This window comes from Dasypus novemcinctus, chromosome 21 (assembly GCF_030445035.2).
Source record: "Dasypus novemcinctus isolate mDasNov1 chromosome 21, mDasNov1.1.hap2, whole genome shotgun sequence".
NCBI lineage: Eukaryota > Metazoa > Chordata > Mammalia > Cingulata > Dasypodidae > Dasypus > Dasypus novemcinctus.
Genome location: NC_080693.1, coordinates 29419112 through 29480059, shown reverse-complemented (window position 1 = coordinate 29480059; position 60948 = coordinate 29419112). Strand labels below are relative to the sequence as shown.

The window sequence follows — 60948 nt, the reverse complement described above, 5'->3', positions numbered from 1 at the left end:
AGAACTTAATTTTTCTCATTATCTTCCTCAGGATTTTTCCCAGTGTTTTGCTGTATTCTAAAAAGTGATTCAGGAACTATCTTTTTTCTCCAAACCCTGAAAGAGTTTCAGTTGCATCAAAATTATTTATTTCTGCAACTTTTGGAAATTAACTATAAGCTATCTGAAACTGACACTTTCTGAATGGGTATTTCTGAAAAATTTCCCATTTCTTCTAGAGACATGAATATGATTTTGGGTTTCATCACATCTTGAGTTGATTTACATTTCTATGAAATCATCACTTTCATCCAGGTTTTCAAGTATATTTCTATCATTATGTATATTACTCTCTTATATTTCTTTCAAATTTCTCTTTCTTTGTTGTAGTTTCCTCCTTTCATTCCTAGTTCTATGTATTGTATTTTTTTCTTTCACTGCTTGTACTTTGGGTGTGACGTTCATGAAGCCATTTCTTATTACAAGGTCTTGTTGATGATTCCCTACATTATCTCCCAAGGTCTTCATGGTCTTGGCTCTTATATTTAGATCTTTGAACATTCTTGAGTTGATTTTTGTATAAGATGTGAGGTGGCGTTCCTCTCTCATTCTCTTGGTTATGGATCCAGTTCTCCAAGCACCATTTGTTGAAGAGTCCACTCTCTCCCAGTTTAGTGGGCTTGCTGGCCTTGTCGACTATCAGATGACTGTACATGTGAGGATCTATATCAGAACTCTTGGTTCAGTTCCATTGGTTGGTGTGTCTATTCTTATGCCAGTACCATACAGTTTTGACTGTAGCTTTGTGGTATGTTGTAAAGTCAGGTAGTGTAATTCCTCTGACTCCATTTTCTTTTTCAATATGTCTGGCTATTTGGGGAGTCTTGCCCTTTCAAGTAAATTCCATAGTTTTTGCAATTCAGTAAAAAATGCTGTGTTGATTTTTATTGGGATTGCATTAAATCTGTAGATTAGTTTGGGTAGGATAGACATCTTAATAATGGTTAGTCTTCCTATGCATGGACAGGGAATATTCCTCCATTTATTTAAATCTTCTTTGATTTCCTTTAACAGTGCTGTGTAACTTTCTGTGTATAAGTAATTTACATCTTTAATTAAATTTATTCCTAGGTATTTTATTTTTTTTTAGTTACTATTGTAAATATTATTTTTTCTTGATTTCCTCCTCAGATTGCTCATTTCTGGTATACAGAAATGCTACTGATTTTTGCACATTGATCTTATAACCTGCAACTTTACTGCACTCATTTATAAGTTCTAGAAGCTTTGTTGTAATTTCTCAGAACTTTCTATGCATAGGATCATGTCAACTACAAATAGTGAAATTTTTACTTCTTCCTTTCCAATTTGGATGCCTTTTATATCTTTTTCTCATCTCAGTGCTCAAGCAAATACTTCTGACACAATATTAAATAGGAGCAGTGATAGTGGGCATCCTTGTCTTATTCCTGATCTTAGAGGGAAAACTTTTAGGATTTTACCATTGTATATGATGTTAGTTGTGAGTTTTTCATATATACCTTTAATCATGTTCAGAAGGTTTCCTTCTATTCCCATCTTTTGCAGTGTTTATCAGGGAAGGGTACAGTATTTTAATGAATGCTTGTTCTGCATCTATAGAGATGATAATGTGATTTTTTTTCTTTTGATCTAATTAAATGGTGTATTATATTGATTGATTTTCTTATGTTGAACTATCCTTGCATACCAGGGATGAAACCCACTTGGTCATGGTGTGTACTTCATTTGAGGTGTTGTTGAATGTGATTAGCAGATATTTTATTGAGTATTTTAGCATCTAGATTCATTAGAGAGATTGGTCCGCAGTTTTCCTTTCTTGTGGCATCTTTGTTTGGCTTTGGTACTAGAGTAATGTTGGCAACATAGAATGAGTTACAATGTTCCTTCTACTTCTACTTTTTGGAAGAGTTTAAGCAGGACTGGGTTAGTTCTTTCTGGAATGTTCGGTAGAATTCACCTGTGAAGCTGTCTGGTGCTGGGCTCTTCTTAGTTGGGAGGCTTTTGATAACTGATTCTCTCTCTTGTGATTGGTCTGTTGAGTTCATCAATTTCTTCTTTCATCAATGTAGGCTGCTTGTGTGTTTCTGGAATTTGTCCATTTCCTCTAAATTATCCTTCTTGTTGGCATACAATTCTTCAGAGTATTCTCTTTATTTCTCTTTATTTCTGTGGGATCAGTGGTGATATCCCCATCCTCATTTCTTATTTTGTGCATTTGTCTTTTCTCTTTTTTTTTCTTTGATAGTAAAGATTTGTCAATTTTATTGATCTTCTCGAAGAGCCAGCTTTTGGTTTTGTTTATTTTTTCTAATGCTTTATTTTCTATTTCATTTAGTTCTGCTCTAATCTTTGTTATTTCCTTCATTCTACTTCCTTTGGGGTTCATTTGTTGCTCTTTTTCTAATTCCTTCAGGTGTGCGGTTAAGTCTTTAATTTTAGCTCTTTCTTCTTTTTTTTTAAGATTTATTTATTTCTCTCCCTTTCTCCCCACTCCCCCTATCCATTGTCTTCTCTCTGTGTCCTTTTGCTGTGTGTGTTCTTCTGGGTCTGCTTGTATTCTTGTCAATGACACTGGGAATCTGTGTCTCTTTTTGTTGTCAGCTCTCCATGTGTGTGGCACCACTCCTAGGCTGGCTGCGTTTTTTCATGTGGGGCAGTTCTTTTACGGGGTGCTCCTTGTTTGGGGGGCTCCCATACATGCGGGACACCCCTGCATGGCAGGGCACTCCTTGCATGCTCACCACATTTACCACATGGGTCAGAAAGCCCTGGGTTTAACCCTGGACCTCCCATAAGGTAGGTGGATGCTCTATCAGTTAAGCCAAATCAACTTCCCTCTTTCTTCTTTTTAGATATGTGCATTTATGGCTATGAATTTCTCTCTCAGCAGTTTTTGCTGCATCCCCTAGGTTTTTATATGTTTGTTGTCATTTTCATTCATTTCAAGGTAGTTACTGATTTCTTTTTAGATTTCGTTCTTGACCCACTATTTGCCTAAGACTGTGTTGTTTAACTTCCATATCTTTGTGCCTTATCTGGTTCTCTGGCCCTTACTGATTTCCAGCTTCATTCCATTGTGGTCAGAGAAAATTACTTTGCATAATTTAAATCTTTCTGAATTCATTGAGAATTTTCCTGTGGCCTAGCATGTGGTCTATCTTGGAGAATGATCCATGCACACTTGAAAAGAATGTATATCCCAATGTAATTGAGTGTAGTGTTCTGTATATGTCCATTAGGTCCAGATCCTCTGATGTATTATTCGAAGTCTTTGTTTCTTTATTGATTCTCTGGGGAGATGTTCTGTTTAATGGTGATAATGGTGCATTAAAGTCCCCCACTCTAATCTTAGAGGCATCTATTTCTCTATTTAGTTTTTCCAATGTTTGCCTCATGTATTTTGACATTCCGTGGTTAGGTGCATAAATGTTTATGATTGTTCTTTCTTTTTGAAAGATTACCCCTTTTACTAATATAAAGTGTCCATCTGTGGCTCCTGCAATAGTTTTGCATTTAAAGTCTTTTTTGTCCAATATTGGTATAACTATTCCCACCGCTTTTTGGTTATTACTTGGTTTGCTTGTAAAATTGTTTTCCAGCTATTCAGTTTCAGCCTCCTTGAATCCTTGGGTCTAAGGTGGGTTTCTTGTAGACAGCATATAAATGGGTCATATTTCCTTATCCATTCTGCCTATCTGTGTCTCTTGACTGATGAGTTTAATCCGTCAACATTCAGTGCTATAAATCTCGAGGAATTACTTATATTAGCCATATTTTCTTTGGGTTTTTTGTATGTCATATGTTGTTTTTATTTCTCTTTTTCTCTATTTAGTTTTTCTTACACTCTCCTCCAACTCTCTCTCTCTTGTTTTTTCCTTTCAATCTGCAAAACTCCCTTTAGTATTTCTTGAAGGGCAGATTTGTTATTGGCATACCTCTTAATTTCCATTTATCTGTGAATATTTTGAACTCTCTGTCATTTTTGAATGCCACCTTTGCTGGATAGAGAATTCTTGGCTGGAGGTTTTTTCTTTTAGTACCTTGACTATGTCATACCACTGCCTTCTTGCCTCCATGGTTTCAGATGAGAAATCAGCACTTAATCTTATTGAGTTTCCCTTGAATGTGATGGTTCTGTTTTCTCTTGCTGCCTCAGTATTTTCTCTTTGTCTTGAGCATAGATCAGTTTGATAGGTATATGCCTTGGAGTAGGCCTGTTGGAATTTATACTGTTTGCGGTGTGCTGCACATCCTAGATATGTACGTCTATTTCCCTTAATATAGTTGGGAAGTTTTCAGCCATTATTTCCTCCAACACCCCTTCTGTCCCCTTTACCTTCTCTTCTCCTTCTGAGATGCATATAATGTTTATGTTTGTGTGTCTTGTGTTGTCGTTCAAATCCCTAAGTTCCTGCTGGATTTTTTCTACCTTTTTATATATCTGTTCTACTATCTATTAGATCTTAGATATACTGTCTTCCACTTTGCTAATTCTTTCCTCTGCCTGTTCAGATCTGCTTTTATGTGCTTCCAGTGTTTTTTTTTTGTTTCTCGCATAGTGCCATTCCTCACCATCATATCCATTATCTTTTTATGTATGTTTACCATTTCTTCAGTATGTTCTCCCAGTGTCTTCTTAATATCCTTAATCTCTTCCTTCACTTAATTAAGTTATTCCATAATATTAGTTGTTCAATGTTCTGCATCTGTTTCTGGTTTTCAGTTTGTTCATTGGACTGGGCCGTCTTCCTGTTTCTTTGTATGGTTTGGAATTTTTTTGTTGCTTTCTGGCATCTTTTTATCTTGATGGGTTTATTCAGTTGATTAGCTTCTCTCTCTAGCGTTTTATTAAGTTGCTGATTTCATATGTGTTTTAAGTTTTCTCTTTGATATTTTGTTCCTCTTATTCTATTTCCTTTCTATTGTCTATGTTCCCTTGAAGGAAAAAGATTAGGGCCAGAGCAAGTGAAAAAAGTAAGGCAGAAAAAAGGATAATACTAGTAATAATAGTGAAAGTAAGAAGAGAAACCATATAAGACCTAAGAAAATTAATATTTAACTCATGTAAGCAGTATAGAGTAATAGGAATAAAAAAGCAGAATACCTACAATGAAATAGGAAACTGAATAGAGAAAATATATAGAATGATTTAAAAGGCTAGAATGATAGGAGAGAGGGAAAGAGAAAAGGAAGAATACAAAGAAAAAAGGTAATAAAAGAAAGAAAACAGCATAGACAAAATGGAAATACAAAGCAGAAAACTTGAGGATTAAACACAGAGAGGTGGAATGTAAGAACAATAACAGAAAGCAGAAGATAGAAAGATGAAGGAAGAAAAATAACATTTGTAGACAAAATTGGTATATGCAGAAAAGGAGAAATCAATGAAGAGGAAAAAGCAAACAAGAAACAAGGTAGCAGCACCTAATTTTAAAAAGAGGGGGATGAAGGAAAGAGAAAAGAAAAACAAAACAAAAAATCAAACCAACACACACACAGACAAGCAATCAAACAAAAACTAAAGAAAAACAATTCTTAGGCCCCTGAGGAGCTTCTCAGGCTTCCAGTGTTCATCAATCAATTACCCTGCAGCCTTCCCTCTATGGGTTTTGAAGTGGTTTTAGCAAGTAATTTAAGTTAAATTATTTAAAAAGTAACAATTTTGGGGAAAAATGAGAGACCCAAGAGAAACTAATGCAAAGATTATGTCTGTTTTCCCTGTTCTAAATTATCAGCTGGATATTTGATATCCCGGTGGATCATTACTCTAAGAGGAGCCAAGAATCAACCTAGGGACCTTGTATATTCAAGGTGGACACTCCTCCACTGAGCTAAACTTTCTCCTTGGTCAGTTAACTCTTCAGAAAGCTCTCCAGTCACCTTCCCTTGTACAGGTTTGACTCTTTGCAGCTGGGTAGATTCCTGCTGATTAGGAGTCTGTCCTTGCCCCCTTTCTATTCTTATTGCTTTCTCTCCCAGGGCAGCAGGACACAATAGTCTGTGTGAGTTGATCCCCCTTCCCCTCTCCTGATCAGGTTGAATTACATCAAAATTCAAATGGGACCCTGGCAACTGAACTCACCTCAGAAAAATGACTCTCAACCCTCTTCCAAACCACCCCCTCCTCCCAGGGGACCCCAAATAGGCTCCTGGATGCTTATTAAGTGCTTCCTACTGCCAGCCTCCCTTAGGGGCAGTTGAAATCTTGATAGTTTTCAGCACAGGACTAGTCATTGCTTGACTCCTCCCTCTACAGGTTCAGTAAAAGTGACAGAAGAGGATTCTACTATATAACTACTGTGACTAGCAATGGAAGAAATTGTAGCATTGATGCACAGAAGGTGGTCACGGTGGTTGCTGAGGGCAGGAAGAGGGAAGAGGAGATGTGATGTGGAGGCATTTTCAGAACTTGGATTTGTTCTGGATGATATTGCAGGGACAGATGCAGGGCATTATATATCCTGCCATAACCCACTGAATGGACTGGGGGAGAGTGTATACTACAATATAAACTACAATCCATGTGGTGCAGCAGTGCTCCAAAATGTATTCACCAAATGCAATGAATGTGCCACAATGATGAAAGAGGTTGTTGATGTGGGAGGAGTGGGGTGGGGGAGTGGGGGGTATATGGGAACCTCTTTTATTTTTTACTGTAGCATTTTTTGTGATCTACGTATCTTCAAAAACTACAATTAAAAAGAAAGAAAAAAAAGATGCCACAGAATGTTTAGAAGTTTTAACTTGTATTATTTTTATTATGTTACATACATTTATTATAAATATATCAGAATTAAAAATAAACCAAAAATGATTACCTTTATTTCCACCATGAAAATACAGCTACTATTCACATTTGATATTATCTGTAGATTTTGATCTCTGCTAATGTACTTTCAAAAAATGAATTCAAATTGTTTTGAAACCTGCTTATTCATTTCATACTATCATCTTTTCATGTTTATAATTATTCAACTACAATATTATTTATTATTATTTTTAATAACAATACAATTCTTTTTTATCCCCCACCCCCTCGTTCTTTTCATGTTCTCTGTCTGTTGTGTGTTCTTCCGTGTCTGCTTACCTTTTTTCTTCTCATTTTTTCTCTTTTAGGAGACCCTGGGAACCGATCCCAGGACCTCCAGTATGAGAGTCACTCGACTGCTTGCACCACTTTATCTCCCTGGTCTGCTGCATCTCTCACTGTCTCTCCTCTGTGTTTCCCTTTGTTGCATCATTTTGCTGCGCCAGCTCTCTGCGTGGTCCAGTACTCTTGCATGGGCCAGCACTCTGCATGGGTCAGCAATCCATGCAGGCCAGCTTGCCTTCACCAGGAGACCCTGGGAATCGAATGCAGGGTCTTCCACATGGTAGATGGGAGCCCAATCACTTGAGGCATATCCGCTTCCCTACAGTATTATTTAATGCCTGCAAAGTATTCAATTTAATGAATGTATCACAATTTAATTAAGAAATGTCCTATTATTCAATATTGAGTTGTTTTCAGTTTTTCCCATCATATACAAGATGACAGCGATTGTCTCTATGTACATCTTTGCTTTTTTATATGATTATTTCCTAGGGCAAACGTCTAATATGGAATTACTGGGCCAAAAATTTTTATTTTCAGGGCCTTTCACACATTTTTCTCAAATTGTTCTCCACAAAGTTTATACCAATCTACTCTTTCACCAAGAGGAGCACAAGCACTTGTTTTTTGCTTTATTTGTGATGATGATGATTTGTCTTATGAAATGTGGGAAGGAGAGGAGTCTCCACCAACTTTTAAGGACAATAGGCAAAAGCAAAAGTAACATTGTGCTTCTTGAGCAACATTTTGTGAGTTAACATTGTCTTAAAAGATTAGATTTCTGCTGTCTAAAAAAAACCTGGCAGCAGATAGCCAATAAAAATAATGTCCAACTTCTGACTTTTTGACTTCAGGTGCGCAGTGCATATGAGAAATAAGCCTCCCTGTCTATTATCAGAACCAGAAAAGGCACAGGGAGACAGGGAACAGAGCAGAGGCTGGGCATCCCTGCCTGGTAGGATGGCAGGTCCCACAGGAGCCAAACCTGGTCCATGAGAGTCACTTCCTCTATATCCTCTCAGAAGGCAGGACATCCAGAGCAGTGAGTGTCCTGCCCTGGGCAGAGGAGGTGGACAGATGAAAGGGGCAGGTGCTGCCCCTTCTCTCTTCTCTGTCCTCTTCACTACAATAAATACATCTTTCCTTTAAAATCCTGAGTGTTACTCATGCTGAATTTGGACTTTTGAGCTCTGGTTTATTGTGATAAGCTGTTGCTACCATAGGACATGCTGGCATTCCCATAAAGTCTAGTTAAAAGGCCTGAAACCTAAGCTCTGGTCATATATCCTGGGGAGAAAACACCAAGATAGCTTGAGGTCACTTGAAAGCAAATGAGGGCAGTGGACCCCATGGCTACACATTTGCCCAGACTGCAGTGTCAGTGTAAATGTATGAGACACGGTCTGAAAGTGACATGAGGTTGACAGGGGGCAACAAGGAAGGTCTTTGCAATTCCTGTATGAGACCACAGTTTTACTTTACGAAGGCGTTTAATACCTGCCTCTGGTTTGAGGCCCAGGTCCTCAGCTTCAGGCACTCTTCTGCTAGTGCTTTAACCACCTTAAGGCTTTCTAGGACTGTTACTATTTCCCCATGTCCTCACCAACACCATCACTTCAATAAATTTTTGTTTATCTTATGCGTAAAAACTTGCATCCCATTGTGCTTTTAATTTGGATTACTCTGATGTAGTGAGGTTGAACTTTTCCCCTTGTATTTGTAAACAATCTGCATTTCCTTTGTTAGTTGTTGTGCATTTTTTTAATTGACCTTTTCTATTCAATTTCTTTGTTTCTTCCTGAGTGTTGGTCTTTCTGTGACTGAATATATATACCATTGTTTGCCCATTGTGACTGTAATATTTTTGTTGTCATCACTTGCATTTTAGACAATATATATATGTAAACTTTACAAGGTACAAAGAATGTAATAAATACCATACATTGATCATCCAGCATAACAAATAGAACTATTTGTGTATTTCTCCTGGTTCGGGAATAATCATGCCCCTAAATTGGGTATTTATCATTTCCTTCCTTTTCTTTAGAGTGTTATTGCACATGTATGCGTGGTAGATTGGCTCATGTCCCCCACGAAGCCATTTTCAATCCTTAACCCCTAGTCCTGTGGGTGTAAATCCATTTGTAAATGGGATCTTCAAAGATCCTGTTAAGATGACTGAAATAGGAAGGCCCTTCATCCTTTATGAATTTCCTCATAAGCAAAGGAAATTCAGACATGGAAACAGAAGCCAGAGGAGACAGATTGCCCGGTGGCCAAGGCAGAGATTGATTGCCAGCAAACCACCACCAGAATGCTACAGACTTTGGAACAAGCATGACATGCCAATACCTTGATTTCAGATTCTAACCTCCAAAACCATGAGACTTTAAATCCCTGTTTAAGCAAAATAGTTTGTAATATTTATCATTGCAGCCCTAGCAGACTAAGACTGTGTATCCTAAAATACATGCATTATATTTGTAGATTTTTACAAATTAATGCAAATGGTACAGATTTTTACAAATTAATGTAAATGGTGGTATAACATTTTTATCATTTTTATTGAGGTATACTTTACACACAACGAACTGAACCCCTTTAAAGCACTCACTTTGATGAGTTTTGGCAAACGTATATAATAGAGTAACCACCACTGCAATTAAAATGTGGTCTCTTTTCCCTCATTGCCACGAGCTTCCTAGAGCCCCTTTGTGGTCAATCCCTTCTTCCACCAGAGAACCTAGGCAATCACAGATCTGTCCTCCATCACAGTAGGGTAGTAGGCATTTTCTGGAAATTAAGGCAAATAGAATCACTTATGTCTGACTTCTTTCAATCAACCTAATGTTATTAAATTGGTCCATGTTGTTGTGACTATCAGAAGTTTGTTTCCTTTTTTCTGGTTAGCATTTCATTTATATCCATTCACCTACTGATGGACATTTGGGTTGTGTAGGGGCAGCACACATGGTATGCAATCCCCTTCCTTGCATGTGGGAAATTAGTGACTTGCTTCTAACAAAATACAGTAAAAGCAGTGGGACACCACTTCTGAGATTAGGTTACCAAGACTTGGTCATGCTTTTTCATCATGTGCTCCCTCTCTCTTCTTGTTTACTCTGAGGAAGGAAGCTGTCATATTGTGTGAACACTGAAGGATATGTACTTTCTGAGCCAGGAAGTTTGGGGGATAAAAGTAAGACTTTGGAGCAGTAATATTGAATATACTTCATCGAAAAATATGACAACCTGGTTGGAGCATAAATGATTACCCTTTCAAGGGCTTTGTTATATGAAGAAGGTGACATCAAATAAGAGAGAAAGACATGGCAGGGGATGGAGATGGAACATTCCCTTTATGAACCTGTGATATTTCATGTATGCATAGTGTCATTTTTATCAGTGGTCTCTTCTCTAGATTTTACCTGTTCCCTAAACATCCTAAAGGGCACTTGTGTGGCAGTGAAGAGAGGCAGCTGATTTTCTAGGAGTTGAAAGGTAGACAGGAGAATGAAATAATACTTGGCACTGTACACATGGTCAAAACAACACTCCACAATCTGATATAAAGGGCATCTCTCATCCACAACAGAAAGCAACTTGGCAGTGATATTCTTGGGCACCTAGGCTGTGATGAACCACATGGCCCTTCCCTCTCTGACATTGCTGACCAGGCCTTCCAAGGCTTCAACTGTCCCCACAAAATTATCACAGCCAAATACAAGGTAGCTACTGGGCCAGGGTGCTTGCCTGGCAGAATCAAACTTCATCCTCCATCATTTTTCTGTATCACACTTAACAGTACCCAATATACTATATATGATGCTTATTTATTTTATTTTGTCTCCCGTTGTTAGAACATGACAGGCATAAATGCAGAAACATTTGTCTTATTTTGTTCACGGCTCAAGAGTTGATGCCTTAGGAGTGTGCCTGGGTCATAGAAGTAATTCAATAAATATTTGTTGAAAGAATGAATGAATGAACAAACTAGGTAGGGTTATCCTTGTAAGGCAAATACTTAACCAAAATCTTCTGGCATCAGGAGATAGAAAAGATGGTTATGGACCAAACTTTCAGGTCTCTGCCCTCACGGGACATACGTCTTATTCCCATGAAAAGGCAGGAAATAAGAGATTCCATCATCTCTCACTGCAATGGTGATCTCCCCACAATTACCCGCCTTAGGGCACCCTGCACATCTGGGTTTCTGAGGCTGTAGATGAGTGGATTCAGCATGGGGTTGATAACACTGATAAAAACCCCAACCCCTTTATCTTTGTCTGAAGCCTCCTCTGATCCTAGGCGCATATAGTTAAAGATACCTATTCCATAGAATAGGCAAACCACGGTGAGATGGGAGCCACAGGTAGAGAAAGCTTTTTTCCTGCCCTCCACTGAGTGGATTCGTAGAACTGCAGATGCCACGTGGATGTAGGAAGTGATGATTAGAACCACAGGGGCACCCGTCATTATGAAACCCAGACCAAAGAGCAGCAGTTCATTGAGTTTTGTGCTGGAGCAGGAGAGCTGAAAGAGCTGTGGGAGGTCACAGTAGAAGTGATTGACCTCATTGGGACCACAGAAGTTGAGGGCATTTAGGGCAATAGTGTGTGTCAGTGCATTGGTGAGGGCACAAGCCCAGCACACAGCCACTAGTGTCCTCTGGACTGCCTGGCTCATGCGAGTGCTGTAGGTGAGGGGCCGGCAGATGGCCAGGAATCGGTCATAGGCCATGGCTGTTAGCAGGAAGCAGTCTGTTCCACCCAGAATATGGAAAAAGAAGAGCTGGGAGATGCAAGCCTCATAGGAAATTGCACGCTTGTGGGACAGGAGCCGACCTAACATTGAAGGAACAGTGACAGTGATACATCCAGCATCCAGCGCTGATAGATTCCCAAGAAAGAAGTACATGGGGGTGTGGAGTTTGGGCTCCACCAAGATGGCTGCCAAAATGCTGAGGTTGCCCCCAATTGTGACCATGTACGTCAAGAGGAAGAGAACAAAAAGCACAGATTGCATCCTTTCTGTTTCTGCGAATCCCAGAAGAATGAACTCAGTAACTGCTGTGCTGTTGGTCTTAACCTCTGGCTCCATGATTCCCTGTAAGAAAAATGTCCCAACAGGAGAAGCATGAGTCCACTCAATTCATTTGCTCAACATATATGTTTCAAGCTCTCTCTGTGCAAAGCCCTATGATAAATTCCCAGCTGTTCAGGTGAAGATTTCCCTACTCTCCAGGACACAACTCACCCATGGGTGTCCTCCATCACCTCAGTATCTTTACCCTGCTTTCAACAGAGATGCCCAATGCCTCTCCACCTTGTCCCTACCACCTTCTCCTAGCTGAAAGTGTCAAAATGCTCAGGAAAATATGTTGAGATAAAAGAAGACTTCTTTCTTGAATGTAGGAAGATTAAGATGGAATTTCTCCATTTTTCTCTGAGAAATCACCCCAAACCAATAAGCAGATTTCAAAAGAGAAATATCAATTGTATTTGCATAGAAAGTAGAATGCATTTGGAAACATAACCTAGGTTTCAAGGCTTTTAGAAATAGTGCAGATCAAGTGAGGGTATGGCAAGAATCAGAGAGAAGACACTCATTTGATAGTTATTGGAAATACCAGCCAAGTAAATTTCTCCAAGGTGAGGGACATATGCAGTAATAAATGAAAAATTGTATGTTCAATAAATTGCTTGTGTCTTATTAATGAAGTCCCTACTCTGGACTTTGAATAAAAGCTGAATTTAAAATTATTTATTATTTTATATTGTCTGCTATCCATCTCTAAAATAAAAGTTGGAAGCATGGTCTATGGTTTGCTGCCAGGTACAGTTGAAATTCTGCATTGGAAAGCCACTGGTCTTCACTTGCTCTTGACTCAGGCATGATAGATCAGTCAATGGCTCTAAGAAGAGATGCCGAAATGAAGCAGGCAAGTATTTAGAAAGCCAGATCAAATAAAGTATTTTAAATTTTATATTAAGATCCTGAACAAAAACATCTAAGTCTCTCTGTTGCCCATGGATAAACAGAACTAGAGCTTCATTCCCTGAATAAAACAGACTAGAATCAGAGGATAAGAAACAGTTGTTCAGTGGGGAACTCTAACAGAAGGGAAATAGTGCTGATGGCCTGAGCTAGGGCAGTGAAATGCAGGGGCAGAAGTATTGAGGTCCCAGCAATCACAGAGGCTCTAGTAATTCATATTATGACTGATATAAGTGTCTGCGAATATGATCACCATGTCAAAATATATCTTGTCTTAAAAATGGAAATTGAGTACATAGATTGGTGGTATTGCCTTCTCTGGTCTCAGTTTGAATACTAGAAGCAGAGAATGCAGGGCTGAATGAGAATTCATTCAGGCAAGCTCTTTTTTGGTCTTTAGGTGAGGGTGTAGAGGCAAGTTATTTGTATTACAAGTAGTTCTACAGCTGCCTTTCAGCATTGACTCTAGAGAACTAAAGGCTCAAAGTACTCATAATCATGAATCACAGGGCATGCTCCTTTCCCAAACAAAACTCACACACACAAAAAAAAAAACTGACCCAGAAACCTTTCATCTCATTTAGACTTCAAAAAGGAACCAATACAAAATACATTCAAAGATACTACAAGAAAACATATATGGGACTGGGCAGCAAGGAGGAAAAACAGGAAAAACATATGGTAGTTTCCAAATTTTCCAGAAGAAAACTGGTGCTGAATACTGTGGGAAAAATTAACATGAACTTAAACATATAATAAAGCAGTCACCTCTATATTACAAAAGCACATGGCAGAAATACAAGAACTAAGGGAGAAATTTCAAGACATCAGAAGAAGATGAAAAATGAGGACATAAGTCAGGCAAAAAGTGGAGGTATAATACACAATTAGAAAAAAGATAGTAACTGGTACCAACACAAAGGAGACAGACATATAATTAGAAATAAGGGATATAGAGACAAAGTTTGAGAGGGAATCAAGAATAATGTGTGTGTATATATTTAGGTTGTTACATATTATACTTTATCACATATTACATTAATATTTAAGACAAGGGCTTTTCTCATTTTACTTTTATAGATAATTCTGAAGGGAGAAAAGACAAAAGTTTAAAAGATGACAAACAAAAAAGTTATAGAAATTTAAGATATCTTACAAAGTTCTGGTGGTCTATATTCTCAGCTTCAATTCCTGACCCTCTCTTACACTATAGTTTCCACCTGGATAATTATTGGAATCACCTGAGAAGCCCGAAGAAGAAAGTACTGATGTTCAGACCTCATCACCAAGAATTGATTTAATTGGGTTTGAATGGCACCTAGGCATGGGTGTGCTATTAAAACTTCCCAGGTGATTCTAAGGTCCAGCTAGGACAGAAAACCCTGGCATCTTTGTTTCTTGGGAGGACTGCTGATGGCTTCTTGCTTCCCTCTTTATTACTTTTTTCCTTCCAGGACAAAAAGCAACCAGGCCTACCAGGTTATTCAGAGCTCTTCTAGAAAGACCCCTCCACCTAACATTAAAGTCAAGGCAGTAAATATAGCCTAAGCCACACTTTCACGTGGTTAGCATTCATTTCATTGACTCTATTCCTACAGAAAGATACATCCAATTTGAGGATACCTCAGTCACCAACCTCCCAAACAAGGTCTCCATGGTATGTGTTCATGCCTTTGAGCAGCTGCAGAGGGGATACCACATGGGTGAGAAATTGGATGTGGCAATCCCTGAGAACTTCTTAAAATTCTAAGATGATGTGATATTTGAGTGGGGGGAGCATCAGTGATGAAACTGGCAATTAATAAATGCTTTGCTGTTAGACAAATCAGTGGGTAGATAACAGCTCTCTAAATACATTATAGTAAAGAATGATTACACCCTGTTTTCTCCCCTGGGTCCATTTTAATACAAGCTATTAGAGTGTGTCCCTGCAATTTTCCATTTCTTGCTCATACTTGCTCTACCTGTGATGGTTTTCCTCCAGTTTCACATGCCCCAATATTTCAAGATTTGACTCAAATGTTGGCCTTCCTTAAAACTTCCCCATCTTGAAAAAACATAATCTCCTTCTCTCCCCTAAACTCCCACTACACATTATTGCATAGAACTTATTACTGTTTACCTTCAAGTCATTTCTTTATAGAGTATATCTCCCCTATTTCACTGTAATCAACTTAAAGAAAGAATACATGTTTGATTCATTTTCTTAATAACAGTCCTTACCATAATACTTTACTTTGCACATAGTAGGTACTCAATATTTTGTACTTAAATAAATGATTAAAATGTCCATAGGATTTCAGAGAAAGAGAGCATCAGTATGAATTGGAGTTATCATGGATGACTTTCAGGACATAGAATTTGAGTTAGACTTCTGTGGATTAGTATGATGTAGGGGCAAGTGCATGGTGCAAGTTTGCTGCAGGGGCTCCTGCTTCTCTGTTTTCGTGGGAAAGAGCAGGCAACTTTAACAATCCTTAGGCTGAGAGGTCTCATTCCATGTAAACTGCCTTAAAGAATCCGGCCTTTAGGAGGGTACACCTTACAGATAAGTAAGTCATAGTCAGGGATAGGAGAACAGGGAAACAGCTGCTGTCTCATCCTCAGGTGGCTAGAGGTGCAGCTTGATTAAAATCACTGGAATTCTGGGATAACTCTGATAATCCAGAGACATCCAGAGTGCCTGACAGTCACCGGGACACCCTTTACTGAGGAGGTCTTCCGACATTATCAATCCCAATGTTCATAAGAACCCCAGGTTCTCCTTACCAAGCAGAGGCTACTCCCTACTCTGGAACTCCAACCAGACCCTCATGTTCCAGAAGATGAAAAGACTCAGCAAAGCCTTCCGACTAGAGTGAAGGTTCAGGGATACCTGATGGATTGGGTTCTGGTAGGGAACTAGACTCAGTGAGCCTCTCATACTCACCCCTAGGAGTAAAGAAAGCAGTTTCATCCGGGGGGGTGGGGGGGCGGGGAGCATAGACTAAGGAGAAGGAGCCAGGACCTCTGGGCTATAGTCCCAGCTCTCCCACTATTTTTTTTTTCCCTTCAGGGGCATCAGTTATATTATGTTTAGAGTCAAGTTCGAGGTACTAGTAGTAAAAACCCCTTCTTGGTTTTATAAGAGCAGAAGAAAGAACCACAAGATGACTCACCCTGGAATGGGCATAGAAGCCAGTGAGATCTCTTCAGGAAAGATGAGGAGCTCGGCAAACCCAGTTAAGCACCCTAAAGCAAGTAAGGGCTATACTTCTAAAAAATGAGTGGGCAAATAAGTGTATATCTTCTCTATCATAGCCTATCTTCACCACATTGTTACTCCTGGGAACCTCAGAAATTAGCCTTCAAGGAAAGAGAGAAGACAGACAAGGAAAGTAAACAACTCAGGCCCTTCATAAATATTGGAATGATGTCTCACACGTCCTGATACTTTAGACTTTCTCAAAAAAGGCTTTGTCTCAATCCTTGGCTTTGTGGGCAAGTAGAGAGCATATGATGTAAGCTCCATTAATGGCTGGATCACTGAGGTCTAGAGGACTTCTCCATATCCCCAAAGTCACCAGGGAGAATAGAGGTGAATTTGGAACTAGAAATGAGTTTCCTAAGGGAGGAGGTTTCTTTCCAGATGTCAATCCCAAGCAGGGCCTTTAAACAGATATAAACCAATTCCCAGATTTGCCTTGGACCTGGAATTAGGGGGAGGTCCCAGAAGAAAGATAATAGGGCGAGCTTTCTTCAAACTCAGTTTACTAATGAGTTCTCAGGAGTGATGCTTTCTCCCTTAGGACCTGCCTCTTGAGGATCCCATAACAATTCTGGGAGTGGTAGTAGGGGTCTGTATTGTGCTAGGACTCCTGGGACACTGCCTATCAATATGATTTTCTAGGCCAGGCCTTTAGAAATCAAGAGTCCTTGTGAGGTTCACACATTAATGAACAGAGGATGTGGGAAGTTTGAGGAATGTGTTCCTCTGGCTCTTATACCCACATTAATCACTCACCCAGTGCCCCTTCCCCAAGAGAGAGGTGTCTCTCTTTCATCAGGGAAACCTTGTACAGCAGAAAAGGCACTGTAGACAGGCCCTCTCCTAAGGTTATTAGTGATTTGACTTTTGACAAGCTGCTAAACTCCTTTAGGCCTCAGTTTCCTCATCTGTGAAATGAGAATATCCTCTTGCACACAGCATTAAATGAAGATTAAATGAAGTAAGAGTCATTCTATGAAGTAGATGGAGGAAGACATATTGGAAGCTCTGGCTTATGAATGCTCATCTTTCCATCTTCCTTTCTTCAGTCAATTGTGAGAGGCACTCTATATGCTCTCACACAATCAAACTTCTGTTGTCCATGAAAGTGACTTTGGAAACGCACCTCTCAGTCAAGAATATGTCTTCCTTCTCTGTTTCACTCTTTTCATAACCTCAACCTTGCTCTCTGGGACCATCTTCCAAATAAATTATCTGCTTTGTGAGATCACTTCCCTATAAACCACACACACATCTTGTGCATGCTTTGGGAAAATCCAATTAAGACAGGTGGTACTGGGAGTGGTCCTAAAAAGCAGATTCTCCAGAAGGAGTTCTGGAACTGAGTCATTCACCATTTCTTGGAGTAAGTCAGTGATAACCCCTAGCATGTGATAGCATCATAACTTACTTATGGTAGATTGGGATGAGGTATAGGTGGAAGGTGAAACACTGGGCAATGTGTTAACTCCACCACACTAGTGTTATGAAAAACATGGTATATTAGTTTCCTAATTGCTAAAAAAAATACCATACAATAAGTTGGCTTAAGCAGTGGGAATTTATTGGCTCATGGTTTTGAGGCTAGTCTAAGTCCAGCATTGAGGCATCAGCAAGGTCATGCTTTCTTCCTGAAGACTGACATTCTGGGACTGACTGCCTGTGATCTTTAGTCTTTGGCTTTTCTATCACATGGCAATGCACTTGGTGCCATCATTTCTCCTCTCTTTCATTGACTTCCAGCTTCTGGCTGCTCCCTGTGGCTTCTCTTCCATATCCAATTTCCTTTGCTTACAAGGACTTCAGCCTTATTGGATGAAGGCACACCCTCATTTGGTTTAAGCACACCTTAACTAACAACATCTTCAAAGATCCTATTTATAAATGGGTTCATACTCACAGGACCAGGGGTTGGGATCTGAAAATGACTTTGGTGCCTTCTGTGCAAGACATGATTCAATCCCCAATGATAATTAAAGAATTTATGAAGTTTTAGGAATAAGGGGTGGCTTTTATTAACTATTTTGGAAGGCTTTAAAGAAGCAGAATGATAAGCTCAGGTCAGCCGAATATCACCTCAGGGTATGTTGTGAAAGCCAGATTTCTATGGCAACATTTAATTAGAAGGTAATCTGCAGCTATTGTGTTGACAATGTTGAAAATCAGGAGACTGAAAGTGCAGCATAGGCAGGTCTCCTAAGCTAAAGTCAGATTCCTGAGAGAAAGGAGCAAGACCCTAAGCTCTGAGATAGGGATATTTGAGTGAAAGAGATTGAGAATGTTGAACTCGCAGATTCCCCTGAACTTCCATGATGGACTAAAGCATCTCTTTCCCATTGCCTAATTTTTCCTTAAGTCCATGAAAAGCCCTCATATAAAGCAAATGCTTCTCAAGATGATTCTTGTCCTCCTCAAGAACATCTTCTGCCTCCCCTCCTGCCTCCAGAATAACTAAAATCAAGTCTCAGCATAGTTTGAAAAAGGAAATCTTATCTCTGACCCAAGAAAAAATAGCTTACTCACTGAAAAGAATTCACCTACTTTGCTGTGGTACGCTGAATAATAGCCCACTGATATACACAGTTCCTAATCCCTGGAATGTGTGAATGTTACATTATATGGAAAAGGGGACATTGCATTTATGATTAGGTTAAGGGCTTTGAGATGGGGATATGTTATACTGGATTGTCTAGATGGACCCAATATAATCATAAGTGCCTTATACAAGAGAGAAAGGGATATTTTACTACAGAAGAGAAGGCAAGTGACAATGGAAGAAGAGAGCAGAGTGATGTGGCCACCAGCCAAGGAATGCCAGCAGCCATCAGAACCTGGAAGAGACAATGGATTCTCCTCTGGATCTGCTGGAAGGAACCAGCCCTGCTGACACATTGAGGTTAGCCCTATAAGACTCATTCTGGAATTTTGGTCTCCAGAACCATAAAAGAATAAATTTCTATTGTTTTAAGCCATTAATTTTGTGGTGATTTTTTTACAGCAGCAATAGGGATTAACAATTCCTCCAGTTCTTAGAGGAGCACAGTTGGAGTGAGTTGTGAAGACCAAGGGAACGGGGGTGGGAAAAGGCCAAATAGGGTGAGTTAATTGACATGGGAGTACTTTTCTCAGACAGAGGATAATGCATCCTGGCAAAGACGCCTGGAGCCCATCCTAATAAACTGCTAAGATGTCTTCTCAAAGCTTGGTCAAGAAGAGTAAATGAAGTGGAGGTGCCATATTGAGGAAGGCATAAGAAGGATTAGGGAAGTAGGAAAATTATGTGAGATCAGAAGCATCACGTTCTGGTTATATTCCCTGGGAATATATATTCCTTTTACTAAGTGTGGGAAAATAGCTTGAATTTGAATGTGGGAACTTGGCTTGAAACTGAAATGTTTCCATAAGGCAGATAACAAGTGTGGGCTTAGGAACACCAGCCTTGACTAGACAGAACGCTGTCTGGTCAGCACGAAAATTATTTGCATGTGGAGACTTTTGAACTTTGTTATGGCCTGTTCCTAACATTGCCAGTGCTAAGCTTTAATAACAAGCAGCCTTGAAAATAAACATAGATGACTACAGCTTTGTAATTTCTAATAAATACGATGTGGAAACCAGGGTGGAGACTCTCAGTTCCAGAAGCTGTTGAGTCCCCTGGTCCCATCTTTAATTTCTCTCTTACGTCTTTCTTTCTGTCCTTTTATTTCTTCAGTTCTGCATTGCCCTCCCTTCGTGCAAACCTATTGCTGAGCTGGTCCCAGGGAGTAAAACATGCACTGGTGAGGAGGAACCAGAATCTTCAAGAATCTCAGTGGTAACTGCCCTGTAGTTTTCATTTGAATTTTTCTGATAATTAGTGATGAATATCTTTCATATACTGACTGGACATTTATATATCTTCTTTTGTAAAATGTCTTTTCAAATATTTTGCCCACATTTTACTGGATTGTTTGTATCTTCCTATTAAAGCTGAAAGAGGATCCAAGTTTCCATTTGGTGTCATTTCTCTTCAGCCAAAATGTCTTTGGACTTTCTTGTAGTGAAAATTCGTTGGTGACAAATGACAAAATTTCTTAGTTTTCTTTTATCTTAAAATGACTTTATTTTAACTTCAATCTTGAAGGATATTTTCACTGAATGTAGAATTCCATTTAGTGTTGTTCCACTCTCTTCTTTTTCTGGTTTCTCATGAGAACTCAACGTTAATCAAATAATTGCTTCCCAGAAATTGTGTGTTTGCAGTTTTCAACATTTTCTATTAATCTTTGGCTTTCAGCAGTTTATTATGATATAGGTTGGTATAGACTTCTTCACTTTCTGCATCTTATAACTGCACATTTCTTTGATCAAATTTGGAAAAAATTTGACCACTATTTCTTCAAATATTTTTTCTGCCCCTTTTTCTCTCTCCTCTCCTTCTGATAGTTTAATTCCACATAAATTGGACTTTTACATATCATCTCACAGTTTCTGGGACTCTGTTCACTTTTTCAATCTTATTTCTCTCTGTTCTTCATCTTAGATCATTTTTCTTGATCTTTCTTCAAGTTTATTTACTTTTTCTTCTGGCATGTCCATTTGGCTAAGTCCTAGTGATCTTTTTTTAAGATTTATTTATTCCCCTGACCCCTTGCCACTTGCTGTCTGCTCTGTGTCCATTTACTGCTTGTTTTTCTGTATCTGCTTGTCTCCCTTTGTTGTTTCATCTTACTGTGCCAACTCTCCATGGGCACGGGCCATCAGCTCTCCCCAGGCGCAGGTGCAGGCACCTAGTGATTTTTTAATTTCAGAAACTGTACTTTTCAGTTCTAGGATTTCTATTTTATTTTCTATTTCCTTGTTGAGATTTTCCATTTCTCCGCTGAGATTTTCATTTATTAAAAGCATGTTTGATTTTTCTTTTAACTTAATTTAGGATACTTATAATAGCCACTTTAAACTTTTGTTAGTTCCAACATCTAGCTCATTTCAGTGTCAGACTTGATAAATTTTCTTTTCTCTAGAGAATATGTTCTTTTTTTTATTCTTCATATATTGGGTAATTTTGGATTTTATCCTGGACACCATGAATACTAAGTTGTATGGATTTTAGATTCAGCTATTTTTCTACATTTAGTGTTGTTTCTTATGTTTCAGCAGGTAATTCTCTTGACTAGGTTTTAACTTTAAACTCTGTTTGTATGTGTGTGTGGTAGCTCTGGTCTCAGTTCAGATAATTTGTCTTTTGTTAAGCTTTTATTGTAATATTACACATATAAAATCACATATACTATATATGTGATCATGTTTACATATTATGGTATTCAGACAATTATTATTATTATTGGGGGAAAGTTAGGCCATGCACAAAAATAAACTCTAAATTCATTAAATATTTGTCTTAAAAGAAGTGTAAAAGTACTGGAAAAATAATTGACAAATATTTATTCAGCATTTGGATGGAAAAATTCTTTTTTCTATGCATGACACAAAACAAAGAAGACGAACTTCATAAAAATGTTAACTTAATTTTGGTAAGAGACACCTAAACAAACTTGAAAGGCTAATGGCAAATTGGGGAACATGTTTGCAACATCTGTGACAAAGAGTTACTATCCTGAAACATGAAGAATTTCTATCAGTCATTAAGAAAAAGATAAAACTAAAACTATTCTTATAGGGACCAAAAAAAAAGGCAATTTGCAAAGAAGAAATACAATAAATAAATACATTTTTAAAACCTATACAACTACACCTATAAACAAAAAATTTTCAAATTAAATAATAACAAAATATTTCAACTATCAAAGATTAAAAAAAACCTATTCCAAATTAAGTCAAGGATGTGAGGTAACAAACATTCTCATCCACTGCCAATCAAGATGTAAACTGATGCACACTTTTTGGCATGTAGGAGAGAAGAACACTTACCAAATTTTAGCATACACATACCAATTTATTTTATGAATTTAAGCAGAGGAAATAATTTCAGAGGTATGGAAAGATATATCAATAAAAATATTAATCCCTGTATTATTAGCAATTACTAAAATAGGAAATAAACTACATCGGTAGGGGATGGGTTAAATGGACTATAGTTTATACATACAATAGAATATTATATAGCCTTTAAAGTGGATAAGATAGATTTGTAGGTATTGACATGTAAAGAATTATACTATATATTAACATGGAAAGGGAAAAGCATACTACAGAAAAGTGTGGCATTTTGAATATATATGTTAAAATGTATATTTTCACTTGTCTTGAAAGTTAAACACCAACTATCAACAATAATTAATTTTAAAGAATGGGATTATTGTAGATATGGTGTTGAAGGGCAATGATGACATTCCATATTGTTTGAACATTTATAAAATGATGTATTACATTTATAAATGGAATATCTAAGTAGTAAAGATATTGGCAGGTTGGAATAAAGAAGAGGAAACGAATTCAAAAGCGAAAAAAAAAATCTCCGAAATTGTTAAAGGAACACTATGATCCTGGAGGTGGGACAGAGAGATGGAAATCAGTGACTTCAGTCATTCTCTAAGATACCTTTGTTGAACTCAGTTGTTCCTCTCAACCCAGTGATTATGCCAAAACAAAAGCATCCTTGGGGCTTGAAGTGACTACTCAGAAAAAATGCCAGAGGCACATGGATCTTTGGAGGTAAATAGAAAGCACTGTTCGACCCAAGTGTTAAATGCTGGTGGGTAGAGGGCCTGATGGTGGAAAAGGTAACTATCTTAGCTTAAAGAGTGAGACAGTCTTTCTATTCATTTAGTCAAGTAGAATCAGAGAACATTAGAGGTGGAATAACCTTGAAGATTGCCTCATGCCCTCTGTCAAATTCCGGTTTAGAAAAGACAAAGAACTTGCCCAGTATCAGAACTTGTCGATGAGAGGAAGTGTTGAGGGGAGAACCATACCACAAGTCTTCCCCCATAGTTTTGTTGACTCTTGGAGGAAGCTCACTCCTTGTATTCCTGAAGTTTTTCTGGTGACTCAAAAAGGATCAGGAAAAAGCCATCTTTTCCTTGTGTTTTTTGACAATGTTGTCAGGCATAATCCAAAAAGCAGGAAGCCTAAGCTGGGCAGTTTATCACCTTGATGACTTTTTAGAGATATAGGCAGATGGAACACCCACACACTCTTTTTCTCTTGTTTTTTCCCATTTGATAAACTTCTCCTTAACATTCTAGGGGTAAATTCTGTTTAGAGAAACACAAAATAAGACCCGTATATACTTCAAAAATACGTTTCTAGCAAAACTGTTAAGATACCATCTTGGTAGAGATGATAAACTACAATGATAGCATTAGGGCTACCAGAACTGGTTATTGCTGAGCAACATAGAATGGAAAGTTCTATCTCTCATCCCTGAACACTAATTTTATCTCCCCATTTCTTTTCTCTAAGTCCAAAGACATTCAATTCCTCCATTCTTTTTCATCTCCCACTTTATCTCTGGATTCTATTTGGTCCTCTACAATAGCTCTAGAATGCTTGCAATTCTATCCTATTCATCCCTAATACCCATCTTTCATTTTCATTTTTTCCTCAAAATCCATCTCTAATCTTGTTTTGCTTCACTGGCTCATGCTCTTTCTCCTATCTTCATCTCACTCCATCTTTCCAAGGTAATGGAGAAGCCAAGCCACAGGTCCACAGCAAAGGGAAGTTTTAGGGAAATGAATTGGGAAACATCTGCAGCATAGTAGAGTTGTCAGACATGGGCAGTTAGTCCTAAAAGGGAGGTTGGAGGACAATACAGTTAAAAATGATTACACTAAAGACTGGTAAGCAGCAAGATGAACTAATGATCTAGATTAGAACCATACTCACCTACCAATAAGGGAAAAGTAGGATGAGGCATCACCAAATGATTTGCATTTATTGATATGGATTGGCTTAACTAAGAGGTTTGGGGGATAAGAGTGAGAATTTGGAGCAGAATTTCATATTGAGCATTCTGGTTTTTTGAAGTGTTGAAATAATATTTAGATACAAATATTTATCTTTTCAAACGATTTTAAACATATGGGGAAGGATATGTGTGGAAAATTTATTTTTGTATCTTAAGGTATATCATCTGTGTTAATGGAGTTTTAAAATATTTAAATTTAAATTATGGGAGCTGCACACAGGGATCATTCTCTCCATAGTTACTAGTGAATATATGACCATACTGCTTCCCTTCTATCCACTGTATATTCTGTGGGATCTTTGTGTGATAAGAAATGAAAGAGCTGCTTTTTCTCAGCTTGTAGATAATTGATGGGGGAAATAAAATAAACCTTATCTCTAGGCATATGTCTTATAGGCAGACATACCGTACTTGATCTTGAGGGAATCATATGAGCTTCAGTGAGAAAGTTTGCTGGAGATATTTAGAAACCCAGGCTATAAAAATCCAAAGCACACTTCCCTGGGGAACGTGAAACTGGGAGTATTCAGGGCCTCCTAGGCTTCACAGCTACCCAGCAAAGGAAGAACACAGCAACTGAAGTTGTAATTTGTCAGGGTGACTGGCTTGGCAACACCTACACACCTATTGCTTGTAAGTAGGCAGAACTTCTTTGGAAAACAATAACTATTACCTAACAGAAAATGTCCTCATGTTCAAGGAGATAAAAGCAATTATGGACCATATGTCCTGGTCTCAGGACCCCGACAATCACTCCCTTAGTCCAGAAAGAGACAATGTGCAAAGTACATTCAAGACCTCCTCAGGCCAGTGACCGCCTCCCCATTAGCACCCGCCGGAGTGCACCCTGCACATCAGGGTTCCTAAGGCTGTAGATAATTGGATTCAGCATGGGGTTGATTACAGTGTTAAAAATTCCAATAGCTTTATCCTTATCTGAAAGCTTGGCTGAACCCAGTCGCATATAGTTAAAGATGCCTGAACCATAAAATATGATAACCACAGTGAGGTGGGAGCCACAGGTGGAGAAAGCCTTCTTCCTGCCCTCCACTGAATGGATTCGTAAAACAGCAGTTCCTACGTGGGCATAGGAGGTAACAATGAGAGCCACGGGGGTACCTGCCATTATGAAACCCACACCGAAGAGCAGCAGCTCATTGAGTTGGGTGCTGGAGCAAGAGAGCTGGAAGAGCTGTGGGAGGTCACAGTAGAAGTGATTGATCACATTGGGGCCACAGAAGTTGAGTGTGGAGATGGCCACAGTGTGAGTCAATGCATTGGTGAAGGCACAAGCCCAGGACACAAACACCAATATCCTCTGGACAGCCTGGCTCATGCGGGCACTGTAGGTGAGGGGCCGGCAGATGGCCAGGAATCGGTCATAGGCCATGACTGTCAACAGGAAGCAGTCAACTCCAACCAGGAGATGGAAGAAGAATAGTTGTGTAAGGCAGGCTCCATAGGGAACTGTATTTCTGTAGGACAAGAGACGACCCAACATTGAAGGAATAGTGACAGTGATGCACCCAACATCCAGCACGGACAGGTTCCCAAGGAAGAAGTACATGGGGGTGTGGAGTTTGGGTTCCACCAAAATGGCTGCCAAAATGCTGAGGTTGCCGCCAACTGTGACCATATAGACAAAGAGGAAGAGAACAAAGACAATTGGCTGCAGTTCTGGTGCCTCCACCAGGCCCAGCATGATGAACTCAGTAATGACTGTTCCATTGACCCCAGATTTTGGCTTCATGAGTCCCTGCAAGGAAACATCAAAAGAGTGAAAGAATCAGTCCTCTCAATTATTTTTTTTACTCCACAAAAAGTGATAGCCCTCTTCTTACTGCAAACGCTCTGATACGTTCTCACCTGCCCAAGTGAGGATTTCCTACTCCCTAGGAAATACCACACTAGATAATTCTCCCACTACAATTATCTCACTGCATTTACCTCTGAACTGTGTGATTAGATGCTTGGCATAATTTACTCTCCACCCCAAAACGATCCAAACAAAAATAAAAATGCAGATTCTTCAAAGAAACTAGCAAATATCTAAAACCCCAATCCACAAACTGGATCTTCCACAAGTGTGGAGATCAAATAGGTGTGTGGCAAGCAGTATATAGAGGAAATCCATGACAGCAGAAGAACCTATACAGGTATAATTCTCTAAAACAAAGAGCACTTGCTGAAAAAAAAAAAATCCTCGTTTGTAACAATAGTAGTAGGGTGGACAGTTTGGCACCATTACCTTCCATGGTCCTAAGTTGGACTCCAGAAGTAGAAATAGGATTTAATAAAGAATCTCACAGGCAAGCTTCTTTTGCAGGTTAAAGATAAGACATGAGCTTGGAGGTGGTGAATAAGGAAAATACATCATTATCAGTTCCATAGTTACCTATCTACATTGACTACAGACAAAGGATAAAATACTCATCCACACCCTGAATCATAAATTAATTCATGCTATCCTGGAACATGACCTTAGCTTCTACCCATGCAAGCCTCTTTCAAAAAGCTGGTCCAGGAAAAACTTACTTCATTCAAGGATTCAAAACAGTAAAAGCACAGGATCTACACAAGAATTCCACAGAAAAAGGAAGGAAAAAATAATACTTTTTTAATAAAAAGGGATGAAGTTCACTCCACAGAAGAAGGAGCCTTGGAGCAGATGGAAATTGTGACCAAAAATTTCAACATCAACTGGAAAAAGCTTAGTGAAATATTTGCTTACATAAAATAAGAAGATGAAGTAAAAATACAATAGCTGAGATAATGGATGGCAATGGGGATGTGAAACATGAATTAAATGAGTACAGTAAATATGTTAAATGGCAAAATCACTACAGAAAGAAAAGCAGATTTAGAAATATCACAAACAATACAAATTCAGATAGACATTAAAGAAGATGAGCAAAACTGGAAAGAGAGGGGAAATAATAGATATAGGGAGAGGCAAAAGACACCCAACATATGTAGAATTGGAGTCCCCAACGAAAAAACTAAAATAATGGAAAAGAGTAATTACTTGAAGGCAAAATTTAATAAAAATTTTTCCAGAAATTAGAGAGCACTCAACTCTACAAATTGAAAAGGCACCCTTGTCCGTGGAAAAATGGATACAAAGTGCCAGCACTGATAAATACCATTGTAATATTACTAGATATAAATGATTTTTAAAATGAAAGAACAGGTAGTCAGGCAAAAAGGATTGTCAATTATAAAGGAACGAAATTATGCTGGAATCTAATTTTGTTCCCCAAAGCACCATTCAAAGCTAAACTATAATGGATAAATGCTTGCAATGCCCCCAAAGAAAAAAAAAATGATCCAAGAATGTTGTAATTATTTAGGCTATCATTCAGATATAAAGATAATCTTACAATGCAAGCATTCAAGTATGAGCACAAAGAAGGGAAAAAAGGGGGGCAAGGGGTTGCCTTTGGGTGGGGCTTTGTGGGTTTGAGGGGGGCTGGGGATGGGAAGAGGGGTAATATTGTCCAAAAATTCGGGGGAGGGAGGGGCAACATACAAACATGGGAGAGTGTCAGGTGTCCGTTGAGAACAAAATGTTGAGAAAATCGTATCAAAGTATAAGTAGGAGGGACACCTGGCTAGGATGCTCAGGGGGTATGGTCTGATGCGGGATGGACTCCGGGGGAATAGCTGAAGGCTCATTTTGCCAAGGTGGGTTGTACCATTGGGAAGAGACCCAAGAAGTGAGAGTTGGGGTGGACCCACATCCTGGGGAGGACTAATGCCGTCAAATAGAGAGAACTGTATCTCTCGTGAGAAAGGATGGCTCCCAGGGCATTAGGGCAGTTGAGAAAGTCAGGTCCTGAATACTGCTGCAAGTATCTCTGGACATGGCTTCTTGGGAAATGGAGATTGGCTGGCGTTGTGGGCCTCAAGGGGAGGGGGAAAATGGATGTGAAATGGATGGAACCAAGGTAAATATGGGGGCAAGAGAGGAGTTCTGTGAGAGTACACGAGGATGAATATAAAACATGTAATATTACACCAGAAACATATAGGGGACGACAGACTAATAATGTAAACCATAAGGCAAAACATAGGATAACTAAAAAATTTAGAAAACTGTACAATTTAAAGTATGGACCACATATTAAGCACAGATGTCACCTTGTTTGAAAGCTATTGTCCCGGAATCTGTACATCAGTATCAGGAAATATGATATGAATAAGCTAAAAGATTATTGCTGTGGAAGGGAAAAGGTTTTATGGTGGATCTGGGGAAGTACTGTATCTTGTATATATGAATTTCGGTGATCTAAGACTCTTGTGAAGCTGACATTATGTTGGGATTCACTTTACAGGAAGTTTTGGATCACAGACTGGTTCAACAATGGCAGCGGAGGAATACTGATATAGGATGTTATTGACAGGATATATATGGCTGACAGGGAGTTATACAGGGCATATGCCCAGGGTATATAGTAATGTCTAGATATACTCATAGTGGAAACAATTAAAAACAACAGCTGGGGCGGGTACTGGGCGCCTGGCCGGGGGGTCACGGTCATGGACCCTGGGGAGCAGCGGCAGTCCCCCAGGGGCAACAGCAAGAACCAGGAAGGAAGGAGGGCCCAACAGTGGGTTCCTGATACTAATGGCTATGCTTTTGAGCCTATACACCTGCAATAAGAACAAGGCCTAGAGTAGCACTGTGCCTGGGAGTTTCCTCCTGACAGCCTTCATGTTACTCAAATGTGGCCACTCTCACAGTCAAACTCAGCATGTAGATGCAGTGCATTCCCCCCAACGTGGGACACGACACCCGGGGATGAGCCTCCCTGGCACCGAGGGATCACTACCACATACCAGCTGAAGATGCAACTAGAAAATGACCTTGAATTAAAGGTTCAATATGGATCAGCAGAATATCCCTGTCTACATATAATAACATGACTGCAAAATGCTGTTTGACCTAATATAAGGGGGAAATGGAAAGAAGAAATGAGAATATAAGGCTATGAGTCTCTAAAAAAGAGTCTAGAGGTTGTCAGAAGGAATGCCCTTATGCACAATTGAGCAGAGTCTAAGAGACAGATAAAGTAGATACAACCCCAGGTATTGGTTCCTTTGAGGGATAAAGAGACCCACAGGTTCTATGGTCATGGCAGATGGGGTTCACTGCCATGGCAGATGGCCCTTCTTTGGAGCTGGTGTTTCTGCGTGATGGAATTGGACTCAGAGGGTATCTCTTTTCACAAGACTTGCATGCTACTTTATTGGAATTGTAGTTGGTGCCGGGGTTTAAGATATATTTAGGGGATTTGAATCTCTGGACTGATAATATGACACCCAGGCCTCAACAGACTTCAGCTCCTACACTTTGATTTATTGGACTTACCCCACTCAGCTAACATGGAGTTGAAGAAGGTCAACCACCACACCATGGAGCCTAGAGTGTCTACAACTGAAAGCAGGAGGAGTGCATCCAGTATCCATGTGGACTCTAAGCCCCCACTTGACATAGATGTGCAATGGACACAACCAATCCAATGTCCACAGAGAAAATGTGGAATGGGTGGGGGAAGGGTAGCCATGGTGGCTGCTGGGTTTGGGGAATGGGAGGAAGAGATGAGATGTGGAGGCGTTTTCGGGACGTGGAGTTGTCCTGGGTGGTGCTTCACGGACAATTACAGGACATTGTAGATCCCCCCAGGGCCCACTGGATGGAACGTGGGAGAGTGTGGGCTATGATGTGGACCATTGACTTACGGGGTGCAGTGATGTTCAGAGATGTACTTACTGGGTGCAATGGATGTCTCACGATGATGGGAGAGAGTGTTGCTGTGGGGGGAGTGGGGGGTGGGGGTGGTGGGGTTGATTGGGACCTCATATTTTTTTAATGTAATTTGTAAAAATAAATAATTTTAATAAAAAAAAAGAAATATAGTTGAAGACTAGCCCTTCTTGAAAAAACAATAACTAACAGACTTTTGTGAGTAAAGAGAAAAGTGGGAAAACTATAGTATAAACTGTGATGTATTTTAAATATATTTAACTATAAGACTAAGACTAAAACATTGTTAGAAATTATAGGTATAGAGTAGAATGCAAATAATTTAAAAGTCTAACAAGGTAAACAGAAAGGGGAAGGGGAAGGGAGAAAGGAAGTGGAAGGAAGCATAAAAATGCTGATTTCCTCATCTTCTACAGCTGAGTGTTAAAAGCTATCATTTACACCTGATAAATTATGTAATAAAGGTATGAGTACACAACCAGTATAAAGTAAAAGATTAAGGTTATATAATCAAATAAATCACATGTGGAGGAGAAAAGGAAAAGGGAGAAGTAAAGGAAATACACTAATTTCTTCACTGCTTATAGCAGGGAGTCAATGGACACTGAAAAATAAAATCAAACTATACATAAAGTCATTGTATAAAGGCAACCACTAAGACAAACCTTCCAAATTATCAGAGAAAAACACATACAAAACAAAATAAAGCAAGCATTAGACTATATAGTGAAAGAATTTTAAACAATAAAAACAAAAGAGCATAATATAATAGAAAAAAATAAGATCAGACATACTTAAAACAATAAAGTTAAAAGGGTAAACTTGATTAGAAAAGAGGAAAACAGAAGTTCAATAGACCTTTTTTTAGGAAAAATGAAATTGATAAATTTAAAAATTAACAAAAAGAAGAAAGCACAACAGTACAAAATAATAACTAAATAATAACTGAAAATAGAAAAATAACTACAGTTACACTGCAAGATAAAAAGCTTCTTAAAAGGTAATTTTGCTCAAATGTATGCAAAAATATTTTGAAAAAAATTGACAAAATGAATAACATTTGATAAAAATATAATTTATAAAAACTCATTCCAGAAGAGCTGAAAAAAATTGAGATAGGCTAACTACACTAGAGAAAATAGAGAAAGTTATCAAAGATTTATTCCATTCCATCTCCCTCAGCACTTACACCCAGAAAAAAAACAGCAAGAAGACCCCACAGGGAAATTATGCCTAAAGTTCAAGATATAGGTCATTTCAGTGTTACTTAAACTATACCAGAATGCAGAAGTCTGGCAGGGATCCTCAAACCAGCCCCAGGTCTGATGATCCACTAGGAGAACTGACAGGACTCAGCATACAGTCACACTATATGCTATAATTTATTAAGGTGAAAGGATTCAAAGCAAAATCAGCAAGGAAAAAAGGTGCTTGCAGCAAAATCTGGAGGTAACCAGGTGCAAGCTGCCAAGAGTCCTTTCCCAGGAGAGTCACAGAACATACTTAATTCCCCCAAAATGAATTGTGACAATACATGTGAACTGTCTACCAGGTAAGGACATTAGAGCCTCAGTACCCAGGGTTTTTATTGGGAGCTGGTTATATAGGCTCCTTCTAACATATACCAAAATTCCAGACTCCCTGAAAGAAAACAGTTGTTCAGCATAAACCAGTTTGTTTGCATAAAGAGTTTAGGCACAGTAGCCAGTCTGATCAGTTCTGGGAGTGGAAGGAAGCCTTCCAAAAATCCAAATCCCCAGAGGCCAGCCAAAAGCCATCCTGGCAAGCAGGACTTTCTATGAATAGCAGTTTCAGGCCTTCTATGTTAACTTTTTCTTGCTCCCAAAGAAAAGCATACCAAATTATGTTTATGGAATTATTTGATAAATGCTAATGGAAATATCTTGCACTCTTGGAAAAACAAAGTTGGATCCATGCCTCATATCTTTTGCAAAAATAAACTCTAAACAGGTCAAAGATTAAATCTACAACTGCAACCATAAAATTATTAGGAATAAAACATGGGAGAATTTTAATATAAAATTCTCAAAGTACAAAAAATGTAAAAATCAAAATTTATGAAACTGTTAAAAATTCAAAACTTCTGCCAATTTAGCTAAACTAAAGTTACATTTCCCAAATCCCATTTCCTGTATGGTTCTAGTTTAGGGTTGGTCATAGGGGAATTTGCATGGCATTTGGAAGGCAGAGTAAAGCATCAGCAATTAGCCTCTGGAGGTGGTCTTTGGTTAGAGCTGGGGAGAGACAGACACAAAGGTGCTGCTGGGTTCCAGTTGGTCCTTGCTTTTTTATTTTCTCTGTGTAGCACTTCTCTTCCTGATAAATGCCCTGCTGACCAACAGTGACCAGATGCTCTGCTATGAAATCACAGAAGCATTAGCTATGAAAAGCCATTAACCCTCCAGATTTCTACCCCAGCTCCCTTGCACAGTTCCACTCCAGCAGCTAGGCTCACCTACCCTCCTGCAAGTCCCAACTCTTTCACCACACCAAAGGTCAGCAACAAACTTTCTCTCCTCCTTTTCCAGATCTTTGTTTCCCCTGCTTCTCTCACTTTAAATGTAGTTTAAAGTCTAATTCCTATAACAAAAACTATTCCATAATACTCATCGTGGCTCAGCTTCCTACTTGAACCCTAATTAATACACTTGATTGATATCAGCATAATTAAAAGACAATAAACTTGGAAAGAATTTGAAACTCACATATGAGATAATGGACTAATTTCCCCTATATAAAAAGAACTACCTCAGAAATAAAGAAACACCAATAGCTCATAGAAAAATGGGTAGATAGCATTAACAAACATTTCACAGATTAAAAAAATATAAATAGCTCTTAAAATATGGAACTATGACCAAGTTCACTCTTCATTAGAGGAAAGCAAATCAGACTATACTAACATGCCCTTTTTCTCCTATCAGACTGAAAAATATTAAAAAGTTTCTAATACATTAGGGTTAACTTGCCCATCACTGATTCCCAGTAGGCTAACCTTTTGTAAAGCTCCATGGGTGTCGGTTTCTCTTAAGGTAGTTGATCCTGATTCAGTGCTGAAGTGGAGCTCCAGATGTAGGTTCTGCCATTTTGCAGAGCTACAGCTCCAAGATTTGGAACCCAAGCCCTTAAATATACCAGGAAGGAGCTGGTATTTCCCTGTTCCTGCAGCCCCAAGAGGATGGGGTGCTGTCCTGGAATGTGACGGACAGGAAGGAGTCACATCCTCCACACCGCTCCTTTCTCTATGAGTTTTCCTTCATTCCTGCACCTCAGCAGTTCTGGTGGTATATGTCGTTGGGTCCCTCCTTCTTGTTTACTTCACAAGGTGTAAGGAAGTAGGCCCTCTCAGAGATCATCAGTGGAATGTAATTTTATATACTCTCAAAGGAAAAAGGGCAGTTTGGTAATATTCTTCAAAATTACAAATGTGTTTTTCCTTCTACCTCGCAATTCCACTTCTGAGAATTTATCTAATAGATATACTAGTACAAGTAAGAAATGACGTGTATTAGGATATCTGTTGCACCATTATATAAAACAAAATTTGTTATATAAAACAAAATTTGAAAATAGCCTAACTATTGATTATTAGAGGGCTGGTTAAAGTAACTATGGTATATCCTTATAAAGAAATGCTATGCAAACATAGTAAAGAACAAGGCAGCTCTTTCTGTGCTGTTTTGAAAAACCACAAAGCTATATTATTCATTGTAAAATACAACTTAAAGAATGAAGTATAGTATGTTTTGGTTTACACTAAAAAGAAGGAAAAGAAAACACAGGAACAGTTTGCTTGTAAATATACATATATATCAAAAAAAAACAGGTGATAGGATGAATAAATAAATAACAAATCAGAAAAACAGAAGAAATATTGAATAAATCCATTAATATAATCAAATAGACCAACATCTAGGCAAGCATAAACAAGAGAAAATTCACAAATACAGTTAGGAGCTAGAAAAGTTTATATTCATAAATATATAAGAATAAAATTAAATTTTAAGAGAAAAATGCTTATAACTTTAAACTTTTTATTTTCAATAAAATAGGCATAATTATAAGAAAATCTAAGTTAACAAGATATGTCAATTGTCCAAAAACCCAAATAAACCATAAATATGTAGGAAATTGAAATATATATATATTTGTCAAAGAAATAATTACCCTGGTAGCAAGCTCTAGGCTCATAAAGCTGTTGGGAGACATTTTGCTTAAACATCAGTAAATAGAATATTTTCGTGCTATATAAATTTAGCAGCAGCATAGAAAAGCCATCCCAATACTTTTTATGTAGTCAATATACATATGACAGTAAAATCTAATTTTTAAGAAAAAAATCACTAGAGAACCACCTTATTTATGAGTACAGAAACAAAAGTACTAAACATAATTCTGGTAAACAGAAATATTAGAATATTTGAATGAATAATCTCACATTATTAAGAAGCACTATTTTGAAAAATCAGAGATGATTTAATACAAGTAAATGTGTTTATGTAAAACATCAGATCAGTGGGTAAAACATAGGAAAATATTGCCAAAAAAATATTTACACAGATCAAGATCCTCTCTTGATTTGAGAAGAAAACAGTTGTAGTTATCTAGGAAGAGAAGGATACTGCAGTAGCTTTCCTAATGGAAAACAGCAGATTATCTCATGAAAATCAGGAGCAAGGGAGGGATGCGCACTGTTATATCTTTTATCATTATCCTATAATCATCAACAAAATTAAGTCAAGAAGTAGAAAAATAACATTTATATATTGAAAAGGAAGACCAAAAAAGCTAGAAACTAAATTGAAAAAAGCAAAAGTAACAAGAAAAAGAGTAAATACACAAAAATACTTATTTTCCTTATATAAAGTCAGTATATACTGATGAAAAACATATCCAAAAGCAAACTTAAAAGATGACATTTTTGTGATAATAAGATTGTGTGAGTAAACCAGGATACGAAGCTACATAAGCACATTTTTATTTCAATATTAGCACACATGCATACACACATACGCAGAGAGAGAAACAAGACTAGAAGGATAAACCCAACTTTTATCAATGGTTTGGATGCTAATACGGATGGTTTCTTCCTTCTACTCTTCTCTACTTTCCAAATGGTCTATGATTATACAGTTTCTTTCTATATTTTATGTATTTCCACCTCCTGGGCTTGCTCATGACATACCTGCTAAGCCCCACAGCACAATAAACTGTAAAGAAGAGAAACCAATAATCCCTTCCCCTGTGATATTCACTGTTCAGGCCATGCCAATATTTTTGATACTGATAGATATATTGTAGCTAACAGCTCTCAGGAGGGTTCCCTGGGGCTGGGCTCTATGCCCTGTTCTAAATGCTTTGCATATGTCAACTCATTTATTCCTCACAACTTCTATGAGATGAATACAATTTTTAATCCCTCTTTTATAGAAGGAGAAAACTGAGTCACACAAATCAAGTGGAAGAAGTACGATTTTATGATTCCAGAACCCAAGCTTTTAACCACTACATATACTACTTCTCTAGGTAAGCCAGGGCAGCTTCAGGATCATCCTGCCATGTCTTTCTCCAGCAGTTCTCTCTGAAGCTATTTGTGACACACTCTTATGACTCAAAAATCCACTCCCACGCTCACTATGTCTGTGCCCTTATGGATCCCAAATTCCATTGCCTTGAAGGCTGTAGTAGCTCAAAGCAAGTGCCTTGAGTAAATCATAATAATAGTCAGCAGCTACCCCGTTTCCCTCTTTAATCTATTTTAGCCCATCTCATCAGATGAAACTCTGTGATTTCCTATCTCCCCACCTTTACTTATGTTATTTTCTCTAAGTGGACTGTCCTTCTTCCACCATCACATGGTCAAAGTCTTCAAAACTCAGCCTCATTGCTACCTTCTGCAGAAATACTTCCCTGATACCTGCCCATCTGAAAGTGGCATTTTCCTTCTCAACATTCCCACAGCACTATATGGCAATTATGACTGTAATTTCTAGCACAATCATTTTGCAATTTAGCCTAGTTCCTACATTCCAATTTAAGGACAAGTTTTGCATCTAATTCATCTTTAGAACTCTATGCATAAATTCATTTGTGCACCATTCCGTAAATAAATGAATGACTTCACTGTTGACAAATTACATTTCTAAGAAGGAAGGCATTGATGTTGGCTACAGTAGTAGGGAAAGGGTTTCTGGATAAGTTGGAATTTGTGCTAGACTTTGAAGGATTAATGTTTAGGGAAGGCAAAGGGTCAAGTGAAGGCATGATGCTCCCTTGTATAGATGGGGCATGCAGTTTTTGTAGCAATCCTACACAGAGATTTTTAAATGAGCTTCTCAAATACTTTTTACTATCAGAACTCCTTAGATGAGTTAGTCATGAGCCAAAATCTTATACTGCCATAGCAGCTGCTATGTAGTCCTCAACCAACAAGACATGAAGCTAACATAAGATCTGAATTCTGGATTGTCCACTGGGCTATCAGTCTAGGATGTCTGCGACTGACAGAAACACAGAAGTGATCATGGGCTCCTAGATGGTCACTTTGGGGGTCCATGTGTCCCAAGCTTCCCTCACTATGCAGTGAACATTCCCTGCTCTGAAGCTCCAACACGTCCTTCATGTGACAGGGTTGGTCTCAGACCGGGTCCAGTTGCCCGGTAAGGACTGGATTCTGGGAAGGGAAGTTGAACACAGAGTCTCCTCCCATTTGCCCCTAACAAAATCAGAAAACAAGTTTCATTTAAGAAAGAAGGGATAGATAAAGGTGCCTGGAAGAAGAGCCTCAGTCTCCGAGTTATGGTCAAGCCCTTCTCCTCACTGATATTTCATCCTGAGCAAGTCTTTTTGCTTTCTTTTTGCTTTCTTTTTGCTTTTGAGACCTTGGTTGCCAGGGAGTTTGACTCGCTCAATGACAAAGTCTGTTCTCTGTTGCAGGGAAGCAGAGGAGGGCCATAAATTTTTTTTTTTAAACTCACCTTACTATGGCCCAAGCAGCCAGGGAGTTTTCGTGGAAAGGAATATAAAGAGGGTGAGAAGCTGCACAAGCTCAGTCAGCTAATTTGATCTGGAGGTAAGGAAGGGACTATATATGGAAATGAGAGAAGGAGAGGCTGAGATCGTGACTGACATGGGGGTCTCCCCATCACAGCGTTACACCCTCAGGACCTAGGAAATAGCTCCAGGAAATGGGGGTGGGGTGGGGGGAGGGAGGATGTGGGAAGAGCCAAGGACAGGTAAATAATACAAGCCTTTAATAAATACCACGGTGTGTACACAAAATACCCAACTCTCACCTCTATGAGACTAGAATTTCTCCAAGCCTCTTCATCTCTGATGCCCATATTAATCTTTGGGCATAACTAGGGCAGACATCATAATAACTCCGTTTAACAGTGATGTCGTAGAGGGGTTATCTGCTTTCCCAGAGTCACCCTGGGAACTAGGAGAGGAGTCCGCACTGAATCTGGGTCCCCAGACTTAGCGTCTTTCTCTCCCTGGTCCAGACAGGATCTGGAGGCAGAGAAAGGCTGAGGAAGAAACCCAACAAGGGAGGCAAAAACTGGAGAAACCCTTTCTAACTTCAAATTCTTAATGGCTCCTCAGGAACAAAGTGCATTCCCGCCCAGGGCCTTGTTAGTGAGTGCCCTGGGGATTGTGTCTTGGGAGTCCCGTCACAATCCCCGATCCCGAAGAGGTAGAAGCACTGTACTATGCTAGGAGGGAGCAGGGAGGCCCCTGGGAAGTTTCCCCCAACCGTGATTTTCCAGACTGTGTTCTTAGAAGTTGAGAATCTGGTGATAGAGATGATGAGAGAGAGGTAGTTGAAGAGATTATGTAGCCTCTTATGTACTTCTCAATGACCCACTCAACTCCAGAGCACACTTTTACTCTCTGGGAAGCCTGCTGCAGTGGAAAATGTATGGACTTTATAGATGGATAGACCTGCTCCACCAGAAGTATATGGGGGCGTATTAATTCCAACAGGAGTTAGCATAATAGCTGCTGATCCCTTTGGATCTCAGTTTCCTCATCTGTCAAATGAAAGTAGTATCCCCTTCCTCTTGGAGTTGTTGGTAGAATTAAATGAAATAATATACACAAAGTTCCTAGGACATCACCAATATTGTTAACATAATAATAATTGATATTTATCCTGCACCGATTATGTACATAACATGAATTTTGTATACATTAAATCCCAATCAACCCTTAGAGTGATTCTATGAGATGAATACCTTTAATATTCCCATTTTACAGATAAAGATATAGAGATTCAGAGTGATTTAAATAATTTGTCTAAGACTACAGTTAGGAATTTAAGGAGTTGGTGCTCAGACTTGCATTTGTGTAATTTCAAAGCACATGATTACAACGACTATGTGACTTTTCCCACCGCCTTGCAATTAATCCCTCTCCCCCAAATAACACACTTGTAGACTCTGCTGTTGGTGATGAATACTGCTTCCAAAATATGATGAGCTGTGTTCCAGGGACGGACCTAAGGTGTCTCTATCTCAGTAACAGCAGCCTCTGAGCCACTCCGAATAGCCCAGTCCATAGCACTGAACTCTACTTCCAGCTGCTACCTCCAGCCTCTTTCTCTTCTATTATACCCACTATTCTCACTGCAAAGAAGTAGAATCTTGTCTTTCCGGCTTTGTGGGGAGCTGATTTCTCACTATTAGACTCATATTGTTGGCCCGCAGAGTTTCCACTTAAGGGTGTAATATATGAATGTTAAGGTTTTTCACAGACAGTTACATTTTATAAGCAGAAAACTATAAGTAAAGTTTATGAGACCAGAAGCTTAAACATCAATAAAATCTGCAGGGAAATTAAATATACTTTCCTAAATAATTCTCAGTTAAAGAAGAAACTACTATTACTGTTCATTACTAATGCAAATATAGAGAGATCAATGTAAAACAGCCCTTATGCAGATTTTCAGCCTACATATGCATTATTGCCATGGTCAGAGATATTTAAGTCTTGAACTCAGTTTAAAATTGCCTTAGACTGTGGTGCCACCTAGTAGAAACAAATGTAGATCATTTTTGGAAGAAGGTACCTTCATCTTAGGTATAAAATTGTTCATATAACTTTTCCCTAGCACATAGTCTAACTAGCACACAAAGGAAAACAGGCACAGGAAGAAGCAATTCACCATGGTCAAGAATCAGTAGAAAAGAGAGACAACAAAACAAATTTCCAAAACTTTAACTACTGAATTACATAGATCGTAAGTGACTATGCTTACTCTTTAAAGTAAAAAAAAAATTAAAAAATTTAAAAAAACTTGCAAATATCTGTAGGAGGGGGAACTATAAAAAGTGAAGGGGCACTTGAAATAAATAAATCAATATAACTTCCAGAAATTAAAAAAAAAATACAATAACTTTAAGTTAAAAACCTAATGAATGGTTTTGGGAGCAGAGAAGAGGAGAAAATTACTGAACAGGAATATAGACAAGAAGAATTTATCTGTAATATAGTACAGGGATTTTTAAAAGCAAAAATATGGAAAATAGAGACCATAGGAAATATTGAAGATAGAGTGATAAAACAAAAGGACTACATTTAACTACATCTCTAGAAATTGTTCATATATTATGGAGAAAAATAACACTTAATAAGATAATGGATGAGACACCACAGTCATCACTGCAAGGCAGCTGGCAGATTTTGAAGCTGCATGGAGTCTGGACAGCTGGGCTGGGGACTTTATAAACACAGCTGTATTTTCCACTGTCTTTTGGAGCCGAGGGTCTCAGAAGCCCAGGAGGACCATGCTTAACTAACAGGGGAAAACAGAGATAGACAGTATCTTATTAAATCTGCAACTCAGCTCAATCCCCGTGGAAATGTGGCTGATCTAATGGAAGAAAGAAGGAAACTTGTCAGGTAAAATATAACATAATCTACAACCATGACAATTCGTTTACAAACAAATTCAGGATACTATATAAAATTACTATACAAAGAGCAAGAAAATATGATCAATAAGAAACAATAATTTCTCTACAGATGTTGGCCAAAAGAGAATTAAATGATGTCATAAAAGTGCTGAAAGAAAAAAGCTACCAACCTAAACTTCCAAACCCAGTGACAATATTCTTCACCAAAACTGAAATAAACACAACTATGTGCTGTTTACAAGAGACACTTGAAAATGAAGCCATAGAAAGAGTATAAATAAAAGGATAGAAAAAGATACAGCATGCAAAAGTCAATCAAAAGAAAGGGAGTATAGTATACTAATATCAAAGTGGACTTTAAGGCAAAAACCATTACTAAGTATAAAGAAGGGCATTTCATTATGACAAAGGAGTCAATCCTCCAGGAAAATACCATAATAAATGACTTCAAAATATATAAATCAAAATTAACAAGTCTAAAAGAAATAGACAAATCAACAATAATTATGGGAGATCTTAATGACTGAGAGAATCAGGAAACAAAAATCAGTAAGGATATAGAATATGTTAACAATATAACTAACAACCTAACTGACCCATGTTGAATACTGCACCCAACAGTGACAACATGCATGTTCTTTTTAAGAGCACAAAACAGAATAAGGTATTTGAGAAAAGAGGCCACCCGTAAGGATCGCCTTACCCGCTGCCTCCACCTCCACCCTCCTGTCGGTGGCCAGCAGTGGTGCTAGAAGAGCATGTCTTGTCAGTATTCTACACAAAAGCCAAAGCATTAACGGTTGGTGCCTGTCAACAGGCTTAGCATGGAGGCATGCCCTGTGCTCATGGGCCAGGGACATCCAAATGGTGCTACTTGAGAACAGATGTGTGGGCAATGACAGGCCCTGTGGTCACTGAACAAGGGGCTAGGGAGGCTGCAGTGCTTGATTAATGTCATATGGCAGATATGAATGCCATTCGGCCCCAGAGTACAGTGGAACTGACCCCTCAACAGCTCAGAGGGACACTGTGTGAGCTGCTAATGAAGTGTCTGTAAGAATTAGACCTGGCATAAAGTCATGCATTTTTAAGGCCACAAAAAACTTTCCTTTCTACTCTATGGATTCTCAAACCCCCGTTTTCCTCTTACCAAAGACATCTCAGCCATTACTAGTAATCATTGCATCATAATAAAATTATTACCTGTGACTGATTGTTATGAAGTACTTTCTGAGGTAAGTATCTTGGGAGGCCAAGTGGCTGCTGCCTTTGACCATTAAGTCAGTAATGATGACTACAGGACCATGGCATAAAATGGCAACTTCTGAGTACACTGGGAAACCTCAGAAGGAATATTTCAAGTTCAGGTTTTTACACTATCAGCTCAAGTCACAATTAGAGAATCTGAGAGCTTCTATGGGACCCTAAGAGAATCTCTTGTATTTTGTGACCTCAGGGCAGACCATGCTGAAAACCAAATCCAAAATTTAATTTGTTTCTGGCTGCAGAATTGTAACATAAGTTGGATTCACAAACTTTCCAGATCTGTCATGTGAAAGTTGGGATAATGATTGGGAATGTTTGCTACACTGGGATTTGGAATTGGGATAACTAATTGTACTTAAATGAAGCTGAATCTTGAACCCCTAACCATTCTTAGCCTACCTTGCCAGGGAAAGCTTTCCCTCCAGTTTTCAAGAAGGCTAGCTTCCCCTTGCCTGAAAACCCTTAAAATAAACTTAAAATAAACTTGCCTTGCAGGGGACATTTACTCATCTCAAGACTGACCCCAACCACCCATAAATGGAATCAGAGCTCAGCATGCTAAAATGGGCAAGAACAAAGTCTGGCCTGAAAAGAAATAGCATATTTGCCAAAATATAATATTTTACTAAGTTACAGAGGCAGAAATCTGGAGAATACATGTGAAAAATGGGTTCTAAGGGTGTTAGACCAAGGAGAATGGAATATACTATGTTGAGCTGAATTTATTACTATGGGTATATGTACCAGAGATTCTGGATATGATGTGTTAGCTTATACAGCTGAAGAAACTATAACGGTTTGGTTTGTTGGTTGACTAAAACTTGGACTCAGAAATAGCCTCCATTTAATGAGATTTTAATGCCATAATTTCCTTAGTATGATGCAGAAGGAGGAATATAGAGGCTTAAGTTGATAGGAATATCGAAGTAAGTTCTCATGTGCAAAGTGAGCACCAAACTGCCATTCTATCCCCTGAGAAGACCCTGAGAACACTCCTTTCAGTAAAGAAATGAGAAATACATTAGAAGCATTCTATTGGGAAGAATCATCAGCAACCTTAAAAAGCTCCATGGTGCTGCCCTGGATGGTGCTTCAGAGGTAATCACCGGACATTGTAAATCCTCACAGGGCCTACATGATGGAATAGAGGAGAGTATGGGCCATGATGTGAACCAATGTATATGAGGTGCAGAGGTGCCCAAAGATGTACTTACCAAATCCAATGGATGTGTCATGATGATGGGAACGAGTGTTGTTGGGGGGGGGGGAGAGGGGGGGTGGGGGGGGTGGGGTTGAATGGGACCTCACATATATATTTTTAATGTAATATTATTACAAAGTCAATAAAAAATAAAAAAATTAAAAAAAAAAAAAAAAATAAAAAAAAAAAAAAAAAAAAAAAAAAAAAGCTCCATGGTGGCTGTCCTCTGTAGATTGAATGGGTGGCAGTGGGAGATGCTACCATTGAAATGGATGCCCCAATGTTGCTGGAGAGGATAGGGCCACAGAGTCACAGAAGCCAAGTGGCCATGCTTATTTGCAAAAGACAAGCCAGATGTATTTACCCTAATGAGTAGCAGGGATAAAGTGATAATCAGAATATTTTAGTCCATGGAGTTCTTTGGCAGTGGTTAGATGCCCAGGGTGTCCCTAGGAATGAAATAGATGGGCTGCCAATTAAAATATTATTTGATCTAGATATTAGGCAAGCAACCCAATTACATCATTGTATTACTTGCCTAGCTACTGTAATAAATTACCACAAACCTGGTGGCTTAAAACAACAGGAATTAATTTTCTCCCACTTTTGGAAAACAGAAGTCCAAAATCAGTTCCTCTGGGCCAAAATCAAGGTGTTGGCAAGCCTGCCATCCCTCTAGGGATGATTCTGTTCTTTGCTTCTTCCAGCTTATGGCAGCTCGTGTAAAAATGACCCTGGTGACTAGTATGGAGGCTATGCATTGGCTCAACAGATAGACTTCTCATTAAGCTTCTTGACAACCCTTACTGTCACCTACCAACCTCAGAGACCAACTCTTAGGCCCTGAAATGGCCCTGGGGTTAAAACCAGCCACTTGATGGTAGGTTGCTTACATTGGACCCCTTCCATCAGTGAACTGATTTGTCCTCACTTTAACAGATTATATTCTTGAAATAGATTTGCCATCTCACAATGCTTCTGCCAACCCAACTATCTGTGGAATTATAGAAAATTTTATTCATCTTCATTGTTTCTGATAAAGGAACTCATTTCACAGGAAAAGAAGGGCTGCAAGATCTCATGCCCATGGAATTCAGTGCTTTTAACAAGTGCTCCATAAGTCAGAGACAGTTGGCCTAGTTGAACGATGAAAAGATCTTTTGAAGACTAAGTTACAGTGCCAGGTAGGACACAATGCCATGAAAGGATGGGGTTCTATCTTAGAAGATGCTCTATATGCTTTGAATCAGCAACCAGTACATCATTCTTTCTCTTCCATATAAAAATGCATGGGTCTCAGAATCACTGTTGTGCAGCAGGTTCCCAAGCCCCATGTTCCCCAAATGCGTGAACCCCAAGCCCATGTTCCCTGAACCCCCACAACCTACATTTTGTAGAACTACATACCCCGAGTCCACATTCTCACAGGCCTCTGTTTCCCAAACCCAGTACTCCCAGAAATCTGACATTGCCCTACCCCTCTGGTTTCAGAATAACTCTAGGAGTTGGAGGGTTTAGGTGGGAGGTGCAGAGGGACCCAAGGAGTGCAGATTCAATTTTCTGGTCCCCCCATTTTATTGACTTTGGAGGAGCATATCAGCTGACTTGGGAAAAGCCTAGGAAGAGAGGAGAGGTGAATCTGCTGAGAGAGCCCGATTTACCTAATTGCCCTGGGATAGGAAACTTGGTCTGGAAGAAGGTGGAGTCAGAAAATTAACTAGCCCCCTTGTAGCACAATTAAGGGAGAGGGACAATAGGGCATGCTTTGCAGGCTTCCAATAACATATTTAGGGTTCCTGGCAAGGGGTGGGTGCTCTCTCTCAAGAAATAAGAGACATTATTTTCTGAGGTGAGTTGGTTCAACAGGGATCCATTTGAATTTCCTACAGGAGCCCTCATGCAGCCTGCTGCCCTGGGAGGGAGGGAAGTGAGGAAGGGTGAAAAGGGGAAGGTCAGACTCCTAAGCAGTTTATTCAATTGCAAAGAGGATTCCTCGCCTGAGGCCTTGTCTGGTCTTTTTTGTTGGTTTGTTTTCTCTGTTTTTCTTTCCTCTTCGCCCCCTCTCCCCCCCCCATGGAATTTATTCCCTTTCTTTTTTTCTTTTCTCTTTTTCATGCTTGCTCTTCTTCTTCTTCTTTTTCTTCTTCTTCTTCCTCTTCCTCTTCCTCTTCCTCTTCTTTTTCTTCTTCTTCTTCTTCTTCTTCTTCTTCTTCTTCTTCTTCTTCTTCTTCTTCTTCTTCTTCTTCTTCTTCTTCTTCTTCTTCTTCTTCTTTCTTTTATATTAGGTGCTGCAGGCAACATTTCTTATTTTCTATGTTTCCTCATACCCAATTTCCTCTTTCCTGTGTGCAGTGATTTTGGATATCAATGCTATCCCTTTTCTTTTACATCATTCTATCCTCCATCATTTATTGTTTCTCTTGCATTCCCCCTCTCTTTGTTTAGCCCCCAATATTTCTGACTTTTTATCTCTAAAACCTCTAATCTATTTTCTATCCTTTATTCACTCTTTATATTACTGTCCTTTCTTTTCACTTTCCCTCTCTCCTGACCATACTGGCCTTTTAATTCATATGATATTTCTCCCCATATTAAGTTTACTATCTCATTATAGGTACTCCACTTTTTACAGTTATAACTATACACAGCTTATGTGCATTCAATATCCACTCTCCTAGATCTCACTTTGTTCTTCGGCTAACATTCACTATCAATATTACTATTATATTTTATTTTCTTACCCCTTTTCCTTTCTCTGACCCTAATATTTTCCTTCAAGGGAACTTAGCCAACAGCAAGTAAATAGAGTAAGAAGAACAATGTGACAAAGAGAAGACTTAACACACATGTAAAAACAACAACAAATTAAACCCTGAGACAAAGAAGCTAATCAACAGAATAAACCCAACAAGATAAAATGATGACCAGACAGCAACAAAAGCTACAGACCATACCAATAATCGGGAAAACATGCCCCTTTTTAAAGAACAAATTAAAAACCAGGAAGAGAAGTGGAACACCAAACAAACAATTAAAGCTCTCAAAACATGTGTCATGGACCAATTCAATGAGGTGAAGGAAGAGATTAAGCATATTAAGAAAACACTTGAGAGCATGCAGAAGAAATTGTAATCATGCACAAAAGATAATAGATATGATGGGGATCAACAGCACAATCCAAGAAATCAAAAATACACCCTCAGCATATAACAGCAGATCTGAAGAAGCAGAGGTAAGAATTAGTGATGTGGAACACAATACATCTGAAATCAAACAGGTAGTAGAATTGATCAATAAAAAGATTTTTAAAAATCCAGCATGGACTTAGGGACCTAAATGACAATGTAAAACGTACAAGCATACACATCATAGGCATCCCAGAAGGAGAAGAGAAGGGAAAGGGGACAGAAGGGGTGTTGGAGGAAATAATGGCTAAAATTTCCAAAACCTATTGAGGGAGATGAATGTACATGTCCAGGAAGCACACCACACCCCAAACAGCATAAATCCCAACAGATCTACCACAAGACATATACTTGTCAAATCACCCAATGCACAAGACAAAGAGAAAATACTAAAAGCAGCAAGAGAAGAGATAACCATCACATAAAAGGGAGGCTCCATAAGATTAAGTGCTGATTTCTCATCTGAAACCATGAGGACAAGAAGGCAGGGGTATGACATAATCAAGGTACTAAAAGGAAAGAATTTCCAATGAAGAATGCTCTAACCAGCAAAGTTAGCATTCAAAAAATGATGGATGGAGCCTAGAGTGCCTACAACTGAAAGCAGGAGGATTGCATCCAATATCCATGTGGAATCTAAACCCCCTCTTGACATAGATGTGGAATGGACACAACCAAGCCAAGGTCCAGAGGAAGGAGGAATACAGTAAGGATCAGAGTGTACTTAATGATATTCTATTCATGAACTATTGTGGTTAATAATCAAGAAAATGTGGCATTGATGTGGAGACAGTGGCCATGGTGGCTGCTGGGTGCAAGGAATGGGAGGAAGAGAAGAGATGTGGAGGCATTCTTGGGACTTGGAGTTGTCCTGGGTGGTGCCCCAGGGACAATTGCCAGATGTTGTATGTCCTCCCATGGCCCACTGGATGGAGCATGGGAAAGTGTGGGCTATGGTGTGGAACACGGGACATGGGGTGCAGTGATGCCTGGAGATGTACTCACCAGATGCAGTGGATGTGACATGATGATGGGGGAGAGTGTTATTGTGGGGGGAGTGGTGGGGTGGGGGAGGTGGGGGCGAATGGAGACCTCATATTTTTTTAATGTAATATCTTTTTAAAACATGAATAAATTGAGTAGAATTTGGGGAAAATTTTTAAGAAACTGCCAAAAAAAATAAAAATAAATTTAAATTTAAAAATTAAAGGAAAAAAAAGATGATGGAGAGTTCAAAATATTCACAGATAAGCAGAAACTAAGAGAGTATGCCAACCAGAAACCCGGCCTTCAGGAAATATTAAAGGGAGTTCTGCAGGAGGAAATAAATAAACAGGAGAGACAGAATTGGAGGAGAGTGTAAGATCAATTAAAATGACAACAAGTGAAAAAAAATCAAACAACATATGACAAACACAAATCCAAAGAAAATATGGCTAATATAAGTAATTCCTTGAAAGTAATAACACTAAATGTCAATGGATTAAACTCACCTGTTAAGAGACACAGGTGTGAAGATTGGATAAGGAAATATGACCCATCTACATGCTGTCTACAAGAAACATATCTTAGACCCAGGGATTCAAGGAGGTTGAAAGTGAATGACTGGAAAACAATCTTACAGACAAACAATAACCAAAAAAGGGCAGGTGTAGCTATATTAATATTGGACATAATAGATTTTAAATGCAAAACTTTGTGAGAGACAAAGATGGACACTTTATATTAGTGAAAGGGATAATCTTTCAAGAAGAAAGAACAATCATAAACATTTATGCCCCTAACAAGGACACCTCCAAAATACATGAGGCAAACACTGGAGAAAATAAGTGAAGGAATAGATGCCTCTACGATTATAGTGGGGGACTTTAACACAACACTGTCACCATTGGACAGAATATCTCAAAAGAGAATCAATAAAGAAACAAAGATTTTGAACAAAATATTTGAGGATCTGAATCCAATAGACATATACAGAACATTACACCCAAATACAGTAGGATATACATTCTTCTCAAGTGCACATGGATCATTCTCCAAGATAGACCATGTGCTAGGCCACAAAGAAAGTCTCAATGAATTCAGAAAGATTGAAATCATACAAAATAATTTCTCTGACCAGAGTGTAATGAAGCTGGAAGTCTGCAAGGACCAGAGACCCAGATTTGGCATGAAGATATAGAAGTAAAACAATACACTCTTAGAAGAACAGTGTGTCAAGGAGGAAATCTCAACAGAAATCAGTAACTACCTTGAAATTAATGAAAATGATAACACAACATATCAAAATTTATGGGATGCGACAAAAACTGTACTGAGAGGGAAATTCATAGCCATAAATTCATACATCAAAAAAGCAGAAAGTGCTAAAATTGAAGCACTAACTGCATAGTTGGAGGAATTCGTTAAAAAAAATAACAAAATAACCTCAAAGAAATAAGAAGGAAAGAAATAACAAAGATCAGAGCAGAACTAAATGAAATAGAAAATAAGAAAGCACTCAAAAACATAAACAAGCCAAAAAGCTGGTTCTCTGAGAATATCAATAAAATTGACAAACCAACAAAGACAAAAAGAGAGAAGATGCAAATGCACAAAATAAGAAATGAGAAAGGGGATATTACCACTGACCCCACTGAAATTACTTTGAAAAACTATACACCAACAAGACAGAAAATTTAGAGGAAATGGACAAATTCCTGGAAACACACAGGCAGCCTACATTGATGAAAGAAGAAACAGATGATCTCAACAAACCAATCACAAGTAAAAAGATAGAATCAGTCATGAAAAACCTCCCAACTAAGAAGAGCCCTGGGCCAGATGGCTTCACAGGGCAATTCTACCAAATATTTTGGAAAGAACAAACACCAATCTTGCTTAAAGCTTCCACAAAATTTAAATAGAAGGAACATTGTCTAACTCATTTTATGATGCCAACATTGCCCTAATACCAAAGCCAAACAAAGACACCACAAGAAAGGAAAATTACAGACCAATCTCTCTAATGAACCTAGCTGCAAAAATCCTCAACAAAATATTCAACAACACATTAAATGAATTATACACCACAACCAAGTGGGCTTCAATCCTGGTATGCAGGGATGGTTCAACATAAGAAAATCAATTAAGGTAATACACCACATAAACAGATTGAAGGGAAAAAATCACCTGATCGTATCTATAGATGTAGAAAAAGCATTTGACAAAATACAGCACCCTTTCTTGATAAAACCACTGCAAAGATCAGAATAGAAGAAAACTTTCTGAACATGATAAAGAGTATATATGAAAACCCCACAGCCAACATCATTTACAATGGTGAAATCCTAAAATCTTTCCCTCTAAGATCAGGAACAAGACAAGGATGCCCACTATCACCCTTTCTATTTAACACTGTGTTAGAAGTACTTGCTTGAGCACTGAGGCAAGACCCAGATATAAAAAGCCTCCAAATAGGAAAGGAGGAAGTCAAAATTTCACTATTTGCAGATGAATGATCCTCTACATAGAAAACCCTGAAAAGTCTACAAGAAAGCTTCTAGAACTCATAAATGAGTTCAGTAAAGTTGCAGGTTACAAGATCAATGCACAGAAATCAATAGCATTTCTGTACACTGATGATAAGCAATCTGAGGAGGAAATCATGAAACAAATACCATTTACAATAGTAAATTTAAAAATCAAATACCTAGGAATAAATTTAACCAAAGATGTAAAAGACTTATACACAGAAAACTACACAACACTGTTCAAGGAAATCAAAGAAGACCTAAATGAATGGAAGAATATTCCCTGTTCATGGATAGGAAGACTAAATATTATTAAGATGTCTATCCTACCAAAACTGATTACTGATTCAAAGCAATCCCAATAAAAATCAAAACACCTTTTTTTTTGATGAACTAAAAACACTAACTAGAAATTTATTTGGAGAAGAAAGAGACCCCAAATAGCCACAGACATATTGAGAAAGAAAAATGAAACTGGAGGAATCGCACTACCAGACTTCAAAACATACTACAAAGCTCCAGTTGTAATTATGGCATGGTATTGGCAGAAGGATAGACACACTGATCAGTGGAACTGAATTGTGAGTTCTGATATAGATCCTCATATATACACTCATTTGATATTTGACAAGGCCACCAAGCCTGCTCAACTGGGAGAGAATGGCCTTTTCAACAAATGGTGCCTAGAGAATTGGATATCCATATGCAGAAGAAGGAAAGATGATTACCATCTCACACATTATACAAAAATCAACTCAAGATGGATCAAAGACTTAAATGTAAGAGCCAAGACCATAAGGACCTTGGAAAACAATGTAGGGAAGCATCTACAGGACCTTGCAATAGGAAATGGCCACAAGAACTTCACACCCAAACCATGAGCAGCAAAAGAACAAGTAAGTAAATGGGACTTCCTCAAAATTAAAACTTTTTGCACCTCAAAGGAGTTTGTCATAAAAGTGAAAAGAGCCCACCCAATTGGGAGAAAATATTTGGTAACCATATATCTAATAGGAGACTTATATCCTGCATACATAAAGAGCTCCTATATCTCGAAAATAAAAGCCAAAACAATCCATTTTAAAAATGGGGAAAAGATTTGAACAGATGCTTCTCCAAAGAAGAAATACAAATGGCTAAAAAGCACACTCCAATAGAGGGAATTATGTCTCTTTAGAGAATCAGTTGCTCCCAATTATTTAGGGTAGTCTAGTATGTCAAGCCCACAGCATTGTTGCAGTGTCTGTAAATCTGGTTCCTCAAGTAGTGAGCATTGATTGTCATGTGGGCCCTAAGGGGAGGGGGAGAGAGGCATAGAATAGATGTAAGCAGGGAAACTGGGGAGGCAATGGAAGCGCTTCACAAGATTATGCAATGATTGATAAAGAAAATGTTAACTTACACCAAAATGTATAAAAGTCTTTAAGCTAAAATGTAAACCATAATGTAAAACATAAGGAAGCTAAAAATTTAGAAATTTTTACAGTCTAAAATATAAACTATAATGTAAACCAAAATGGAACCATGTTTGATAGTTATGTTTCAAAATCAGCTGCAGCAAATATAACATGAACATGTAAAAAGGTCATAGCTGGGGAAAGGGAGAAAAGGTTTGATGTTGGAAATATGGCAGTCCCCTATATTGTGTATGTGAATTACTGTGATCTAAAACTTTTTTGAAGACAAAATTAAAAATTAGAAAAAAAAAATTTTTAAAGAATGGATGTAGACACTGAGGAAGCAATGAAAGAAAGTGCCTTGCCACTGTACATACAAGGCAACACCTATTACAGTGATGAAAGGCAAAATATTTGAAATAAAGCTTTATAATATTTTTCATTTTATTAATTTATTTTTACTTTATTTTAGTATTTCTAAATTAGTATGTATTCTATTTCTAAACTTTAGATCCAACACTCTATTTCAATTTCCTATTAATTGAATTTGGCAATATATTAGGCTTCATTGTTGAAGAAGTTTTTGGACCACAGAGAGGTTCAACTATGGCAGGGGAGGAACACTGGTGTGGGGTGTTATTAGATGGGGGCACATGGGTGGGGAGGAGTTCTCCAGAGCATGTGTGTAGGGGACATAAAAATGTTCTGATGTTCGGTATTTTTATAGTAGTTACAGTTACAAATGTCAACTGAGGGAGTGTTGAGTTCCTAGCCAGGGAAGCTCTTTCACATTCCCCAATGGAACAACAATAATCCCCCAAGTGCAACGGCAAAGACCAACAAGGAAGGATAGTCCAATAACAAGCCCTTGATACTAATGACTATGCTTATGACCCTGTGTGCCTGAAATATGAACTAGGCCTAGAATTGCAAGGTGCCTAAGAGTTACCTCCTGAGAGCCTGTGTCCCTGTTGCTCAAATGTGGCCACTCTCTAAGCCAAATCCAGCATGTAAATGCATTACCTTCCTCCCAGCATGAGACATGATTCCTGGGGATGAGCCTCCCTGGTGCCAAGGAATTACTACCAATCACTAACTGGTGATGCAACTAGAAAGAAACCTTGAATAAAAGGGTCAAATCAGACCAGCAGAATATCTCAGCCTACATGTTGGATCAAGTGTTAAAAACTGCTTTTTGACCTTGAATAAAATGGGGAAATAGAAAAGACAAGTGAGTTTATATGGCTAAGAGTCTTCCAAAAAGAGTTGGGAGGTCATCAGAAGGGTCACTCTTACACACAACTCAGCAGGACCCCAGAGAAAGCCAAAGTAGATACAACCCTAGGTGCTGGTTCTCCTGAAGGCTACAGAGATGGACAGGGTATAGGGTCATGGCAGATGGATTTGGAATTCTGTGCCATGTCAGAGGGCTCTACTTTGAAATGTGTGCTCCAGAGTGTGACAGACCTGGACTCAGATGTGACTTTTCTACACATGCCTCTTCTGTCACTTTTACTGACACTGTGGTTGGTGCTGGGGTTGATGTATATTCAGGAGACTTGAATCTCTAGCTGTCCATGTGCCTGCTGGGCCCTGAGCCTCAGCAGAGTTGCAACTCCTATTCTCCAGTTCATTGGACTTACCCAGGTTAGCTAAAAAGGAGGTGAAGATGGTCAACCACCACACCAGGGAACCAGTAGTGCCTACAACTGCAAGCAGGAGATGCTAGGTGCTAGGGATGGTGCCTATGCAGGGGACTTAAATCTCTGAATTGCCCATGTGCCAGCTGGACCCTGAGCCTCAGCAAAGTTGTGATTCCTACTCTCTGATTCATCGGACTTACCCAGGTCAGCTAACAGGGAGGCGAAGATGGTCAACCTCCACACCAGGGAATCAAGAGTGCCAACAACTGCAAGCAGAATTGCATCCATCATCCATGTGGAATCTAAGTCCCCTCATGATCTAGAGGTGGAGTGAACATCACCATCCCAGGGTCCACAGAATGGAGGAATATAATATGGATTAGAGTGGACTTACTGATATTCTACTATAAAACTATTGTGACTAGTAATAGAAGAAATTGTAGCATTGAGTTTGAGAAAGTGGCCACAGTAGTTGCTGAGGGCAGGGAGAGGGAAGAAGAGATATGATGTGGGGCATTTTGGGGACTTTGAGTTGTCCTAAATGATATTGCAGGGTCAGGTGCTGGACTTTATATATCCTGCCATGACCCACTGAATGTATTGGGGGAGAGTGTGAACTACAGGGTAAACTACTATCTATGTGGTGCATCTGTGATCCAAAATGTGTTCACCAAGAGTAATGAGTGTGCCACAATGATGGAGGAGGTTGTTGGTGTGGAAGGAGTGGGGTGTGGGGGGGTGAGGGGTATATGGGAACCTCTTATTTTTTTAAGGTAACTTTTTTTGTGATGTATATATCTTCAAACAAATACAATTTATAGAAATGATGGGGTGGGGGTGGGGAGTGGGATATATGGGAATCTCTTATGTTTTTATGTTTTTTAATGTAATATTCTTTGTGATCTATTAACTTTAAAAAGTGTAAAAAAATAAATTAAAAAAACAAAGATGATGGGAAACGGACTTTGGCCCAGTGGTTAGGGCGTCCGTCTACCATATGGGAGGTCTGCGGTTCAAACCCTGGGCCTCCCTGACCCGTGTGGAGCTGGCCATGTGCAGCGCTCATGCGCGCAAGGAGTGCCGTGCCACGCAAGGGTGTCCCCCGCGTGGGGGAGCCCCACGCGCAAGGAGTGCGCCCGTGAGGAAAGCCGCCCAGCGTGAAAAGAAAGAGCAGCCTGCCCAGGAATGGCGCCGCCCACACTTCCCGTGCCGCTGACGACAACAGAAGCGGACAAAGAAACAAGACGCAGCAAACAGACACCAAGAACAGACAACCGGTGGGGGGGGGGGGGGAATTAAATAAATAAATAAATAAATCTTTAAAAAAAAAAAAAAACAAAGATGAAAGAAAATGGTAAATTGGTGGGCTGTGTGGAAATATTTGCAAAATATATGGCAAAGGGTTAATATCCATAATACATAAAGAATCCCTTCAAGACAATAAGAAAAACAATCCAGGAGAAGAAAGAGGCAAAGAACCTGAAAAGGCAAGTCCCAATGAAGGAAATGTGTATTAAAATTAAAAGTAATTTTAAGGGAAGAGGATGTAGCTCAACTGATTAGGCTCCCGTCTACCATATGGGAGGCCCTGGGTTCACTTTCCAGGGCCTCCTTGTGAAGGCAAGCTGGCCCACACCAACGGAGAACTGATGGCCCACACCCTTAAAGAGCTGGCACAGCAAGATGATCCAACAAAGGGAAACAAGCAGACACAGAAGAACGAACCACAAATGGACACAGAGAGCAGAGAGCAAGCAAGCAGCAAGGAGTGGCGGGGGGGGGGCATAAATAAATGAATAAATCTTTTTTAAAGTAATTTTTAAACGTTATATTGTCAAAAATTAGCAGAATTTATTTATAACAGCCACTGTAAACAAATGTATGGGAACCAAGAATTTTCATTCACCAATGGGATAATAAAACTGCAAAATATTTGGAGATAAGAGGAAAATATGTATCAAAAATCTAAATTTTTATTTTATTCAATCCAGGAATTTTATTAATCAGAATTTTTCCTTTTAAAATGCTTACAGAATAATAAAAACACATTTCTAAAGAAAATTTACATAATTGAAGTAAACCTATAAAACAATCTAAACTCCATCAAAAGGAATCTGGTTAAATAAATTATGGTTTATTCATAAATGTAAATTAGGCAGTCATTAAAATGGATAAGGTGAGGTTTTAGATATCTGATAGATTTTTAAAAGTCTATAATATAATGTGTAAACAAAAACCTTGATGGAACATGTCCCTTTTAATATAAAATACACATAAATGTGTATGTAGAAACATATCTGCATGTATAAAAAGCCTAGAAGGGTAAGCACCAAATTCTTAGCAGTGGTTACTTTTGGAGAATCGAATTATTTTTTTACACTTTTTTTATTTTTTAAAGATTTTACTTATTTCTCTCCCTACCCGTGCCCCCCCCACCCCCTTGTCTGTTCTCTGTGTCCATTTGCTGGCTTGTTTTTGTCGGCTTCTGTTATTGTCAGCAGCACAGGAATCTGTGTTTTTTTTTGTTGTTGTTGCATCACCTTGTTGTTTCAACTCTCCATGTGTGCAGTGCCATTCCTGGGCAGGCTGAACTTTCTTTCGTGCTGGGCGGCTCTCCTTATAGGGTGCACTCCTTGTGCGTGGGGTTCCCCTATGTGGGAGACACCCCTGCATGGCATGGCGCTCCTTGTGCATCAGCACTGCATGTTGGCCAGCTCCACACGGGTCAAGGAGGCCTGGGGTTTGAACTGCAGACCTCCCATGTGGGACACGGATGCCCTATCCACTGGGTCAAGTCTGCTTCCTGAGAATCAAATTATTGAAAGAGTGAATGTTTTTTTCTTTAATTTTATACCTGGTTAAACTTTGTTTTGTTTCCATTTTTATAAATACAATTTCTAATGTAAATTTTTAAAGCAATGGATATTTCCATTTTTAGAAAAAAATACCAAAGGAAATTTAAATTCACCACTGTATAAGGGAGGGGGGGGGCGACTGTAGGAGGTGCTATCCAAGCTTCCAATAGCATATTTGGGATTTCTGGGGAGGTGTAGGTTCTCTCACGCTGGAAATAGTCATTGTCTTCTGTGTTGATTTGGTTCAACAAGGACTCACTTGAATCTCCTACTGGAACTCTCAGGCAGCTTTCCTGCTGCCCTGGGAGAGAGAGAAGTGAGGAAGGGAGAAAGGGGGAAGGTCAGATCCCTAAGCATTTTATTTAACTGCAAAGAGGAGTCCTAGCTTGAAACGTTGGTTCTTTTTTTTTTTTTTTTTTTTCCTTTTTCTGTCGTGGCTGCCTATATTGCATTGTCTCCTGGTATTTTCTCCTGTTTTGTCCCCCAAGATTCTTTTTCATTTATATAGTTTTTTTTTCTCTTTTTCTTTTTCTTGCTTGTTCTACCCCCCTTTTTTTTTCTTTGCCCTCCATTTTTCTCTTCTCTTTTTTTTCTTTTCTCTCTTTTTCTCCTTTTTTATTTTATTTCTTTATATAATTGGTGCTGCAGGGAGTGCTTCACATTTGCTATGTTTCCTCATCCTCCATTTCCTCTTTTCTGTGTGTATTTATTTTGGCCACCTACACTATCCCCTTTCCCCTACATCTTTCTATCTTCCATCATCTACTGTTTCTCTTACATTCCACCTCCCTTTCTTTGGCCCCCAAATTATCTGATTTTGATTTCTAAAACCTTTGTTCTATTTTATCCACTCTTGATATTATTGTCTTTCTTTTCTCTTTCCCTCTCTCATGAAAACACTGGCCTTTTAATTTATACTATATTCCTCCCCATATTCAGTTGACTGTCTCATTATAGGTACTCTACTTACTGCTATAACCCTACACAACTTACATGAGTCTAATACCTTTTCTCCCAGATCTCACATTGTTGCTCTGTTAACATTTATTACCAATACTACTTTATATATTTTCTTTTCTTACTCATTTTGCTTTGACTGACCCTAATATTTTCCTTCAAAGTGAACTTAGCCAGCAACAAGAAAACAGAGTAAGAAGAACAAAGTGACAAAGAGAAGACATAACACATACACATAACAACTAATAAATCCCCAAGACTAGACAAAGAAGCTAAGGAACTGATTAAACCCATGAAGATAAAATGATGATCAGACAGCAACAAGAAACTACAAACCAAAACAATAATCAGGAAAACATGGCTGAATCCAATGAACAAACTAAAAACCAGGAAGAGGAGCAGAACATTGGACAAATAATTAAAGCTATCAAAACATGTATTAGAGACCAACTTAATGAAGTAAAGGAAGAGATTAACAACATGAAGAAAACACTTGGAGAGAAAATTGCAGACATACACAAAAAGATAACAGATACGATGGTGATGAACACCACAATTCAAGAAATCAAAAATACACTCTCATCAAAGAGTAGCAGATTAGAAGAGGTAGAGGAGAGAATTAGCGACATGAAAGACAGTACATCTGAAATCAAACAGATAGTAGAACTGATCAATAAAAAGATAGAAAAAATCCAGCTGGGACTTAGGGACATGAATGACAATGTAAAATGCACAAACATACATATTATAGGCATCCCAGAAGGACAAGAGAAGGAAAAGTGGACAAAAGGGGTGTTGGAGGAAATAATGGCTGAAAACTTCCCAAATCTACTGAGGGAGATGGATGTACATGTCCAGGAAGCACAACACACCCCGAACACCATAAATCCCAGTAGGCCAACCCCAAGACAAATACTTGTCAAATTACCCAATGCTCAAGACAAAGAGATAATTCTAATAGCAGCAAGAGAAGAGAACCATCACATACAAGGGAGGCTCCATAAGATTAAGTGCTGATTTCTCATCTGAAACCATGGAGGCAAGGAGGCAGTGGAATGATATAGTCAAGGTACTGAAAGAAAAAATTTCCAACCAAGAATACTCAACCCAGCTAAGCTAGCATTCAAAAATGATGGAGAGTTCAAAATATTCATAGATAAACAGAAATTAAAAGAGTATGCCAACAAGAACCCTGTCCTTCAAGAAATACTAAAGGGAGTTCTGCAGGAAGAAAGAAAAAAATAGGACAGGCAGAGTTGGAGGAGAGTGTAAGAGCAACTAAAAAGACAAAAAGAGAAGGAAAAAAACAAACAAAATATGACAAACACAAGTCCAAACAAAATATGGATAACATAAATAATTCCTTGAAAGTACTAACACTGAATGTCAATGGATTAAACTCACCTGTTGAAAGATTCAGACTGGGAGATTGGATAAGAAAATATGACCCATCTATATGCTGTCTACAAGAAACACATCTTAGACCCAAGGATTCAAGGAGGATGAAAATGAATTGTTGGAAAACAATCTTACAAGCAAACAATAACCAAAAAAAAGGAAGAGTAGCTATATTAATATCAGACAAAATAAACTTTAAATTGGAAACAACTCTGAGAGACAAAGATGGATACTACATATTAGTGAAAGGGATAATCTTTCAAGAAGAAAGAACAATCAAATATTTATGCTCCTATCAAGGGCACCTCAAAATATGTGAGGCAAATGCTGGAAAACTAAGTGAAAGAATAGATGCCTCTACAATTATAGTGGGAGAATTTAATACACCACTATCAACTTTGGACAGAAAATCTCAAAAGAGAATTAATACAGAAACAAAAACTTTGAAAAGTGTATTGGAGGAGCTGGACCTAATAAACATATACAGATCATTACACCTGAATACAGCAGGATATACATTTTTCTCAAGCACACATGGATCATTCTCCAAGATAGACCATATGCTAGGCCACAAAGAAAGGCTCAATGAATTCAGAAAGATTGAAGTCATACAAAATAATATCTCTGACAACAGTGGAGTGAAGCTGGAAATCTGCAAGGGCCAGAGACCCAGATTTTGCACCAAAATATGGAAATTAAACAGTACACTCTTAGAATAACAGTGGGTCAAAGAGGAAATCTCAAAAAAATTAATAACTACCTTGAAATTAATGAAAATGATAACACAACATACCAAAACTTATGGGATGCAGCAAATGCAGTACTGAGAGAGAAATTTATAGCTATAAATTCATTCATCAAAAAAGAAGAAAGAGCAAAAGTTGAAGAATTGCACATTTGCAGGAATTAGTAAAAAAACAACAAAGTAACCCCCCAGGAAGAAGAAAGAAAGAACAAAGATAAGAGCAGAACTAAATGAAATAGAAAATAAGAAAGCACTTGAAAAGATAAACAAAACCAAGAGCTGGTTCTTTGAGAAGATCGATAATATTGACAAACCCTTAGCTAGACTAACAAAGAAAAAAGGAGAGAAGATATAAATACACAAAATAAGAAATGAGAGAGGAGATATTACCACTGACCCCACAGAAATAAAGACTATCATTGTCGCAGTGTGGGCTCGCCCGGAGGGCCGCTGCAGGGGCGGTGTGGGCTCGGGCGGAGGGCTGCAACACACGGAGGGGCCTTCCGAGAAGGCGCTCCGGGGCCGGCAAGGTGCAGAGGACGCGTGGTAGGAAGAAGACTACCGAGGAGACCAGGATCTGTGCTCAAGTCTGATTTATTCAGGAAGTACAGCGGTTAATATAGGGCAAAGATGGGGGAGGGGCAGGGGGCGTGGCCAGGGGGCGGCAGACGGCTGATAGGTTCGTGCAGGGGTGCATCACTGGTTGCGGGCAGAAGACGGGGTAGCCAGGGTTCTCGGCGGCAGCGAGGCGGGGCTGTCATGGCGCGGCGGTGGCCCTCGGGGGAGAGGCGGGGTTAGGCCACCGAGGGGGAAGCGGGTGCAGCTGGGCAGAGGGGCGGGCAGTACACCTGAACCCCAAGCGGAGGGCCTTAACGCCCATTCCCGCCACCCGGGTCCGACTCGCACCAGCGCCTGGAGACGAGCTGACCCTTGCTGTCGCCACGCTCCCACACGGTGCCACCCTACATATCATAAGAGGATACTTTGAGAAACTATATTCCAACAAAAATGACAATTCAGAGGAAATGGACAAATCCCTAGAAACACATAAGCAGCCTATATTGATGAAAGAAGAAATTGATGATCTCAACAAACCAATCACAAGTAAAGAGATAGAATCAGTTATTTAAAACCTCCCAACTAAGAAGAGCCCAGGGCCAGACGGGTTCACAGGTGAATTCTACAAAACATTCCAGAAAGAACTAACATCAATCTTTTTTTCTTTTTTTTTTTTTTTTTTTTTTTTTGTGGTTGACAAGCTGCATCTAAAATTTTGTTTCTTTTTCTTTTCTTTTTTTCCAAATTCTACTCAATTTATTCATGTTTTAAAAGATATTACATTTAAAAAAATGAGGTCCCCATTCACCCCCACTGCCCCCACCCCACCACTCCCACCACAATAACACTCTCCCCCATCATCATGTCACATCCACTGCATCTGGTGAGTACATCTCTGTGCATCGCTGCACCGCATGTCCCGTGTTCCACACCATAGCCCACACTTTCCCACGCTCCATCCAGTGGGCCATGGGAGGACATACAACATCCAGCAATTGTCCCTGGGGCACCACCCAGGACAATTCCAAGTCCCAAGAATGCCTCCACATCTCTTCTCTTCCTCCCTTTCCCCGCACCCAGCAGCCACCATGGCCACTTTTTCCACATCAATGCCACATTTTCTCGATTATTAACCACAATAGTTCATGAATAGAATATCATTAAATCCACTCTGATCCTTACTGTATTTCTCCTTCCTGTGGACCTTGGCTTGGTTGTGTCCATTCCACATCTATGTCAAGAGGGGGCTTAGATTCCACATGGATATTGGATGCAATCCTCCTGCTTTCAGTTGTAGGCACTCTAGGCTGGTGTGGTGGTTGACATTCTTCAACTCCATGCTAGCTGAGTGGAGTAAGTCCAATAAATCAGAGTGTAGGAGCTGAAGTCTGTAGAGGCCAGGGCCTGGCTATCATATTGTCAGTCCAGAGATTCAAATCCCCTAGATATATCTTAAGCCCCAGCACCAACCACAATTCCAGTAAAGTAGCATGAAAGGCTTGTGAAAAGAGATCCCATCGGAGTCCAGCTTCATCACGCAGAAACACCAGCTCCAAAGAAGGGCCAACTGACATGGCAGTGAACCCCATCTGCCATGACCATAGAACCTGTGGGTCTCTTTAGCCCTCAAAAGGACCAATACCTGGGGTTGTATCTACTTTATCTGTCTCTGAGACTCTGCTCAGGTGTGCATAAGGGCAATCCTTCTGACAACCTCCAGACTCTTTTTTAGAGACTCATAGCCATAAAAACTCATTTGCCCTTTCCATTTCCCCCTTAATTTAGGTCAAACAACATTTTTACCTTCTGTTATTATATATAGACAGGGATATTCTGCTGATCCATGTTGAACCTTTAATTCAAGGTCATTTTCTAGTTGCATCATTAGCTGGTACTTGATAGTGATCCCTTGGTGCCAGGGAGGCTCATCCCCGGGTGTCATGTCCCACACTGGGGGGAAGGCATTGCATTTACATGCTGAGTTTGGCTTCGAGACTGGCCACATTTGAGTAACATGGAGGCTGTCAGGAGGGAACTCTTAGGCACAGTGCTGCTCTAGGCCTTGTTCTTATTTCAGGTGTATAGGCTCACAAGCATAGTCATTAGTATCAGGGCCTCACTGTTGGACCCTCATTCCTTCCTGGTCCTTACTGTTGCATCTGGGGGACTGCCGCTGCTCCCCTAGGGACCATGACAGAGCCCTCCCCAGCCAGGAACCCAGTACCCCCCCCAGCTGTTGTTTTTAATTGTTTCCAC

At 39.0% G+C, this 60948-nt stretch overlaps 2 protein-coding genes across 2 annotated transcripts; both read right to left on the bottom strand.

Moving 5' to 3' along the window:
• Nucleotides 1-11266: 11266 nt before the first annotated feature.
• On the bottom strand, nucleotides 11267-12220 carry LOC101446353 (olfactory receptor 3A2-like). The gene has a single exon (XM_004476279.4). The coding sequence runs from the start codon at nucleotides 12212-12214 to the stop codon at nucleotides 11267-11269; it is 948 nt and encodes a 315-aa protein (XP_004476336.2). The 5' UTR covers nucleotides 12215-12220.
• A 12852-nt stretch (nucleotides 12221-25072) lies between these two features.
• Nucleotides 25073-26032, bottom strand: LOC101441888 (olfactory receptor 3A1). Its single transcript, XM_004476272.4, has one exon. The coding sequence runs from the start codon at nucleotides 26018-26020 to the stop codon at nucleotides 25073-25075; it is 948 nt and encodes a 315-aa protein (XP_004476329.2). The 5' UTR covers nucleotides 26021-26032.
• Between the last annotated feature and the right edge of the window lie 34916 nt (nucleotides 26033-60948).

What these genes read in the sequence shown, in the direction of transcription:
- LOC101441888 (XM_004476272.4), bottom strand. Translation starts at nt 26,020, where the DNA reads ATGAAGCCAAAATCTGGGGTCAATGGAACAGTCATTACTGAGTTCATC.
- LOC101446353 (XM_004476279.4), bottom strand. Translation starts at nt 12,214, where the DNA reads ATGGAGCCAGAGGTTAAGACCAACAGCACAGCAGTTACTGAGTTCATT.